The sequence below is a fragment of the Puma concolor genome, chromosome A1, assembly GCF_028749965.1.
Source record: "Puma concolor isolate L17-30 chromosome A1, mPumCon1.1.hap2, whole genome shotgun sequence".
Lineage (NCBI taxonomy): Eukaryota > Metazoa > Chordata > Mammalia > Carnivora > Felidae > Puma > Puma concolor.
Window position 1 is genome coordinate 123,940,455 of NC_141667.1, and position 56,409 is coordinate 123,996,863.

The 56,409-nt window shown below is 41.7% G+C and overlaps 8 protein-coding genes across 8 annotated transcripts; 6 read left to right on the plus strand and 2 right to left on the minus strand.

The window, feature by feature from the left end:
• Positions 1 to 1,740: 1,740 nt before the first annotated feature.
• On the plus strand, positions 1,741 to 5,877 carry LOC147584411 (uncharacterized). The gene is given in 2 exon segments (XM_086716398.1): positions 1,741 to 1,763; positions 4,358 to 5,877. Coding segments are annotated over 2 exon segments (1,305 nt in total). The 3' UTR covers positions 5,640 to 5,877.
• A 4,544-nt stretch (positions 5,878 to 10,421) lies between these two features.
• On the plus strand, positions 10,422 to 15,805 carry LOC147584412 (uncharacterized). Its single transcript, XM_086716405.1, has 2 exons — positions 10,422 to 10,433; positions 14,446 to 15,805. Exons 1-2 carry the CDS (start codon positions 10,422 to 10,424, stop codon positions 15,607 to 15,609), a joined length of 1,176 nt encoding a protein of 391 aa, XP_086572531.1. The 3' UTR covers positions 15,610 to 15,805.
• On the minus strand, positions 15,641 to 16,986 carry LOC147584413 (protocadherin alpha-12-like). The gene is made up of 2 exons (XM_086716420.1): positions 15,727 to 16,986; positions 15,641 to 15,655 (listed from the first exon to the last, which is right to left on the minus strand). Exons 1-2 carry the CDS (start codon positions 16,984 to 16,986, stop codon positions 15,641 to 15,643), a joined length of 1,275 nt encoding a protein of 424 aa, XP_086572546.1.
• A 1,095-nt stretch (positions 16,987 to 18,081) lies between these two features.
• LOC147584414 (uncharacterized) lies at positions 18,082 to 23,203 on the plus strand. The gene is given in 2 exon segments (XM_086716429.1): positions 18,082 to 18,093; positions 21,884 to 23,203. Coding segments are annotated over 2 exon segments (1,332 nt in total).
• A 1,146-nt stretch (positions 23,204 to 24,349) lies between these two features.
• Positions 24,350 to 31,964, plus strand: LOC147584415 (uncharacterized). Its single transcript, XM_086716442.1, has 2 exons — positions 24,350 to 24,363; positions 30,721 to 31,964. Exons 1-2 carry the CDS (start codon positions 24,350 to 24,352, stop codon positions 31,835 to 31,837), a joined length of 1,131 nt encoding a protein of 376 aa, XP_086572568.1. The 3' UTR covers positions 31,838 to 31,964.
• Positions 31,965 to 35,732: 3,768 nt separating this feature from the next.
• On the plus strand, positions 35,733 to 38,966 carry LOC147584416 (uncharacterized). Its single transcript, XM_086716450.1, has 2 exons — positions 35,733 to 35,827; positions 37,634 to 38,966. The coding sequence occupies exons 1-2, from the start codon at positions 35,733 to 35,735 to the stop codon at positions 38,964 to 38,966; spliced, it is 1,428 nt and encodes a 475-aa protein (XP_086572576.1).
• A 2,203-nt stretch (positions 38,967 to 41,169) lies between these two features.
• Positions 41,170 to 47,069, minus strand: LOC147584417 (protocadherin alpha-7-like). Its single transcript, XM_086702338.1, has 2 exons — positions 44,367 to 47,069; positions 41,170 to 42,485 (listed from the first exon to the last, which is right to left on the minus strand). Exons 1-2 carry the CDS (start codon positions 46,761 to 46,763, stop codon positions 42,399 to 42,401), a joined length of 2,484 nt encoding a protein of 827 aa, XP_086558464.1. The 5' UTR covers positions 46,764 to 47,069; the 3' UTR covers positions 41,170 to 42,398.
• Positions 47,070 to 54,391: 7,322 nt separating this feature from the next.
• LOC147584418 (uncharacterized) lies at positions 54,392 to 55,808 on the plus strand. Its single transcript, XM_086702378.1, has one exon. It carries the CDS (start codon positions 54,473 to 54,475, stop codon positions 55,535 to 55,537), a length of 1,065 nt encoding a protein of 354 aa, XP_086558504.1. The 5' UTR covers positions 54,392 to 54,472; the 3' UTR covers positions 55,538 to 55,808.
• The last annotated feature ends 601 nt before the right edge of the window (positions 55,809 to 56,409 follow it).

Below are 56,409 nucleotides of genomic sequence, written 5' to 3' on the forward strand. Positions count from 1 at the left end.
CCCTACTCATGCTCTGCATCTCTCTCTCTCTTAAAAAAAATAAATAAACATTAAAAAAAAAAAAGAAAAATGATCTCACTATGGGAATGCAAGCTGGTGTAGCCACTCTGGAAAACAGTATGGAAGTTCCTCAAAAAACTAAAAATAGAACTACCCAACGACCCAGCAATCGCACTACTAGGCATTTATCCACGGGATACAGGCGCGCTGTTTCGAAAGGACACATGCACCCCCATGTTTATAGCAGCACTATCAGCAATAGCCGAAGTATGGAAAGAGCCCAAATGTCCATCAATTATGAATGGATAAAGAAAATGTGATACACACACACACACACACACACACACACACACACACACAATGGAGTATTACTTGGCAATCAAAAAGAATGAAATCTTGCCATTTGCAACTATGTGGATAGAACTGGAGAGTATTATGCTAAGTGAAATTAGTCAGTCAGAGAAAGACAAAAATCCTTTGACTTCACTCATATGAGAACTTTAAGAGACAAAACAGATGAACATAAGGGAAACAAAAATAATATAAAAACAGGGAGGGGGACAAAACAGAAGAGACTTATAAATTTGGAGAACAAACTGAGGGTTATGGAGGGGTAGTGGGAGGGGGATGGGCTAAATGGGTAAGGGGCACTAAGGAATCTACTCCTGAAATCATTGTTGCACTGTTTGCTAACTAATTTGGATGTAAATTTTAAAAAATAAATAAAAAAGAAAAAAAGAAAAATGATCTCACTGGTGTGGAACCTTAAAAAAACCCAAACTATACAGAGAATGGATTGGTGTTTGCCATTTGCAGGGGGTGGGAGTGGGCAAAATGACTGAAGGTGAGCAAGAGGTACAAACTTCTGGTTATAAAATAAATAAGTTCTGGGGACATAATGTACAGTACATTGACTATACTTAATAATACTAAATTGTATATTTGAAAGTTGCTAGGGATGCCTGGGTGGCTCAGTCAGTTAAGCCTACAACTCTTGATTTTATCTCAGGTCATGATCTGAGTTTGTGAGTTTGAGCCCCAAGTCAGGCTCTGCACTGACAGCATGGAGCTGGCTTGGAATTCTCTCTCTCATTCTCTCTCTCTCTTTCTCTCTCTCTCCTCCCCTGCTCTCACTCTCTCTCAAAATAAATAAATATTAAAAACAAAGTTGCTAAAAGAGTACATAGGAAAAGTTCTAATTACAAGAAAAAAGAGTTGCAACTATGTATGGTGATGGGTGTTAACTAGACTTATTGTGGTGATCATTTTCCAATATATACAAATGTCAAACCATTATATGTATATCTGAAACGAGTATAATGTTATATGTCAATTATACTTCAATTTTTCAAATTAACTTAAATTAGAAATAAATGTTTATTAAATTAATTTAATTAATGGATGTTCCATATAAAAATTAAGATCTTCCTAAATAAACATGGAGACTGTAAAATCCATAAAAGAAAACTAGATGTATTTTAGTTCAGAAATGTAAAAAACACCTTTATATGGCAAAATATACATAACTACATCAATATAAGTTGTATAGGAGAAAAAATATTTGTGATATAGGTAGAAGATAAAAGTTAATATCTATATTTTAAAAAGAACTTTCTCAAACTGAAAACATTTTTTTTCAAATAAAAATGGGAAAAGAATTTAATTGATAAATCAAAGAAAACCAAACATAAATGACAGTATGCTGAAATTCACTGGTAGTATGTAGGAATTAAAGTAACAATGAGATATCACACTGGCAGAATGTAAGACTGCTTTTGCTTTTAGAGATAAAAGAGGTTGCTCATAACTTGGTGGAAATTAAAAGTACTACAAAATTCTTGAAAAGTACTCTAGCAAAACATTTGAAAATTAAAATTATTAATACCCTTTGATGTGTCAATTCCACATCTGAAAATGAATTTCACAGAAATGAAACCACCAATATTTTAGAAATATATAAATGAGGGGTGCTTGGGTGACTCAGTAGGTTAAGCATCAGGCTCTTGATTTAGGCTCCAGTCATGATCTCAAGGTTGGCGAGATTGAGCCCAGCATCTGGCTCCAGACAGCACAGAGCCTCTTGGAATTCTCTCCCTCCCTCTCTCTCTGCCCCTCCCTGGCCCGTGCTCTCTCCCTCTCCCTCTCCCACTCTCTCTCTCTCTCTCTCTCTCTCTCTCTCTCTCTCAAAATAAACAAATAAATGTAGGGGCGCCTGGGTGGCTCAGTCGGTTAAGCATCAACTTTGGCTCAGGTCATGATCTCATGGCTTGTAAGTTCGAGCCCCGTGTTGGGCTCTGTGATGACAGCTCAGAGCCTGGAGCCTACTTCCGATTCTGGGTCTCCCTCTCTCTCTGTCCCTCCCCTGCTTATGCTCTGTCTCTCAAACCTAAATAAATGTTTTTAAAAATTAAAAATAAAAATAAATAAATGTAAAGTTTTTGATAAATAAATAAGAAACATGTAAGTAATAGTACACCATGGTTTAGGAGGGCTAATGAATACTTGAAACAAAATACTCATCAACAGGTGAATAACTGAATATATATCAATGATTCACCCTGTATTATGGGGTACTACACGGCTATTAAAAATATCCTGGGGCAACTGGGTGGCTCAGTTGTTTAAAGCATCCAATTGTGAGTTCACGCAGCATGTTGTGCTCCACATTAGGTGTGGAGCCTACTTTAAATTTATTTTTACATTTATTTATTTTTACTAGAGAGAGACAGAGCACAAGTGGGGGAGGGGCAGAGAGAGAAGGAGACACAGAATCCAAAGCAGGCTCCAGGCTCTGAGCAGGGCTCAAACTCACAAACCGTGAGATTATGACCTGAGCCAAAGTCAGATGCTTAACCGACTGAGCCACCTAGGCACCCCCGTGGAGCTTACTTTAAAAAATAAGAAAAACAAAAACAAAAAAGAAATTGGATACTTGTCTGACAACATACAAAAGTATTAGATATGTGGGGATTTCCAAAGGTATTGGTGATTGAGGAAATGTAAAATGCATTATCTATCCTAATAAGCTAAAATAAACACTAACAAAAAGCCACCAGATGTTTGCACATGTGTAGCAATCCAATGACTGCAAATAAATATGTGAAAGGAAAATTACAAGCCTGTTTGTATTGGATACCTGACAGGAATGGTGATGTGACTAGAAGAAAATGAGGAGGGACCAAGCCAAAAAAACTTTAAAAAAAATTTTTTTTTTGTTTATTTATTTTTGAGACAGACAGAGACAGAATGCGAGTGGGTTAGGGACCGAGAGAGAGGGAGACATAGAATCCAAAGCAGGCTCCAGGCTCTGAGCTGTCAGCACAGAGCCCGCTGGGGGGGGCTCAAACTCACAAACTTTGAGATCATGACCTGAGCCAAAGTTGCAACCCCAACCAACTAAGCCACCCAGGCGCCCCTTTAAAAATTTTTTTTAATGTTTATTTATTTTTGAGAGACAGACAGAATGCGATCAGGGGAAGGACAGAGAGAGGGGGAGACACAGAATTCGAAGCAGGCTCCAGGGTCTAAGCTGTCAGCATAGAGCCCAACACGGGCCTCCAACCCACGAACTGTGAGATCGTGACCAAAGCCAAAGTCGGACACTTAACCCACTGAGCCACCCAGGAGCCCCCGGAAAAAAACAATTTTTTAAAGAAACAAAAATGCACCTTTAAAGGGCATTTATGTAAAAGGTTATGCCCTCTTTAAAATAAAACACGTAAAATGGCATATGTATAAATTTTATAAAAACATTTAAAGTTTTAAAATTCTGGTTAGCCTCATTAAAACAAACCTCTTCTAAATGCTTAAGTATTCACAAGGTGTGGTTTCTTATAAATGCTCACACAGAAAATAAATGATAATACGGGTACGTGGATGGCTCAGTCAGGTAAGTGGTCTACTTCAGCTCAGGTCGTGAGTTTGAGCCCCGAATCAGGCTCTGCGATCTCAGCACCACTTCCGATCCTCTGTCTCCCTCTCTCTCCGCCCCTCCCTCTCTTTCTGCCTCTCCCTCGCTCACGCCCTCTCTCTCAAAAATAAATAAACATTAAAAAAGGAAACAAATAATTATAAACCCTGTGTAATACAAAAAACCGCCACAAATGATTACCGTTATGGGCAGTTTATCATGACTTTTTACTAAAAACTTACCTGAAAAATAATTCGACCCACTATGTCAGTAATACTCATTAAATTCCATAACCATGAGCAAAATTAAAGAATAATCTTACAATTGAGAATGAATCTTAAACGATAAAAGTGTGAATAAGGCTAAAATAGTATGACAGTTTTAAATACGAACTCACCTCTTTCAAACGTTCTGAATCAGCTTCTCCTTCACCTGTTCCCTCTGTAGAACTCAGACACGGAGGAAGGCTGGGGCTAAAGGCCATGAGGTCGGTCTTGGGCGGACCCTCCCCAGAGCACACCCTCTGCCGCCTCTGCTGCGAGTACGACCAGCTCCCCACCGCGCTGGAACACACCAGCGTGGGCTTCCCCGGCCCGCACGCGCCCTCGCTGGGCGGCGCCGAGCACCGCAGCGCCACGTACAGCAGCAGCGTGAGCACCAGCAGGCTGGACACCGCGCAGATGGCGATGATCAGGTACACGTTGACATCCACCAGCGCCGTCTCCGCGCCAGCGGCGCCCGCCAACACCCGCGACGAGGCCTTGGGCGCCTGGCCGCTCTCCACCAGCGACAGCAGCACGGTGGCCGTGGCCGTCAGCGCCGGCTCGCCGTGGTCCCTCACCAGCACCAGCAGGCGCTGGCGCGGCGAGTCCGCCTCGTCCAGGCTGCGCGTCGTGCTGATCTCGCCCGTGTACAGCGCCACGCGGAACGGGCTGCGCGCGCCACCCGCCGCCGGCTGCAGCTCGTACGACAGCCACGCGTTGTAGCCCGAGTCCGCGTCCACCGCGCGCACCTTCGCCACCACGTGGCCCGCGCCCACCGACCGCCACACCAGCTCGCTCACCGCGCCGCCCGCGCCGCCCGCCCCTGGCAGCGGCAGCAGCGCGGGCGCGTTGTCGTTCTCGTCCAGCACGAACACCTGCAGCGTCACGTTGCTGCCCAGCGGGGGCACGCCCGCGTCGCGCGCGCTCACTTGGAACTGCAGCAGCTCCAGCTCCTCGTGGTCCAGCGGCTGCAGCGCGTACACCTTGCCGCTCTCGGCGTGCACCGACACGTAGCTCGACAGCGCACGCTCGCCCACCCGCCGCTCCACCAGCGAGTAGGACACCAGCGCGTTCTCCTGCGCGTCCGCGTCCCGCGCGGACACCGTGAAGATGTGGCAGCCGGGAGGGTTGTTCTCCTTCACGAACACCGTGTACTCGGCCTGCGCGAATGTCGGCGCGTTGTCGTTCACGTCGGCCACTTCCACGGACAGGCTGGCCGTGGCCGACAGCGAAGGCGAGCCCCCGTCCCGTGCGGTCACCACTACAGCATAGTCCGACACGCTCTCGCGGTCCAGGGCTCTGTCCAGCACCAGCGAATAGTAATTCTTGAAGGTGGACACCAGCTTGAAGGGGACATGGGGTGTTAGCGAGCAGGTCACCTGCCCGTTGGCGCCAGAGTCACGGTCGGACACGCTGATCAAGGCGATGACAGTGCCCACCTGAACATCCTCTCGTACCGGGAGTGACAGAGAAGTGATGGTAATATGTGGGATATTATCGTTTATATCTAGTACTTCCACAAAAATGGTACAATGACCTGCCATTGGAATATTCCCCTTGTCTATTGCCTCCACCGATATTTCGTACAATTTCTTTTCTTCGAAATCTAGTTTACCCTTTGTTCTAATTTCTCCACTGTTAGGATTTATGATAAATGCATTCAGCACTGCAGGAGATACAGGCCTTCTAAATGAGTAGCTTATGTCTCCATTCGCACCATCATCAAGATCTGTGGCATTTAGCTTGATCACTAATGTACCATTAAATGCGTTCTCTAATATCGTCACTTTATAAATGAATTGGTCAAATTCTGGGGCATTGTCATTCACATCCAGAATTTCGATCAGCAGCTGAACTGTGCCGGTCATCTCCGGTTTACCCCCATCATTGGCTGTCAATAATAAACTATGCTCCTGAATTTGCTCTCTGTCCAATGATTTTCTCAACACAAGTGACAACGAAGACGTTTGTTCACGATTGTTTTGTGTGTCCAAAGCGAAATAGTCGTTGGGATCGATTCGGTAGGTCAAGGCTGAGTTTATTCCAATATCTGCATCGGATGCGCCATCTAGTGGAAACCGAGTTTCTGGGGGTCTAGATTCCGCAATGATTATTCTTTTCTTACTTTCAGGGAACACAGGCGGGTTGTCGTTAATATCTTTAACCTCCACCTCCACATGGAAAACCTGCAGCGGACTGTCCACGATCACCTCCAGGTGGATGCTGCACTCCGCGTTCCGCCCGCACAACGCCTCCCGGTCGATCCGAGAATTCACAAACAAAATTCCATTCTGCAGATTTACCTCCAGTAGGTCCCCGCGGCCTTTGGACACCACCCGGAATTGGCGTCGCACCAGCTCTGCCAGCTCCAGCCCCAGGTCCTGTGCGATTCGGCCCACGAAAGTGCCGTGTTTGGCCTCTTCCAGGACCGAGTAGTGGATCTGGCCGCTCCCAGCCTCCCAGGCTGTGAGCAGCAGAAGCGACTGGAGAAAACTCAGGGCTCCGGGGCCTCCTCGCCAGGAAAACAGCATGGTGCACTCAAAAGGATTCAAAGATAGCTTAATGTATATGTAATACCTTACCGCAAACTGATTCTCACGGCCTTCTATTGGGGAAGGATTCACTAGAGGTTTTCCACTATCTGCCAAATTTTCTGCAGGACGGAAGAAGCGGAGGCACGTTCTTCAGGCAAACGTTCTCAGTGAAGAGCGACACCAAGCGCATGAATTTGTAACTGTAAACATGATTCAGTATTCCTATTTTCCGTTGATGTAGGGTTGGTTTTTTTTTTTTTTTTTTTGCATTTCGTGAGGTTTTTCACTGCAAATACCCAACTGAAGATTAAATGTCTTTCTTTCCAGAGACAGTAAATAACTACATTCTTCTTTTTATTGGATGCTAGTTGAAAATTTGTCGATGAATTCCATTTTTCCACAAATAAATTTTTGCAGAAACTTTCATGCAGAATTTTGAAAGAGGAAATTTCGGCATTTACTTTTGGAAATCAGTTTCCAGTTCTGCCTAGTTTGGGGGGTTTTGTTTGGGAATATCTTTTTCCTATAATATTTATTTATAACTGCTCACACAACAGCCATTGACTCAAAATGGAAACACAATCAATTATAAGAAGAAAACAAATGATTGTGAAAAATATTAATAAGTGATATACCAGATTTTAAATAAATATACTGTATTTGTAACTTCCCCCAAATATGACGGTGAAATGTGGATACAATATTTGTATTTAAAGGAAGTGTCCTGTCAATGTGTGTATGAGTTTGTATGGGAGCACACTTGTGCATAAACACAATAATTTAGACTATTAAAATATAACAATGCTTTAAATTTCTCTTTGTATAAAACATGCCAAGAAGTAGCATCCTATCTATTTGATGGAATTTAGATTACTACAAATAAGCTAAACTTCCCTCTTCTCTTGCACACCATCACTGGAAAAAAAACTTACTATCATTTAAATTGACTGATACTCCCAAAATCAACAGGTAGATGCTAACACATCTTTAGCAAGGAAGAAAGGAAGAAAATTTTACATTTACCTACTGCTACAACTATCTTTACCAAGCCAAAAAGTTCCAGGTGAAATAGGGCTATGAAAGATGCAGTACAGGGGCTCCTGAGTGGCTCAGTCGGTTAAAAATCAAACTTCAGATCACATCATGATCTCACGGTTCACCACTTCAAGCCCTACGTCTGGCTCTGTGCTGACAGCTTGGAGCCTGAAGCCTGCTTCCAATCCTGTCTCCCCCTCTCTCTGCTCTTCCCCCACTTGCGCTGTGACTCTTTCTCACTCTCTCTTAAAAATAAACATTTTAAAATTAAAAAAAAAAGATGCAGTACAGCTCCAACAATTATCTTGCCTGTTCTATGCACAAATCTGCAGGAAACAATAGTTGAGTTCATTTTTGTATTTTTGCTCATCTGTGAAAATTTGGGTAGTGTATTTGATATTCTCTTAAACTCATCCTCCTCTCATGTTCCATTACTTTTATTAACATAGCTTTACTCTTATAGTGGGAACAGTCCCTCGATTCTTTCTGTTGTTCTTGTTTATCAAGCTCCATCCTGTTTCCCTTTCCTTTCCACCTAACCTTGATTATATGATCAACTATTTATAATACGTCAGACACCCCAAAAGCACTTAACTACTTACATTATTCCCCTAACATTTCCCTTAGCTTCCAATACACAGCCTAACTACTCATTTTCTCTCTTATTGAGCTTCTCCATTTAGGGATGCCACTTCACCATCATCTCTGTATTCCCTGCAAGCTTACTCTCACCTTTACCTTGATTGGGCTCTCAAATGAATTCATAACTCTTTCCTCCTACATACAGAGATTCTTCTAGATTTTCTTCTTTCTCTTCTCAAATTCCCAGCCTCATTCCCACCATTTCATTCTCAGATAATTTACCCAGAGAGATAAGTAATCAAACATAAATTTAATGGCTCTCTTCTTATATCAACATTTTTCTTTATATTCTCTATTTTTTCATTGCCTACTAAGGAAAAGTGGTCCCTACTTTTAAAGCCAATCTTATCCTCCTAAAACATTATCCTTCATACTTTTCATCTTTATCTACATTCTTAATCTGCCTCATCTTCAGTATCTCCTTCTTTACTTGCTTCTTTTCCTCACACTACAAAAATACTCAAGTGTCTTTAAATATGTATACACACACATGTACACATATTATACACACACACACTTAAACTTTCTACTTCTTCAGGGGGAAGTTTGTTCTGTTTATCTCCTCCTCTTCCCCTCAAACTTCTAACATTTACTTGATGTATTGTACTTTGAGTTTTATTTCAGCTGTCTGTTGTATTACCTTGTGATTTTTAGCTTATTATAGTGGGTTGAATGGCAACTCCCCTAAAAGATATGCCCACATCTTAATCCCTGGAACCTGCAAATATTACTTCCTATGGAAAATTATGTGATTAAGCTTAGGGTCCTGAGAGAAGGAGCTTAGCCTCGATTACCTAGGTAGGCCCTAAAGTGCAATCACATGTATCCTTATAAGGCAAACAAACATATGAAGAAGATGATATTCAGAAGAGGAGGCAATGTTTTGACAAAATACAGCAACCATTCTTGATTTAAAAAAAAAAACCTCAATAATGTAGGGATAGATGGAAAATACCTCAAGTTTATAAAGGCCATATATGAAAGACCCACAGCTGATATCATCCTCAATGGGGAAAAACCAACAGCCTTTCCCCTATGGTCAGGAACAAGACAAGGATGTCCACTCTCAACATTACTATTTAACATAGTCCTGGAAATCTTAGCTTTAGCAATCAGACAACAAAAAGAAATAAAAGGCATCCGAACTGGCAAGGAAGAAGTCAAATTTTCACTACTTGCGGACGACATGATACTCCTATGTAGAAAACCCGAACAGCTCCACCAAAAAATTTCTAGAACTAATATATGAACTTAGCAAAGTCGCAGGATATAAAATCAACATCCAGAAATCTGTTGCATTTCTGTACACCAAAAACAAAGCAGCAGAAAAAGAAATCAAGGAATTGATCCCATTTGCAACTTCACCAAAAATAGTAAGATACCTAGGAAAAAACCTAACTAAAGAGGTAAAAAATCTGTACTCTGAAAACTATAGAACACTTATGAAAGAAATTGAAGAGGACACAAAGAAATGGAAAAGCATTCCACGCTCGTGGATTGGAGAAGAAACATTGTTAAAATGTCTATACTACCCAAAGCAATCGACACATTTAATGCAATCCTTGTCAAAATACCACCAGCATTTTTCGAAGAGCTAGAACAAACAATCCTAAAATTTGTATGGAATCACAAAAGACCCCAAATAGCCAAAGCAAACCTTAAAAAAAATCTAGAGGCATCACAATTCTGGATTTCAAGCTGTATTATAAAGATAAGGTACTGTCACAAAAACAGACACATAGACCAATTGAATGGAATAGAAAACCCAGAAATGAACCCACGAATATATAGTCAACTAATCTTCAAAGTAGGAAAGAGTATCCAGTGGAAAAAAGACAGTCTCTTCAATAAACGGTGTTGGGAAAACTAGATGGCAACATGCAGAAGAATGAAACTGGACCGCTTTTTTACACCATACACAAAAATAATTCAAAATGGGTGAAAGACCTAAATATGAGATAGGAAACCATCAAAATACTGGAGGAGAACACAGGCAGAAACCTCTTTGACTTCAATCAGAGCAACTTCTTACCAGGCATGTCGCTGAAGGCAAAGTAAACAAAAGCAAAGATGAACTATTGGGACCTCATCAAAATAAAAAGCTTCTGCACAGCAAAGGAAACAATCAACAAAACTAAAAGGCAACCTACAGAATAAGAGAAGATATTTGTAATGACATATTTGATAAAGAGTTAGTATCCAAAATCTGTAAAGAATTTATCAAACTCAACACCCAAAAAAATAAATAGCCCAGTTAAAAAATGGGTAGAAGACATAAATAGACACTTTTCCAAAGAAGGCATACAGATGGCTAACTAATACATGAAAAGATGCTCCACATCACTCATCACCAGGGAAATAAACATCAAAACCACAATGAGATACCACCTCACAGCTGTCAGAATGGCTAAAATTAACAACACAAGAAACAACAGGTGTTGTTGAGGGTGCAGAGCAAAAGGAATCCTCTTGCACTGTTGGTGGGAATGCAAACTAGTGCAGCCACTCTGGAGAACAGTATAGAGGTTCCTCAAGAAACTAAAAATAGAACTACCCTACAATCCAGCAATTGCACTATTAGGTATTAACCCAAAAGATACAAAAATACAGATTTGAAGGGGTACATGCAACACAATGTTTATAGCAGCATTATCAACAATAGCCAAACTATGGAGAGAGCCCAAATGTCCAGACTGATGAGTGGACAAGAAGATATGTATATATGTACAAATATGTAATTCAGCCATCAAAAAGAATGAAATCTTGCCATTTGCAATGATGTGGATAGAGCTAGAATATATTATGCTGAGCAAAATAAGTCAATCAGAGAAAGACAAATACCATATGATTTCTTTCACTCATGCGTGGAATTTAAGAAACAAAACAGATGAACATATGGGAAGGAGGGGGAAGAGAAGAGAGGGAAACAAACTACAAGAGAATCTTAATGATAAAGAACAAACTGGGTTGATGGAGGGAGGAGGATGGGAGATGGGCTAGGCGGGTTGATGGGTACTAAGGAGAACACTTGTTGTGATGAGCACTGGGTGCTGTATGTAAGTGATGAATCAATGAATTATATTCCTGAAACCAATATTGCACTGTATGTTAACTACCTAAAATTTAAATTAAAATAAAATAAACACAGGGACGATAAAAAATAATGGTATTACTTAATGGAATTAAAAAACAATCATTATATATGCATGTTTATAATATATTATTTTTTTATTTTTTACTTTTTGTTTTATTGGAAATATTATATGCACAAAGTCCAATAAAGATAAAACTTTTTTGTCAAAAAATTATGTGATAGTGGCAATGAACAGGATATTTTACTTTAAATTTTTTTGAATGTTATACAATTATTCTAGCAATGGGTTCAAATTGAAAAACCATTTGAAGAAAAATAGAGACAGAATCATTGAACAAAAGTGACAAAAGTATTTATATAGAATACCTATAATTTGACCTATTAATTCACAGACAAAAGATCTGAAAATATAGGCTCCAACTATTAATGTTTACCAGCATTTGAAGCTTACGTTTTTTATTCTACACAGTTCTTAACATTGTGTATTTCTTTACAAAGAAGTTTTACACCTCAAAAAATCATTTTAAATGTTTTAAGGATCAAAAAGATAAACATAAGCAAAAAATTTAATCTTCAAATTTTGGAGAATCTTGTGCCCATATTAAAGGCTCAAAATTCAGGAAAAAAATAGTAGCTTTGAAGAGAGTAATGGACATCCCAATAATTACAGACTGGAATCTCTGACTAAAGTCTTAGATATCTAGTAGCCTCAACCTCTCCTCTGAATTTCTGATGCTCGGTAATAACTCCAGAGGATAAACACATCACTAAGGAATATAAATTTAACCAAGAGTGTAACTAGAAATATGTTTCTATTGTGTCCAAAAGAAATTAAATTGCTATATAATAAGTATAATAAATAATACTTTTACCTTTTTGATATAGATCATACTTATAAATACTACCCAATTTGACTTGTAATCATGAATCTACATTTATAAACAATGGATACACTCAGATTTTGAATATATAAAACTATAAATTATTATAATAATAAAAAAGAAGAAGAAAAGTAGGCAATGTGACCAGGGAGACAGAGCGGTGTGGCCAAAAGCCAAGGAATGCCGATAGCCATGAGGAGATATCAGAGATAACACATTTTCCTTTCAAGCTCCAGAGGGTACAGCCCTGCCAAAACTTTAATTTTGGACTTCTGGTTCCCAGAGTGGAGAGAAAGTAATTTTTTGTTGTCTTAAGCCAGCCAGTTTTTGGTAATTTGCTACAGCAACCCCAGGAACTAACACACCTATTCACCTAAATTCTTTACTTGGACACATTGATTTCATTTTGTTATGTATATCTTCTGATTTAATTCTTTCATAGGTTGTTCTCTAAGGGAATTACTCCCAAATCTACTTTTATCATCTCTCCTGAGTTCCAGATCAAAATGACATTTCCAATCATAATGGCATGCTCCAAGAACCACAGAAGTAATATTTTCTTAAATGTTTCTCTCCATTTGGTAGCTGGACAACCATACACAAACTGTTTCTCCTACTGTACCCTGCATCTCAGTTACTGGCAATCTCATCCTCCTAAGTGACCAAACTAAAAACATTAGTGTCGTCCTCTACTTTTGTCTTTCTTTTATGATTTGTAATGAATCGGTCATTATTAGGTTGCCTCTACTTTGCCAATGCCTCTTGTACATGTTTCTTTCAATCCATTTTGACTGTCATGATTTGTCTCCATTACCTGATATCTAGAGTACAATAAAAAAATTCTTTACTCGTTTTCCTACCTTCAGAATCTCCCCTGCTCCATCCTTCAAGTACACATTCACTAGAGCAAACTCTGCTCATTTATTCATATTTATCTCTCCAAAGGGAACACTTTCCAGTTGAAAAGTTATCTATCTTGGGGTGCCTGGGTAGCTCAGTCAGTTAAGCGTCCAACTTCAGCTCAGGTCATGATCTCACGGCTTGTGGGTTTGAGCCCTGCATCCGGCTCTGTGCTGACAGCTCAGAGCCTGGAGCCTGCTCCGGATTGTGTGTGTGTGTCTCTCTCTCTCTCTGCCCCTCCCCCACTCATGCTCTGTCTCTCTCTCTCAAAAATAAATGAAAACTTAAAAAAATTTTTTTTAAAGAAAAGTTATCTTTCAAGGAACTCTTTAATAAAGAGTATACCTACACTTCTACAATGAAGGGAACCACCTAGGTGGTGTATTTCAATACCATATATGATTAAAATTATTGATGGAATGATGCTATATTTCATGTTCTAACTAAAGATATGTGAGATAGTAGTAGGCAAAGGCAGGAAAGTTTAAGGCCTTCACTACCAGGCTGAATGACTTAAGTTTTTATTCTCTAGTCAGAGAAACCTCTGCATATTTTTGCGGTAAAAAAATTACAAGATGTAAAATACACTTTAAAAGATTCAATTGAGGGGTGCCCCGGGACGGCTCGGTAGGCTAAACCGACTCTTGATTTCCACTCAGGTCATGACCCCAGGGTTTGTGAGATACAGCCCCACTTCGGGTTCTGTGCTGACAGCGTGGAGCCTGCTTAAGATTCTGTCTCTCCTCTCTGCCCCTTCCCTGCTTGGTCTCTCTCTCTCTCTCTCAAAATAAATGAATGTAAAAAGAAAAGAGGGGCGCCTGGGTGGCGCAGTCGGTTAAGCGTCCGACTTCAGCCAGGTCACGATCTCCCGGTCCGGGAGTTCGAGCCCCGCATCGGGCTCTGGGCTGATGGCTCGGAGCCTGGAGCCTGTTTCCGATTCTGTGTCTCCCTCTCTCTCTGCCCCTCCCCCGTTCATGCTCTGTCTCTCTCTGTCCCAAAAATAAATAAACGTTGAAAAAAAAAAATTTAAAAAAAAATAAAAAAAAAAGAAAAGATAACACAAAGAAAAAAGAAAAGATTATTTATACGCTAACAAAAAGTTATTAAAGAAAACAAATATGCTTAAATAATATCAATGACTTACTTCACTGGAAGAATTTAAACAATCTTCTCCCGACTGTGGAAGGCTAGGGCTGAAGGCCATGAGGTCGGTCTTGGGCGGACCCTCCCCAGAGCACACCCTCTGCCGCCTCTGCTGCGAGTACGACCAGCTCCCCACCGCGCTGGAACACACCAGCGTGGGCTTCCCCGGCCCGCACGCGCCCTCGCTGGGCGGCGCCGAGCACCGCAGCGCCACGTACAGCAGCAGCGTGAGCACCAGCAGGCTGGACACCGCGCAGATGGCGATGATCAGGTACACGTTGACATCCACCAGCGCCGTCTCCGCGCCAGCGGCGCCCGCCAACACCCGCGACGAGGCCTTGGGCGCCTGGCCGCTCTCCACCAGCGACAGCAGCACGGTGGCCGTGGCCGTCAGCGCCGGCTCGCCGTGGTCCCTCACCAGCACCAGCAGGCGCTGGCGCGGCGAGTCCGCCTCGTCCAGGCTGCGCGTCGTGCTGATCTCGCCCGTGTACAGCGCCACGCGGAACGGGCTGCGCGCGCCACCCGCCGCCGGCTGCAGCTCGTACGACAGCCACGCGTTGTAGCCCGAGTCCGCGTCCACCGCGCGCACCTTCGCCACCACGTGGCCCGCGCCCACCGACCGCCACACCAGCTCGCTCACGGCGCCGCCCGCGCCGCCCGCCCCTGGCAGCGGCAGCAGCGCGGGCGCGTTGTCGTTCTCGTCCAGCACGAACACCTGCAGCGTCACGTTGCTGCCCAGCGGGGGCACGCCCGCGTCGCGCGCGCTCACTTGGAACTGCAGCAGCTCCAGCTCCTCGTGGTCCAGCGGCTGCAGCGCGTACACCTTGCCGCTCTCGGCGTGCACCGACACGTAGCTCGACAGCGCACGCTCGCCCACCCGCCGCTCCACCAGCGAGTAGGACACCAGCGCGTTCTCCTGCGCGTCCGCGTCCCGCGCGGACACCGTGAAGATGTGGCAGCCGGGAGGGTTGTTCTCCTTCACGAACACCGTGTACTCAGCCTGCGCGAATGTCGGCGCGTTGTCGTTCACGTCGGCCACTTCCACGGACAGGCTGGCCGTGGCCGACAGCGAAGGCGAGCCCCCGTCCCATGCGGTCACCAGCAGCTCATAGTTCGCCACGCTCTCGCGGTCCAGGGCGCTGTCCAGCACCAGCGAATAGTAATTCTTGAAGGTGGACACCAGCTTGAAAGGGACATGGGGTGTTAGTGAGCAGGTCACCTGCCCGTTGGCGCCAGAGTCACGGTCGGACACGCTGATCAAGGCGATGACAGTGCCCACCTGAACATCCTCTCTCACCGGGGGAGACAACGAAGTAATCATTACCTCAGGGGTATTGTCATTCAGGTCCAGAACTTCCACTAGGACTGTGCAGTGACCTGCCATGGAAGGAATCCCTTTATCAATGGCGTTAACCTGAATTTCATACTCATTATTCTCTTCAAAATCCAATTTCCCATAAATTCTGATTTCACCTGTTTCTGCATTTATTGAAAACATGCATTTCTCACTCACTGGCAAAATCAGTCTGATTGCATAGGAAATTTCTCTATTGACCCCTTCGTCTAGATCAGAAGCATTTAATTGAATCACTCTCGTGCCGTTTGGGACATTTTCAAACAACACTACTCTATAGCCAGGCTTATCAAACTCCGGAGCGTTGTCATTCACATCCAGGATGCTTATTTTAATCTGAACAGATCCTGTTAGCTCGGGTTTACCGCCATCCTGGGAGGTCAGCAATATATTAAGTTCTGGCGTTTCCTCTCTATCCAATGACTTCCGTAGAACTAGTTCAGGCAATATACTTTTATCGTTTTTCGTTATTAATTTAAGAGTAAAATACTCATTTATACCTAACCTATAGGTCAGAAGAGAGTTTACGCCGATGTCCGCATCGGAAGCGCCCTCTAGAGGAAAATGAGAATCCAGAGGTGCAGATTCAGAGATAAGTACCTTTTGTTCTACTTCTCTGAACACCGGCGGGTTATCATTAATGTCTTTCACCTCCACCTCCACATGGAAAACCTGCAGCGGCCTGTCCACGATCACCTCCAGGTGGATGCTACACTCGGTACTCCTCCCACAGAGCTCCTCTCGGTCGATCCGAGAATTCACAAACAAAATGCCATTCTGCAGATTTACCTCCAGAAGGTCTCGGCGGCCTTTGGATGCCACACGGAAAAAGCGCGGTACGAGCTCCGCTAGTTCCAGTCCCAGGTCTTGCGCGATGCGGCCCACGAAAGTGCCGTGTTTGGCCTCCTCCGGGACCGAGTAGTGGACCTGGCCGCTCCCAGATTTCCCAGCTGCAAGGAGCAGAAGCGCCAGGAGCAATCGCCGGGCTCCTGGGCCTCCTCTCCAGGAAAACACCATTGTAGTTAACGAGATCTCTGAGATGGGACTGTTAGTTTTAAGGGACTGCTCGCCTGGGAACCTTTGTGAGCAGTCTTTCTTTCCGTAGGTATATGTTTGATAAAATTTACCCAGCGTTCCGGTCAATATGGAGTCGATCCTATTCTGCCAGTTGTTGGAAGCTGAACGCGAGACAAAGTTTTCCTTTTCCACCTTCTGAGTGTACAGCGACATCATGTGACTGATTATGTAAGTACAAGAAAGATCCTGAGGTTCTTTTTGGTTTAGCCACTTCCCGGGACACTTTAAGTTTTTTGACTTTTGGATATGTTCATGGATCGTTTGTAAATGACTATTTATTTAATGTATATGATATAAGTAACAAAGCACAATCATTTCCATTATTCTTCAGATTATTAAATATTCTGCTTCAAAGTCTATCATAAAATAGCCATAAAAAGCTACTCTTTGCCTATCATGGAGAACAAAACAAAGAATAATATACATCACCTTCGACTTTACTTTGCTTACAATTCCCACTTGTAGTGCATTTTCTCCTTCACAAGCACTTAATTGTAGGACTTTAGGGAAAACTCAAGAATCCCTCATTTAGTAAAGAAAAAGAAACTAAGATATGTCTATTAACTGAATATTTCATATAAATTATTTTATTCATACTTCTGGTAAATATGAGAATTCAACATAAATATGAAGCATGTCATTGTTTTGGCTCCTTGATACTCAAATGTGATGACTTTTCATACAACTGCTCTCATTCCCATAACATGTTAAAATGAGGTTTGGGTACAGATCCAGTGAAGTTTTATTCTAGCAGGAGGAAAGCATTTTCCTGTAAAATGTTGAATCAAAGCCTCCAAATTTCACAACTGTCTAAAGTAGAAGTGGAGGCCTAATATGAAAAGAACTGGTGAGATGTTTTGGAGCCCAGTCTCAATAACTAAAATCAAAAGAATATCAACTTTACAATGAACTTCTGGTTTCCCTTTAAAAATTTTCCCATCAGGCCAGTTAGTAGTCACTCAAAATATGCTTCTCTTCAGAAAGTCAGAATGGTGACTACGATTGCAAGGGAGAAAGAAAGGACTTTTCATAATCTGATTAATTAAATCAAGAGCACCTTTAAAGGAAAACACAACACAGATAAGATCCTACAGCTAGTTGTGAGCAATTAAATACAGAGTGTATAAGCTCATTAAAATTCAAGTCAAAATCTTTAAAGTCAATGATCGGTCACCATTCCTTCTACATATAATAACAAAAGGAACTGAGATAAGAAATATTTATTGAACCAGAAAAAAATAATCAATAATGGTTCTACAAGTATAAGATACCTTAAATCAACTATAAAACTGGCTCTTAATTAACCAAAAAAAAATTTTTGATGCTATTGGACTATTTAAATTGTCTAATATCACTACCATACTTCTTCATTTTCTATCTCTCATTTTCAAAAATAGTCAATGTACAATGATTGCTAAGAAACTTTACTGAAAAAGTAGTGTGTTATGTAGTCCTTACACACCATTAGACATAATTAAATTACTAAAAAGATAGGAACATATAAAATTAGCTTAATACTTAAACAACTAAACTAGAAAATGGTTGAAATTATAATTTTATACCACTGAATGTAATCTTGAAATTAAGAATAAGTATAAAAGACACAAAACTTGTAGAAAATAGTCCATGTAATTTGGAATTATCTAAAAATGTGCATCAACTACTTTTGTACTATAAAAGTAATAATTTACAAAAATTTAACATATACTTAAATCATTCTAATGTCTTTGTTTCTTAAATTTAAATGACCTTGAGTCATTCTAAGAACTTCATTTGGAGATGGATAATAATGTGTGCCCTACATTCACATTTATTATATTTACAAAGTTGCATAAATGATACAATGGCTTAATCTTTTAAGTCTGAGACATTTTATATTTTATTTTAATTACCTACTATAAAATAAAGAAATTTTAACCTATAATTTTATTTTTTTTTAATTTTTTTTCAACATTTTTATTTATTTTTGGGACAGACAGAGACAGAGCATGAACGGGGGAGGGGCAGAGAGAGAGGGAGACACAGAATCGGAAACAGGCTCCAGGCTCCGAGCCATCAGCCCAGAGCCTGACGCGGGGCTTGAACTCACGGACCGCGAGATCGTGACCTGGCTGAAGTCGGACGCTTAACCGACTGCGCCACCCAGGTGCCCCTAACCTATAATTTTAAAGGGAGAATAGCCACATATGAATTTCATTAAATTCTCAAAGAGATCAGCAATTGTGCCACCCTGCATATAGCTAAGGATCACTGAATTAGAGGAATGACCTAGAGGTAAACAACCTTTGATAGAATTATCAGATGTGATTATACCACATAGAAAGAAAATTTTACAAGCACTAGAGAAAGCATTTAAAGACAGGACATTTAAAATGTGAGAGGAGTCAAAATGGTAATTTTCATTTCACTTTAATAGACTTAACATTTTCCTTTCTATATGAATTCACAAAGCTTAGGAAAGACTGCCAACTAGCATATATTGCAGATATTATAGCGCTATGTGTATGTCTCCAGCAAGTTTGAAGACTTGGTTGAGTAATATGAATAACTTTATTTGCCTAGTAAACTTTGCAAGCATAAATATGGGAGTTCTGTTTGAGTGTGTTGTAGATAAATCTGTGCCCATTACAGGTTTAAAAAAAAATCAACAGGGGTGCCTGTGTGGCTCAGTGGGTTAAGCAGAAGACTTCAGCTCAGGTCATGATCTTGCATTCCTCGAGCCCTGTGTGGGGCTCTTGTGCTGACAGCTCAGAGTCTGGAGCCTGCTTTGGATTCTGTGTCTCCGTGTCTCTCTGCCTCTACCCCTTCACACTCTGTCTCTCAAAATAATAATAATAATAATAGTAAATAAACATTAAAAACTTAAAAAAATAAATCAACAGAACCTTTAATTACACTATTTCAATGAAAACAGCATACAAAAATGCAAGACTAATTTTTAACTGCAAATAATATGAGAACAGGTTTTAACTTATCAGTTGAGGCAAAACTAAAGATTATTTAATGGACAATAAATGTATGATCTATGTTTAATGCCACAGAAAAAGAAAGGTAAATCTTTTCAGACTTAATGTTCAATCTTTGACACAAGGCTGAACTGAGAAAACTCAAGCAACTTAATAATGTGAAAATATAAAAGTAAAAGGCTGTGTTAAAAGACAAAGAGGATGAGTAAACTGAAATGATCCATAGTGATTATCTACATTAGTGAGGATTAGAGATGAAATGAAGTGGTCTAGGTAGGTCATTGAAAATTAGAAATTGTTGGCACAAAAACAGACACTCAGATCAATGGAACAGAATAGAGAACCCAGAAATGGACCCACAAAAGTATGGCCAACTAATCTCTGACAAAGCAGGAAAGAATAGCTAATGGAATAAAGACAGTCTCTTCAGCAAGTGGTGCTGGGAAAACTGAATAGTGACACGGAGAAAAATAAATCTGGACCACTTTCTTACACCATACACAAAAAATAAACTCAAAATGGATGAAAGACTTAAATGTAAGACAGAAAGCCATCAAAATCTTCGAGAAAAAAGCAGGCAAAAACCTCTTTGACCTTGGCCACAGCAACTTCTTACTCAGCATGTCTCCAGAGGCAAGGGAAACAAAAACAAAAATGAACCATTAGGACCTCATCAAAATAAAAAGCTTCTGCACAGTGAAGGAAACAATCAGCAAAACTAAAAGGCAATCGATAGAATGGGAGAAAATATTTGCAAACAACATATCAGATAAAGGGTTAGTAACCAAAATCTATAAAGAATTTATCAAACTCAACATCCAAAAAACAAATAATCCAGTGAAGAAATGGGCAAAAGACATGAACAGACACTTCTCCAAAGAAGACATCCAGATGGCCAACTGACACGTGAAAAAATGCTCAACATCACTCATCATCAGAGAAATACAAATCAAAACCACAATGAGATACCACCTCACACCTGTCAGAATGGTTAACATTAACAACTCAGGCAACAACAGATGTTGGCGAAGATGCAGAAAAAGAGGATCTCTTTCGCACTGCTGGTGGGAATGCAAACTGGCACAGCCAATGTGGGAAACAGTATGGAGGTTCCTCAAAAAATTAAAAATAGAACTACCCCACGACCCAGCAATTGCACTACTAGGTATTTATCCAAGGGATACATGTATGCTGTTTCAAAGCGGCACGTGCACCCCAATGTTGATAGCAGCACAATTGCCAATAGCCAAATTATGGAAACAGCCCAAATGTCCATAGACAGATGAATAGATAAAGAAGATGTGGTATATATATATATATATATATATATATATATATATATATATATAAACACACAATGGAGTATTACTCGGCAATCAAAAAGAATGAAATCTTGCCATTTACAACTACATGGATGTAACTAGAGGGTATTATGCTAAGCGAAATTAGAGAAAGACAAATATCATATGGCTTCACTCATATGAGAATTTTAAGATACAAAACATGAACATAAGGGAAGGGAAGCAAAAGTAATATAAAAGCAGAGAGAGGAACAAAACATAAGAGACTCTTAAATATGGAGAACAAACAGAGGGTTACTGGAGGGGTTGTGGGAAGGGGGGTGGGCTGAATGGGTAAGGGGCATTAAGGAATCTATTCCTGAAATCACTGTTGCACTATAAGCTAACTAACTTGGATGTAAATTTAAAAAATTAATTAAAAAAAGAAAATTAGAAATTGTTGCTCATAAAGTGATGAGAGGAGAAACATCTTCTTTCACTATTTTATACCAAAACATTAGGAGAAAAGGGACATTTATTGGCTAAAAACCTGATTCTTCTCATGATTAAAATTGGATTTTTATCCCATTTGACATTTCACTAAAGGAAATTGTTCTTTAAAAACTTCATACTCATTTAAAACATTAATACTCAAAACAGAGTATTCATTAAATTTGTCTATGAAATAAACTGTATTTTTCAAAATTTAACATAGACTTCAAAAGAAGAGGAATCTATAGAACTCACCTGCCCAGGATGATTTGATCCTGCCTCCTGCCTTTGCCCTTCGACTTCTCTATCCAGGCCTGGAGGAAGGCTGGGGCTAAAAGCCATGAGGTCGGTCTTGGGCGGACCCTCCCCAGAGCACACCCTCTGCCGCCTCTGCTGCGAGTACGACCAGCTCCCCACCGCGCTGGAACACACCAGCGTGGGCTTCCCCGGCCCGCACGCGCCCTCGCTGGGCGGCGCCGAGCACCGCAGCGCCACGTACAGCAGCAGCGTGAGCACCAGCAGGCTGGACACCGCGCAGATGGCGATGATCAGGTACACGTTGACATCCACCAGCGCCGTCTCCGCGCCAGCGGCGCCCGCCAACACCCGCGACGAGGCCTTGGGCGCCTGGCCGCTCTCCACCAGCGACAGCAGCACGGTGGCCGTGGCCGTCAGCGCCGGCTCGCCGTGGTCCCTCACCAGCACCAGCAGGCGCTGGCGCGGCGAGTCCGCCTCGTCCAGGCTGCGCGTCGTGCTGATCTCGCCCGTGTACAGCGCCACGCGGAACGGGCTGCGCGCGCCACCCGCCGCCGGCTGCAGCTCGTACGACAGCCACGCGTTGTAGCCCGAGTCCGCGTCCACCGCGCGCACCTTCGCCACCACGTGGCCCGCGCCCACCGACCGCCACACCAGCTCGCTCACCGCGCCGCCCGCGCCGCCCGCCCCAGGCAGCGGCAGCAGCGCGGGCGCGTTGTCGTTCTCGTCCAGCACGAACACCTGCAGCGTCACGTTGCTGCCCAGCGGGGGCACGCCCGCGTCGCGCGCGCTCACTTGGAACTGCAGCAGCTCCAGCTCCTCGTGGTCCAGCGGCTGCAGCGCGTACACCTTGCCGCTCTCGGCGTGCACCGACACGTAGCTCGACAGCGCACGCTCGCCCACCCGCCGCTCCACCAGCGAGTAGGACACCAGCGCGTTCTCCTGCGCGTCCGCGTCCCGCGCGGACACCGTGAAGATGTGGCAGCCGGGAGGGTTGTTCTCCTTCACGAACACCGTGTACTCGGCCTGCGCGAATGTCGGCGCGTTGTCGTTCACGTCGGCCACTTCCACGGACAGGCTGGCCGTGGCCGACAGCGAAGGTGAGCCCCCGTCCCGTGCGGTCACCAGCAGCTCATAGTTCGCCACGCTCTCGCGGTCCAGGGCGCTGTCCAGCACCAGCGAATAGTAATTCTTGAACGTCGACACGACCTTGAAAGGTACGTTGGGCGTTAGAGAACAGATCACTTGTCCGTTGGCACCGGAGTCACGGTCGGATACACTGATCAGCGCAATGACCGTGCTGGGCTGAGTGTCCTCTCGTACAGGGAGAGACAGGGAAGTCAAGGTGACTTCAGGGGCATTGTCATTGGCGTCTAAGATCTCTACCCAGACTGTACAGTGACTTGCCATTGGGGGATTCCCTTTATCTGTAGCCTGTACTTCAATTTCATAAAACTTGTTTTCTTCATAATCTAAAGTTCCATTTACCCTCACTTCTCCGCTATTTTCATCTAGTGTAAATAAGAGTTTTCCATTGGGTTTAACTGACATCAAGGAGTATGTTACCTCTCCATTGACTCCTTCATCTCGATCTGTGGCGTTTAGCTTTATCACAAAAGTTTCTTTAGCTGCGTTTTCCATCAATCTCACCTTGTATTCTGATTGCTCAAATTCTGGATCATTGTCGTTAACATCCAAGACGTGGATGAAAAGCTGAACGGTGCCAGTGAGCTCTGGTTTTCCCCCGTCTGCAGCTGTCAGTAGCAAATTAAGTTCTGGAGTTTTCTCTCGATCCAGATATTTCTTTAATGTAAGCGACAGTCTTTTAGTCTGCTTACTATGTGTTGGTAGTTGTAAAGAAAAATACTCATTTTGACTTAGTCTGTAGGTCAATAGAGCATTCTCTCCTATATCTGCATCAGAAGCTCCCTCTAGAGGAAAATTAGATTCGGGTTGCTTAGATTCAGGAATCAGCAGCTTTTGTTCTCTGAGAAAGAACACTGGTGGATTGTCGTTAATATCTCTTATTTCCACTTCCACATGGAAAACCTGCAGCGGCCTGTCCACGATCACCTCCAGGTAGATGCTGCACACTGCGCTCTGTCCGCAGAGCTCCTCCCGGTCGATCCGAGAATTCACAAACAAAATGCCATTCTGCAGATTTACCTCCAGAAGGTCCCCGCGGCCTTTGGACGCCACCCGGAAAAGGCGCGGCACCAGCTCTGCCAGCTCCAGCCCTAGGTCCTGGGCAATTCGGCCCACGAAAGTGCCGTGTTTGGCCTCTTCCTGGACCGAGTAGTGGACCTGGCCGCTCCCAGCTTCCCAGACTGTGAGCAGCAGAAGTGACAGCAGCAGACGCCGAGCGCGCAATCCCCTTCTTTGAGAGTCAAACATCGCATACGACATTGACTTCCAAAATAAGGTTCTCACACTTACAGTACCAGAGACTCCAGTTAAGGGTTAAAAATCTAGCTGAATTTTTGAGAAGTTTCAAAGAATCCTTTAACAGTAGCGTTAGGCATGATGGAGTCGTTTTTGTACGGGGCGTTCCTGGCTGGTCAGACCAACCCTTGAAAGAACTACTTCCACCAAGTAAAGAGCGACACCTTGCGCCTGAATAGTGAGTACTGTACACTACACCATACATTATAGAATTTTACTTAAAGAGAAAAATATAATAAACTTCACACCTTTCGTATTATTTTACTCCGAAAATAATATTTCCAAAGTGCTTATTTAGGGAACACTCGTATTATAAGTTATATTGAAACCGATGGTATGTGGAAAATGGCATTTTATTCTTAATATGAAATTGAAATTTTTGTTCCTATGTTTGATTTAGAGTTATAAAATTGTTATTTTACTTATCTACATAAATACACACAGACTTTAATTCTCCAGGTAGCCTTATGAAAAGGTAGGGTTAAACATTTCCTAAAGATACTACTTCTCATATCAAAATGTTATCCAATTTGAATTGTTTTACTTCTAGTCTCTCTTGTTACTTTGGCTGCTAGGAAACTCAAAGACCATTTTGAGATTTTAATAACAACTCTTTAGTCTTTAAGTTCTGCATGTTGTGTTCTTATCTATGTGCACTTGCCTTCTATTCATATCTATTTAATTCCAATTATTTTTGTTATATACATTTGTTTTTGTTACAATCCTATATCCTTTGAAAAACAAAAATATTTTTCAAATTTAATGTTTAAAACAGAATTCATAATGGAAACATCTATGGATGTAGATGAAATTATATTTGACACACATGGTTTATCAGGTAAGTTTCATTGTTAACAGTATTATGTGAGGTATCAAAAATTATGTGAGGAATCAAAATGTGAGGTATCAAAACCTTTATGTTAATGATATAGAAGGTGTCTTTCAATTATAAAATAAATTTTATTATAATTCAATGAAATAAATAAAAACCACCATGAAAATGTGTGTGCCATATTGGTATTTCCAAGTCACCAACATTGGTTTATGTATATCTGTCAAGATATATACATGAAAATAGCTGACCTGTTCCTTGTTGAAACAATTCTGGGTTTGGGATCATAAGTTCATCCATAACAAGGGAAATAATTTCTAATTAACTCCTGTAAGTACCTAATACTGTGCTAAATATATATGGAGAAAATAACCAAACAATTCAACCAAATGACAAATGACTTTACTGTTTGTGTAAATTCAATTTCATAAAACACCAAGTAGAAAATGGGAATTATTGATACAAGTTTTCATTGCATGAAGATGTAATTTGCTTATGTGTCTTCTGTCTTTTCATATAGACTTGGAATTAAAGGAGTCAAAAGAGAATATAATGGAAGTTTAAAGTAGAAAGTTATTTAGAATAAAGATCATTATAGCTTGAGTATTTTGTGTAGGATTTAATTTTTTTTTAATGTTTATTTTTGAGAGAGAGAGTGACACAGAATCTGAACCAAGCTCCAGGCTCTGAGCTGTTAGCACACAGCCTGACATGACCACAGCCTGACCCACAAACTGTGAGATCATGACCTGAGCCAAAGTTGGATGTTTAACTGACTGAGCAACCCGGGCACCGCTTGTTGTATGATTTTGCTGATTCATCTCTGATTTAAAAATATTTAAAAAGAGGTTAGAGAAGGAAGGAGCCAAAACACAAGATACTCTTAAAAACTGAAAACAAACTGAGGGTTGATGGAGGGTGGGAGATGGGTACTGAAGAGGGCACCTGTTGGTATGAGCACTGGGTGTTGTATGGAAACCAATTTAACAATAAATTTCATATTTAAATAAATAAATAAATAAATAAATAAATAAATAAATAAAACCTTTTGAAATGTTACAATATAACAGGCCCACATCTAAAAAATAATAATAAATAAATAATAAATAAAAATATTTAAATGGCATACAAAAATTACTAGTACATGTATATGTATGTTAGTATTTTTCTTTATCTTGAACACACACACACATATATATACACTATGGCTGATATTATCATCCTGTTAGAACTCTTAGTAAATGCAAAATTCCTTCTTAAGAAACTAATAAAGCAGGTGTTGTATGGAAACCAATTTGACAATAAATTTCATATTTTAAAAAATGACAAAATCAAAAATTAGTAAAGCAGACTCTTCACTTTTTATAACACTGAATTTTCTTATGCATGTGTGAAGCAATCAGTTATAAGGGCCTCTAATCAAAATATAACATTAGATTACATTAACAGTAGATTTAACATGCTATCTGAAACATGTTAGATTTATTTTGGAGAAAAAGGAAGCAAGAGATCTCCAATCATTTCATTACAGAAATTGGGGATTGCAACGTTGCATGCAATATGGAGTCCTGAAAGGTAGATAAAGAGATAAACATCAGAAAGGTTACCCAAGCTAGATAATATTACGTCTGAATTAAAACCAGATGTCATTTTACTAATTACTCTCCAGTAATATGTAGTGGGGTTTTTTTTGAGTTTCTGAAAGGATATAAGATGAACACCAAGTCACAAAAGAGTTTGATATAGGGCTGCCTGAGTATCTCAATCAGTTAAGCATCCAAGTCTTAATTTCAACTCAGGTCATGATCTCATGGTTGTAAAATCATGTCCCATGTCAGGCTCTGCACTGACAGTGCAGAGCCTACTTGGGATTCTCTCTCTCCCTCTCTCTCTGCCCCCCCCCCACTCGCTCTCTTTCTCTAAAAATAAACACTTTTTAAAAAGAGTTGATGTGTTGTATAAACCAATGACCCATCTTTTGCATTTTGGCTGTGATATTTCAGGTATCACCATCTCAACTAGCTCATATAAAAGAGATCATACTATCTTTGAATTCATCTTTGGGGATGGGCTCAAGATCTGGCAATAAGCTAATGTCAAGAAGTTCATATCAATATTGTTCTTAACATTGATTCGGTAAAATTGATTGAAAGGAACTTTGTGCCTGACCTTTACTAAGCCAATCTGATTAGTATTAAGTTTCAACTGTACGTCCTGCTAGCCATATATTAGAGTGCATGATTTAATGTTCTTCTAGTCTTCATAATCCACTAATATAGCATAACAAGTCTGGTAACACTATTATTGAAAACATAAAACAGAGAAACTAATCTTGAAACATACTTAGAAACCCAGGAGGTTCTTAAAAATAAATGGATTAGAAGTAGTAGTCAACATTGTATTATCAAAATTATAGGATATACTCATGGATGTTCACTCTTTGCTATCATTGCTCATTAAAGTATACACAGTTATTTGATCACAGATCATTTGTCCAGTGAGCACAAATCTTACAGATAACAAGACTGAAGAAGACTGAATTCTGAAAAACCCACACACATTCAAAGATTTTCAGGGCAATATACACCTTAAAGCTGTTACTGAAGTATGACATTTTGGAAACACGTATTGAATCCTTTGTGGATGTTCAGGATCCTGGAAATAATCATATTATCACTTATATTTGTCCAAAACATCCTTATTCATAGCATGAAAAGGGCAGGGTCATTTTCATATTTGTCATTTGGCTTTAGTGTTTTGCTAGAACATTGCAGATCAGAATCTTATGGATTTTCTCACATATTAAATAATTCTTATTTATATTACTTCCAAAAATATATATATAGTCTTTACAATGGCAATTCTTCATTACCTACTGATTGAATAATATAAATACCTATCCCAATGTGGCATGAAGACATGATAATGTGATCAGAAACTCTTCTGAGAAAAAAATCACTTAACATTAAAAAACTCAATTCTGATCTCAATTATGACATTCTACAAAATTAAATATGACAATAACCATGAAGGCTTTTTCTTAAGCAAAACAGAAAGAAGGATTCACTTGTAAACAGTTTGTGCTTGACCTTCCTAGCCAAAACTATGCCTGATCAAAGAAAAGATTTACTGTAGTAAGCTGTATGGTGAATAAAAGAATGGCTCTGGAATCAAAAGATATGCATTTGAGTTTTAACTTTATCATGTGCTAGCTGAATGGCAGTAGACAAGCTACACAAATATCTTCTCATCGCTTAGTTCATCTTTAAAATTCAGTGGGACGCCTGGGTGGCGCAGTCGGTTAAGCGTCGGACTTCAGCCGGGTCACGATCTCGCGGTCCGGGAGTTCGAGCCCCGCGTCAGGCTCTGGGCTGATGGCTCAGAGCCTGGAGCCTGTTTCCAATTCTGTGTCTCCCTCTCTCTCTGCCCCTCCCCCGTTCATGCTCTGTCTCTCTCTGTCCCCCCAAAAAATAAATAAACGTTTAAAAAAATAAAAAAAAATAAAATAAAATTCAGGTAGTCACGCGTACTTTACAAGTTGTTATAAAGATTAAATAAAATTATATATTTTAAGTCTTTTCATATTGTCTAATAAACTGAAATAGTTCAAATAGTAGTGGTTTATTTATAACTAGTGACTTTGTTCTTGTTCTATTTTGTAGCTTTGGAGGAAGAGAATTTCAGTGTGATATACTAGGCCCTGGTTTTTCCTTTTCTGAAGATTTCCTAATGTTCATCTTCATAGAAATCATCTTTTTTTTCCTGGGTATAAAATGGTCACTAATGACGTCTCACCATTTCTATTAACTTCACCCTATTCATAACATCATTCTACTCCATATATAAATATATATAACTTATTTTTCACACAATATAGTTAAAAGATCTCTAACTTGTACACTGGAGCAAAAAAAAATAATAATAATAAACTTTTACATCAGAGAGACAGAGAGAGAGAGGGAGGGACAGAATCTGAAGCAGGCTCCACGATGCCAGAGCAGAGCCTGATGCAGGGCTCAAACTCAGGAAGTGACAGATCATGACCTGAGATGAGATGGAGTCAGAGGCTTATCCAACAGAGCTACCCAGGCACCCCCTCTGTGATTCTTTAAGCAATTCACATAAATATAGCTTTTGGGCAAAAAAAAAGTTTGCATCAAATGTATCTACAGTATACAATGTTAAATTGTGAAATGTGATCAACATCATTGTCAAATAGAAGTGCCTTTGTGTATATTCCATGGTTGTTATGCATAAGCTGTTTAAACCAAAGTCATTTCAATGACCAAGTGGCTTGGGGAACACATGAATCAGTATCACCTTTCCCCATTATGGGAACACTCTCTTAAACTCAAAACACAAAGGAGTGTGATTTTTTCTACCCTACCCTAAAAAATTTCCATACAGCCTCATAATGAGTCCCATGAATGTAAGAAGCATAAATATGATCAAATATAAAAGAAATCTTCCAAATAAAGTAAATGGAAATCAATGAATTAATATGGAGGACAGCAGCAATAGATTCACCAGGCAATTAGCAAAACTGAAATTATATTGAGAAGTAAAGAAAAGGGCACCTGGGTGGCTCAGTTGGTTGAGCAACTGACTTTGGTTCAAGTCATGGTCTTGCCATTTGGTGTTCAGTTCGTTAAGTTCAAGCCCCACATCAGGCTCACTGATGTCAACACAGAGCCCTCTTGGGATCCTCTGTCCCCTTCTGTTTGCCCCTGCCCGGCTTGTGCTCTCTCAAAAACAAACATAAAAAAAAAAGAATTACATAAAAAATGTAGTTTATCTGAAGCAGCTGAAGAGTATGAAGAAAATAATCTTGAAATTGTGAGAGACTTAAAGACAAAAAAGTAAAGTCCTCTTCAAAGGTAAGGCTGAAACTTCACCCAGTATCTCAAAGAAGCATGCCATTGATGATAAAGAAACGAAATTATTTATAAAAGGAAGCCACCTCAACAGCCCATGCCCATTAGTAATAAGCATATAGTTTATAGAGAAGTAAGGATTTAAATAGATTTCAAACTCAAAATAACTAAATTATGAAGTTATGCATTATTATGGTAATTTTGAATACATTTAATATAATTAGTGGAGGACATCAATTAGAATAAGAAAATAAATAGGAAGAATGAACTTGCTGCAAAGTTGAAAACTAGAAGATGTAAGCTTTGCCCATATCCTCCACTTCCCATGAGTGATCCTTGCTTTCTTTACAGGAGGATTTAACCTTTTTCATTTATAGAAAGTGTTAGCCATCTGTTTCATTATTGCAATTACTACCACTCTCATTATTTCCAGCAAATTATGTTCCAGTCATGTTCATGAAGACTGTAGTGAAAAGTAATGAAAACGGATGGACTTCCAATGTGCTTTAAAATAAACCACCCCAAGGGAAAATACCAGAAACAAATAAATGAAGTAATAAATTTACAATAATATTGCTGAACATACTATGCAATTGACATCAAAAGGCATAAAATATGTTCCAGAATTACTGTACTTACATCATTCCCGAAAATATCCCGTTGTTCTCCACTATCTCCAGAACTTGAACCGGGAGGAACACAAGGGCTGAAGGCCATGAGGTCGGTCTTGGGCGGACCCTCCCCAGAGCACACCCTCTGCCGCTTCTGCTGCGAGTACGACCAGCTCCCCACCGCGCTGGAACACACCAGCGTGGGCTTCCCCGGCCCGCACGCGCCCTCGCTGGGCGGCGCCGAGCACCGCAGCGCCACGTACAGCAGCAGCGTGAGCACCAGCAGGCTGGACACCGCGCAGATGGCGATGATCAGGTACACGTTGACATCCACCAGCGCCGTCTCCGCGCCAGCGGCGCCCGCCAACACCCGCGACGAGGCCTTGGGCGCCTGGCCGCTCTCCACCAGCGACAGCAGCACGGTGGCCGTGGCCGTCAGCGCCGGCTCGCCGTGGTCCCTCACCAGCACCAGCAGGCGCTGGCGCGGCGAGTCCGCCTCGTCCAGGCTGCGCGTCGTGCTGATCTCGCCCGTGTACAGCGCCACGCGGAACGGGCTGCGCGCGCCACCCGCCGCCGGCTGCAGCTCGTACGACAGCCACGCGTTGTAGCCCGAGTCCGCGTCCACCGCGCGCACCTTCGCCACCACGTGGCCCGCGCCCACCGACCGCCACACCAGCTCGCTCACCGCGCCGCCCGCGCCGCCCGCCCCAGGCAGCGGCAGCAGCGCGGGCGCGTTGTCGTTCTCGTCCAGCACGAACACCTGCAGCGTCACGTTGCTGCCCAGCGGGGGCACGCCCGCGTCGCGCGCGCTCACTTGGAACTGCAGCAGCTCCAGCTCCTCGTGGTCCAGCGGCTGCAGCGCGTACACCTTGCCGCTCTCGGCGTGCACCGACACGTAGCTCGACAGCGCACGCTCGCCCACCCGCCGCTCCACCAGCGAGTAGGACACCAGCGCGTTCTCCTGCGCGTCCGCGTCCCGCGCGGACACCGTGAAGATGTGGCAGCCGGGAGGGTTGTTCTCCTTCACGAACACCGTGTACTCGGCCTGCGCGAATGCCGGCGCGTTGTCGTTCACGTCGGCCACTTCCACGGACACGCTGGCCGTGGCCGACAGCGAAGGCGAGCCCCCGTCCCGTGCGGTCACCACTACAGCATAGTCCGACACGCTCTCGCGGTCCAGGGCGCTGTCCAGCACCAGCGAATAGTAATTCTTGAAGGTGGACACCAGCTTGAAGGGGACATGGGGTGTTAGTGAGCAGGTAACTTGCCCGTTGCCACCAGCGTCACGGTCAGTTACACTGATTAGGGCGATGACGGTCCCCAGTGGAGCATCCTCTGGAACAGACAGCGATAGTGAAGTCACTAGCAACTCCGGAGCATTATCGTTAATATCCAAGACTTCTATCAAGATTGTGCAGTGACCAAACATCGGAGGATTTCCTCTGTCAACTGCTTCTATTTGAAGTTTCCATAATTTAGTTTCTTCAAAATCTATTTTTCCGTTTACTTTTATTTCTCCACTCTCTGAATCTATGTGAAAAGAGGCTTCTGTATTAGAGGAGACATCAGTTGCAAATGAATAAAGAATGTGACTGTTGGAACCTTCATCCAAATCCGAGGCATTAAGTCTAATAACCAGAGTACCGTTTCTTGAATTCTCCACTAATTTTACACGATGGACTGCTTTGTCAAATACTGGGGCGTTGTCATTTGCATCCAGCACTGTGATGTGTAACTCTGTGGTACCTGTCAGCTCAGGTTTGCCCCCATCAGTTGCTTTGAGCACCAAGAGAAGCTTTGAAGCGACTTCCCTGTCTAAAGATTTTTTTAGTACTAGTTCGAGCGGTTTTACCTGTTCCTCGTTGGTGGGTACTTCCAGAGAGAAATATTCGTTGGGGCTCAGTTTGTAAGTCAGCAGAGCGTTGGCCCCGATATCTGCATCATACGCGCCCTCTAGTGAAAAATGAGAGTGGAGAGCCCTAGTTTCAGAAATAAACAAATTTTTTTGTGTCGCTGGGAACATTGGCGGGTTGTCGTTAATGTCCTTCACCTCCACCTCCACATGGAAAACCTGCAGCGGCCTGTCCACGATCACCTCCAGGTGGATGCTGCATTCCGCGCTCCGCCCACACAGCTCCTCGCGGTCGATCCGAGAATTCACAAACAAAATACCATTCTGCAGATTTACCTCCAGAAGATCCCCGCGACCTTTGGACGCCACTCGGAAAAAGCGCGGCACCAGCTCTTCCAGCTCCAGCCCCAGGTCCTGCGCGATGCGGCCCACGAAGGTGCCGTGTTTGGCTTCCTCCGGGACAGAGTAATGGACTTGGCCGCTCTCGGCCTCCGACGCTGCAAGGAGCATAACCGAGAGCAGCAAGCGCTTGACTTCCTGGCCACCTGATCCTGAAGCTAACATCCTGCTCTGTTTCAGGTTAGTAAATCAACGTTTCATGAGAGGAAATGTGTCGTCCTTTTAGATCTTTCTTTTGAGTCTGTTCCTGAGATCTCTACTGGATCTTAACAACATGGGTGTGTATAGTCTTTAAAACACCGGAACACTGGAGATTCTTTCTGGTCCGTGAATAATGGTAATTTTTTTCTGTTAAAATAATCCTCTTCTTGGAGAACAACGACATCCTGTGGCTCAAAATGGAAGTGCCTTTGTGTTTATACTATTTCTTTCACCTGTACTGCTTCTCTCAAAATTCCTTCATATATTGGTCCATGTTTTACTTTGGAGGCTTTTAATTCTTTATTTATACATTCCTTGTGTATGACCACTAGCTCTACAAAGGTAGTTTTTGTTTTACAAGTTAGAATCCTAAGAAGAGTTTTATCTTGGATATAGACATCTAAGAGGACGTACTACTACTGCACTAACTATACATTATCATGTATAATTATCATGTATATAAGCGTGAAAAGTCCACATTTCTTGGTTATTAGTGTCGTGTTTTTTAGACTTTTAGAAATTGATTACTTTGGAATGGACTTTTATTAAGTTTACTCCGTTGCTAACACTAATTTCTATTGCTTAATCCTTGTACTATGTTAAATTATTCTAAACACTTAGTTCAGTTGTACACAGAATAATTCAAGGTGCAAGTTCTCTAAGTTACCACCTCAATATAATGGTGTTTCAAATCAATGCTGATATGCAAGCTATTTATCAGTTTACCCAAAGATTTATTTGATGTTAATGAATTTACCAAGTACTGACCCTTAGAAATAAAAAGTATATTTATCTTTGCCTCATTTTAAAGCGTTTTTTTCCCAACTATAGTATCTGCTAAGGGTGAATGTTGTAGTTTCCATCCTGAAGAACAACTTAAATTTGCATTATATCCACTACTACTTGAAAAATAATTTCTTTCTACCCCCCAACCCACTGAATCAGGAATTCAAGCTATATTTGTCTGATTGTTTACACACATTTTATTCCAAAAATGGTTTAAGGAGACTAGAGTATATAAAGCATTCCAAATCTAATTCATTCACTCAATTTTATTTTCCTGTTCTTATCTCAGATACAAAAACCAAATTGAAATTTGCATAGGAACTGTTATCTACTGCAATAAGCTTATCAGTCTTGTATGAAAAGAGAAAAATAGTTTAATCATTCTCAAGGCTGTTAAGAAACCAACTATATCCAGTATTTGAAATCCTTTTGATAAGATAGCAGCCACTTGGAAAATCCCAAACTTTCTTACTAAAAAAATATTGTAAATGGCTACACAAAGGAATCTTAGGTTTTATGTGAAAGTGAGCTGTAGTCTTCATTTTGGATCACTTTTTAAAACAGTGATTTGAGGGGCGCCTGGGTGACTCAGTCGGTTGAGCGTCCAACTTCAGCTCAGGTCATGATCTCGTGGTTTGTGAGTTCAAGCCCCATGTCGGGCTCTGTGCTGACAGCTTAGAGCCTGGAGCCTGCTTCGGATTCTGTGTCTCCTCTCTCTGCCCATCCACCACTTGTGCTCTGTCTCTCTTTGTCTCTCAAAAATAAATGAATGTAAACAAAATAAAAAATGAAAAAATAAATAAAATAGTGATTTGATTATTATAGATCTATGCAAAAGATTTATAGTTATAACTACTTTTAATTATTTTTTAATTGTGGAAGCCATAAACTCAAGACCAACATATTCGCCTAAAGAAGAGCAAAAAATTTTAGCACATGGGGGGTGAGAGTGACTAAATTCAGAAAAAAACATGACTAAGAAATAAATCCCCTTGCATTTGCTAATTTAAATAATCCAGTCCCTTTGAGAATGATGCCATACTGAAGGTCCATTCCATTTTTGGTTTAAGGAATTTGTTCATTAATTAAGTACACATAAAGTACACATTAAAGATCGTTTTTCAAGTCCCCAAATTCCAAGGCTATCATATAGCTAAATAACTATGGTATACCAGTAAAGCTATGGGTTGGTTACTGATCTTGACACAGACTATAACAAATACTATGCCTTGAAGAGCTGTAGAGTACTCATGATTAGCCTGAGTTTAATGCCATCCAATAAAGAATATATTAAACATGATTATAAAATTAAGATGTCATAACTTTAAAAGAAATTGACATATTCCTTTTTTGACAAGTATGTTAAAAGCAATTCGTGACTTGGAAAATTTTTTGGTTTCATTCCAAAATTTTAATAATTCTAAATAGAATGAAAAGAAACCATCCATAAAGTTTTTTGAAATAGTTATCTTAAAACAGAGACAGAGGAAGACATTGTCAGACTAAAAACATAATGTGTCTTTACTATCTCCCAACTTATCCTGAAATCCCACCTTGTTTCCTCTCCTATTTGCACTACCTCTTGCAAAGGCTTTAAAATTATTATGTTGCTGGGTAAAATGCTAATTAGTTATGTTAAATTTTTGGTGCATAGTTGTGTTTTAAACATGCCCCCCCCCAAAAGCAAAGTAAAATAAATAAGACTAAATTGGTAAACACACAATTCTCTGTTTCATTAATTGCTCAGATAAACAGATACCTTAGTATAAGACCTTTCTGCAAGGGGGATAAAATGATATTATAAAGGGCTGAAAGAGAAGGCAGATATAAAAGAAAGGAATTCTGTACACAAGTTTAAATACTTCACATTAACTTATCATTTGTAATCTCTGAGAGTTACAGACTGGCCATGGGAAGTATTAACACTGAAGGCAATGCCATGCTTAAATTCCTGCCACAATTGTCTTTTCTGGTGTTCCTAAACTTGAATAGAGATTTCAAGGGGTTTGTTTTTTTTTTTTTTTTTTTTTAGTGTTTTTTTTTTGGGGGGGGGGCGGGGAGAGACAGAGACAAAGAGAGAGAGAATCCCAAGTAGCCTCCGCACTGTCGCACTGTCGGTGAGGAGCCAATGTGGGCTCGAACTCATGAACTACAAGATCATGTCCTAAGCCAAAATCAATAGAGGGATGCTTAACCAACTGAGTGACCCAGGTGCCCTGAGATTTCAAGATTTATGGGAAGCTTTTTGTGAGGCACATTCAGAGTAAAAATTCAGTCTGCATACAGAACGGAAAGAGTATTGCTAAGAACCAGAGTCAAGATCGTAAACTAGTTGCACTGCTATTTTGTAACACTGAACTTAAACAAAAATTAAATCATAGGGACCAGATAACATGTTTTAGAATGTAATAATGAATAGGATAGTGTTGGCATCCTGCGAGTTAATTATCTGGCATTTCTCAGTCCACCTCTTCCAACACAACCCTGTTTAAGATGACTAAAGTAGTTATAACCTAAATTGCACTTATATGATATGAAATCAGTAGGAAACATTCTTTTTTTTTTTAATTTTTTTTTCAACGTTTATTTATTTTTGGGACAGAGAGAGACAGAGCATGAACGGGGGAGGGGCAGAGAGAGAGGGAGACACAGAATCGGAAACAGGCTCCAGGCTCTGAGCCATCAGCCCAGAGCCCGACGCGGGGCTCGAACTCCCGGACTGCGAGATCGTGACCTGGCTGAAGTCGGACGCTTAACCGACTGCGCCACCCAGGCGCCCCTAGGAAACATTCTAAGAGAACAATTCAATTTTCTCTTCAAATTTTTCATATTTATTTTGACTAAAGTAACTTTTTTGAGCTCCTTAAAGTGATTTTCAAATATTCTCCATTATTAAACATAATCATGACTCTTTCCTCAGAATGAAAAAGCTAATACTTGAATATCATAAGCAAGATTTCATGCTGATAGAGGAGTAGATGATAAAAAGCTACTGCGTAAAATTATGTCAATAACTATTACATAATAACTATTTTTATGTTTAATGTTTATTTTTGCGAGAGAGCCTGCGAGTGGGCGGGGGGTGGGGGGCAGAGAGAGAAGAGGACAGAGGATCCTAAGCAGGCTTCCTGCTCATAGGAGGGAGCCCAATGTGGGGTTCGAACCCATAAGACCATGACCTGAGTCAAAGTAGGATGCTAAACCGAATGAGCCATCCAGGTGCCCCAATTATGACATTTATGAACAAAGTTTAAGTCTACACATCTTACCATTAAAAACAAAATGTAAACACTGCCTACTGAGGATATAGTATGCATTATAAGTTATATTGTTTCACCATCAAGAGAATTTACCAGAGCAGTCTTTGTTAAGATAATAGGGTCATTTCAAAATTTAGATTTGAAAGTTAAATAAAATTAAAGTACTAATGAGTACAAATTAAATAAAGTACTAATCTCATAAAAACTTGTAACATAAAAAAGACAGTGGTTTAAGGGAAAAAACCTACAAACTACATCAAATACTTGTATTGGAAATATAAATATTTAAAAATAGGTTGAATTTAAAAAATTGAAGTATCAAGAAAAAATACATAAGGTACAATAGACAAAATACAGCATGAACTTTAAAATAAATATTATATTAGGTATTACTAAAATATTTGATTATACAAATATGCTGTTATAAAGGATGAAGATATCTGAGACATACATAAGATGGGGGAAAGCGGTTAATAAAATATTATTCATAAGGCAACATATGGAAATAAAAAGTAATAACTCACCTTCCTTGAGTAGTCCTCTCCACTAGACTGTTCTTCCCTTTGCACATCTGGTACTGGACACGGGGTAAGGCTGGGACTAAAAGCCATGAGGTCGGTCTTGGGCGGACCCTCCCCAGAACACACCCTCTGCCGCCTCTGCTGCGAGTACGACCAGCTCCCCACCGCGCTGGAACACACCAGCGTGGGCTTCCCCGGCCCGCACGCGCCCTCGCTGGGCGGCGCCGAGCACCGCAGCGCCACGTACAGCAGCAGCGTGAGCACCAGCAGGCTGGACACCGCGCAGATGGCGATGATCAGGTACACGTTGACATCCACCAGCGCCATCTCCGCGCCAGCGGCGCCCGCCAACACCCGCGACGAGGCCTTGGGCGCCTGGCCGCTCTCCACCAGCGACAGCAGCACGGTGGCCGTGGCCGTCAGCGCCGGCTCGCCGTGGTCCCTCACCAGCACCAGCAGGCGCTGGCGCGGCGAGTCCGCCTCGTCCAGGCTGCGCGTCGTGCTGATCTCGCCCGTGTACAGCGCCACGCGGAACGGGCTGCGCGCGCCACCCGCCGCCGGCTGCAGCTCGTACGACAGCCACGCGTTGTAGCCCGAGTCCGCGTCCACCGCGCGCACCTTCGCCACCACGTGGCCCGCGCCCACCGACCGCCACACCAGCTCGCTCACCGCGCCGCCCGCGCCGCCCGCCCCAGGCAGCGGCAGCAGCGCGGGCGCGTTGTCGTTCTCGTCCAGCACGAACACCTGCAGCGTCACGTTGCTGCCCAGCGGGGGCACGCCCGCGTCGCGCGCGCTCACTTGGAACTGCAGCAGCTCCAGCTCCTCGTGGTCCAGCGGCTGCAGCGCGTACACCTTGCCGCTCTCGGCGTGCACCGACACGTAGCTCGACAGCGCACGCTCGCCCACCCGCCGCTCCACCAGCGAGTAGGACACCAGCGCGTTCTCCTGCGCGTCCGCGTCCCGCGCGGACACCGTGAAGATGTGGCAGCCGGGAGGGTTGTTCTCCTTCACGAACACCGTGTACTCGGCCTGCGCGAATGCCGGCGCGTTGTCGTTCACGTCGGCCACTTCCACGGACACGCTGGCCGTGGCCGACAGCGAAGGCGAGCCCCCGTCCCGTGCGGTCACCACTACAGCATAGTCCGACACGCTCTCGCGGTCCAGGGCGCTGTCCAGCACCAGCGAATAGTAATTCTTGAAGGTGGACACCAGCTTGAAGGGGACATGGGGCGACAGTGTGCAGGTCACCTGGCCATTAGCTCCAGAATCACGGTCGGACACGCTGATCAGGGCGATGACAGTGCCTACCTGAGCATCTTCTTGTACCGGAAGAGCCAAAGAAGTGATAACCACCTCAGGTGAATTATCATTTTCATCCAGAATTTCCACTAAGACAGTGCAGTGACCAACCATAGGTGGGTTTCCTGTATCTGTCACATCTACATGAATTTCATAAGTGTTACTGTCCTCAAAGTCAATAGCATCATTTATTCGTATTTCTCCCGTTTTTTCATTCATTAGAAATTTCCTTCTTACGCTGGATGGAACCAAAGCACTAAATGAATATATCATTTCTTTGTTTATTCCTTCATCCGCATCAGACGCATTCAGCCATATTACTAACGTTTGGTTCGCTGAATTTTCATACATTTTAACTTCATAAACGGATCGGTCACACATAGGCGCATTATCATTGGCATCCAACACCAAGATCAGCAGAGTAACAGATCCAGTATATTCGGGTTTGCCTCCATCGGTTGCCGTTAATAATAACTGAAGCTGAGGATTTGCTTCACGATCCAGCATTTTTCCTAGAACAAGCACTGGAAATTTGCCTTTGTCTTTTTTGTTTATAATATCAAGAATGAAAAACTCATTTGGACTGAGTCTGTAAGTAAGCACTGCATTCTCTCCAACATCCGCATCAGATGCGCCTTCTAGCGGAAATCGAGAGTCAAGCAGCCGAGATTCGGGTATTGAAAGCTTTTGTTCTGAGACGGAGAAGACTGGTGGGTTGTCGTTAATGTCCTTCACCTCCACCTCCACATGGAAAACCTGCAGCGGCCTGTCCACGATCACCTCCAGGTGGATGCTACACTCTGCGTTCCGCCCGCACAACTCCTCCCGGTCGATCCGAGCATTCACAAACAAAATACCATTCTGCAGATTTACCTCCAGAAGATCCCCGCGACCTTTGGACTCCACTCGGAAAAACCGCGGCACCAGCTCCGCCAGCTCCAGCCCCAGGTCCTGCGCGATGCGGCCCACGAAGGTGCCGTGTTTGGCTTCCTCCGGGACCGAGTAGTGGACCTGACCGCTCCCCGCCTTCCAGGCTGCGACGAGCAGAAGCAAGAGAAGCAGGCGCCAGTCTCTTGGCCCCCTGGGTCTGTAGACCAACATCATACCTTTCTGCCGATTTACAAATTGATGAATCAGCGGTCTAGAACAACTGCTGTCTGAATTTTCCTATTCGATTTCTTACATCCACTTTTATGGAAACGGCCGAGATCTGCGAATGTAGTTCCTTTCTAGTCCTCGAGAAACAGGATTATGCCTTTGTTCCAAAAAAAATTTTGTGGAAGACAGCGACATCCGGTGGCTGAATGTGTAAGTACAATTCCGTGAGTTTTAACAACTTGTCTTTCATTCACAGCGTTTGATTCTATTTGTACATATTTGTAGCTCTATGGATCTTCAAAACTTCACATGAGGTCTCTTTTGTACATAATAGTAATCATTGTCGACCTTCAGTTCAGCGTTTTCTTAAATTCAGAATCTCGGGAAGTAATTTCTTCCCCATGACTCTCATTAGCTACATTTGAAAATGCTCTTAATATTTTATAATACTAGTGTATTAGTATTTGCTGGATAACAAATTTATATGTCTTCAAGTTTGATACTTAATTCATTTCTCTTTCTCATTATTTTTGCGATTAAATAAACCTTACCAGATGCTAATCTCAAGTATCACTTCTCTGTGAGGTGTTTGAAACTCTTAAATTTCAGTAATCACTAGAAAGTTGAGAGAAGAACACCGGCTCAATATTGGAAATGACTCCATTCTGATTCCTATTCTTAAACTTACTGGTTGTGTGACTCTCTCTGTCTCTGTTTCCAGTTTCATAACATTCATACAATAATAATATGGGGGTTGTGTGAATTATGATACATTAGATACCTAGGATATTACCTTAAGGAGACCTAGGATATTACCTTAAGGAAAGTGAGTGGCTCATGAATGGCAATATTTTCAGCCCTCAATTTAGACACATTTATTTTCATAATGGTCTAGACCAAAATCAGCTTTTTGGTAAAAATTATTACCTATATAATATTATCATTCTGCAATACCTTTACGATTGCTACTACACAGGCTGAGTGGTGGGTGGTTCCCATCTTAGGAAAGCAGAAAAGTACTTTTTTTGAGAAATCAGTTATACAGGGAGAAGTTACATTTTTTATATGTATCTTACATGGGAAAAAAGAACTTTAATTATGATTCTAAAGATAAGCACTTTCATCTTTGTTACATTTAAGCTTTTTGAGTACCCCAAATATACAGTTTGGGAATTATCTAATAGTTTTATCAGTGTCAATAAAATATCCATTATCACCTGGAGTAAAATATTTTCTGTCTTAGAGTTTTTAGAATCAAGTATTTAGCAGATGAAATTCTCTATTAATATATCTGCACTACTGAAAAAAGAGAAAAAGTTCTTTTTTTTCCCCAAAAAGGAAAAACTTAATAATAGGACCTTTGGTCTTATCCAAAGGTTATTTTCTTTACTTTAATGATATTAAATGAAATTAAAATATTGTAAGTTATAACAGAGATCAATAATTTTGAACTCTTTCAGTTGCTATTAAGAGCTGAAAAACAGACTAACACTTATGAACAAAAAAAGTGACAGGAATGAGAGTCATTTAATTCATGGATTCACGTGTGCCATTAAATTGTTTTTATAATCTTCTACTTCTTCAGATTGACCCTAGGTGAAAATCCATTCAAATTCTGGTTTTAGTGGCTATTTTTCTTGTAAAGCACAAATTAAAGTGTAACAACTTATGTATCTATCTACGATACCAATCAGTGTTTAGTTTGAGCTACTTTCTGGAATCAAAAAATAAGTTTATTAGTGAATAATCATCGCAACACAAGGTAATAATATAAACTATACTCCATTCCTGTTAATGTGCATTTTATAGCAAGTAATAGCATAAATGTGCCAGTTAAATCTGCAATAATGAATACAAAGCAGGGGTAGTTAAATTATATACTCTCAAATAATAGGAACTTGCTTCGCTAAGTGTCTCATAAGCCTATTAGATCTAAAACTTCAGCTGAATAAGAAACACCTGGAGTGCTTATTGAAAAGCAAGTTTGCCAGTCCTACTTATTTCAGAAATTGTGGAGTAGAGTCTGGGAACCAGAATGTTCAATAAGGACTCCAGATGTTGCTAATGCAGTTAGCATTATCAGGTCTAGGATAGGATAGGCTGGCCATAGACCCCAAGTTACCTGGGATATACTCTGTTTATGTCTGTAGTCTTGTATACTTACTTATACTGTCCCTTCACTCTCAAAAGTGTCTAAGATTAAGTCAGAACTTAGATAGTTAACCCTATATAAAAACTACAATTTAGGGGCTGACATAGGAAGTTTCATTCTTGATTTAATGGTTGCTGCTTGAATTGAGGAGTGTTACCCACAGGAACACAGAGGGCTAGTTACTAGGCAAAAAACTAAAATGTCTTCCATGCTCTCACTTCTCCATTTTGAACTTCTCAGCTGTTTCAAATCCTAACCTCCCTGGATCCCAGTGTGTGCATGCTTCCTGATGATCCAAAAGATAAATACATTGCTAGATGTTCACTGATCTTCTGAAAATTTGCACATGATGATAGCCCATATTAAAGAGAAAATAAATATTAATATAAAGGATGAAATTACCAATTATATCAATACAGCTATCAATAATAAAGAATAAAATTTATAATTATAGAAAACATAGTAAATAATAAATAATACTAGCTCTAAGAGACTAAAGGAGCGGGGAGTTAGATTTCTAGCACTCCTCGATCCATATAATTCATATAACATATAATCAAATACCTGAGCCCAATTCAAGTAACATATGGAACCTGAAAAAAAGTGCAAGGACAGAGATATTTGAAGGTATAAGTCTAGATCTAAGGCGAGTTATGCTGACAGACATAGACAAGATTGATTACAGGAGCTCAGAGAATACTCAAGTTTGTAAATAAACATGATGAAAAGAAAACAGATCACTTTGTAACATATAACAAACATGTCCTCTATAAGGGAAAAGAAAAAAATACTGAAATATATTATTTAAATTAATTTCACTTGCACTTTCATTGTTATATTGTGGCTCTATTCTCAAAGGTACTCTGATTTTGCTCTGAGGTTTTTTTTTTTAAGTTCATTTATTTATTTTGAGAGAGAAGAGAAAGCATGCATGAGCAGGGGAAGGGCAGAGAGAGAGGGAGAGAGAATCCCAAGCAGGCTCCATGCTCTCAGTGCAGAGCCTGGGGAGGGGCTCAAACTCACAAACCATGAGATCATAACCTGAGGGAAAACCAAGAGCTGGACGCTTAACAACTGAGCCACCCAGGTTCCCCACTCTGCTGAGTTTTTAATTAAGGAGTACCTTGTAAAATATCTAACACAATAAAAACACCAGAATATAAAAATAAGTCACATAACAAAAATGCTACATAAATATACAGGAAGTTTCTAAAATATATATTAGAAAATAAAAGCTTGGACTAAAGACCCAGTGTGAAGAACCACCACAATTCAGGAAATATAAATTTAACATGTAATAAGTTTAAAGGTGTACAATCTCATCTCCAGATTTCTGTCTTTCAGAATATTGAGAAGAAAAGTAAATCATCCTCTCCACTGATGGAGTAACTTTTTAAGTTACAGACTATGAATTTCAAGAGAATTCAGAGTGTAGAATTTAGATATATCTCTAATGCTCACACATTATATACTAACAAAATTTTTAGTAAAAAGGAGAAAGTCATTTGAAGAAAGAAAGTACATGTCAGGAAGTATTTTCTCCAATATCAGATAAAATATCAATGTCAAGCATAAAGAAACATATTTTACACAAGTTGGAAGGAGTATTACATTTCTAACATTTGGTGTTTGATTCCTAAAGCAAAGTAACTGATTTCGAGGGTACACTGAAATTTACTCATTGACGTAAACACTGAGTAGTGCTGACCAACCATGTTTCCAGTCTCCATCCAGAGGAAAGTAAAAAACTACAAAGTTAACAAGGTAACAGCTACTACATATTTCTGCTTATGGGTTTCTTATAAACAACAGAATTATACTAAAATATCATGCATACTTTAGAAATGAATAAATGACAGAGTGATGCTGAAGTATACTTAATGTGTAGCAATTAAATTGTTTTTCAACTGATACTTCTCAGGCAGAGAGGTAGCCTGGCTATAGAAATTCAATACGACCCCATAACAGATTTTAAATAAAACTGATTCAGTACCCAATAAATACCTACTCAATGTATGGTTTTTAATGATTCTCATTAGAAATTGAAACTCAAAAGTCAGGTATAAAAGTACTCACTTCTGAAAAACAAGAAAATATTGACAGATCTCTATAATAACTGGGTAAAACTATTTAAGTACCGTCTGAGGTAACGAGAATATTTTTCAGGCTTCAAATATAAATCTATAAATAAATAAAATATTTGAACAACCGACCTTTCCAGAAGACTCCAAAGAAGCTTGTGGATCTTCCGTTGGATTCAGAGATCCAGGACACGGGGGAAGGCTGGGACTAAAAGCCATAAGGTCCGTCTTGGGCGGACCCTCCCCAGAGCACACCCTCTGCCGCCTCTGCTGCGAGTACGACCAGCTCCCCACCGCGCTGGAACACACCAGCGTGGGCTTCCCCGGCCCGCACGCGCCCTCGCTGGGCGGCGCCGAGCACCGCAGCGCCACGTACAGCAGCAGCGTGAGCACCAGCAGGCTGGACACCGCGCAGATGGCGATGATCAGGTACACGTTGACATCCACCAGCGCCGTCTCCGCGCCAGCGGCGCCCGCCAACACCCGCGACGAGGCCTTGGGCGCCTGGCCGCTCTCCACCAGCGACAGCAGCACGGTGGCCGTGGCCGTCAGCGCCGGCTCGCCGTGGTCCCTCACCAGCACCAGCAGGCGCTGGCGCGGCGAGTCCGCCTCGTCCAGGCTGCGCGTCGTGCTGATCTCGCCCGTGTACAGCGCCACGCGGAACGGGCTGCGCGCGCCACCCGCCGCCGGCTGCAGCTCGTACGACAGCCACGCGTTGTAGCCCGAGTCCGCGTCCACCGCGCGCACCTTCGCCACCACGTGGCCCGCGCCCACCGACCGCCACACCAGCTCGCTCACCGCGCCGCCCGCGCCGCCCGCCCCAGGCAGCGGCAGCAGCGCGGGCGCGTTGTCGTTCTCGTCCAGCACGAACACCTGCAGCGTCACGTTGCTGCCCAGCGGGGGCACGCCCGCGTCGCGCGCGCTCACTTGGAACTGCAGCAGCTCCAGCTCCTCGTGGTCCAGCGGCTGCAGCGCGTACACCTTGCCGCTCTCGGCGTGCACCGACACGTAGCTCGACAGCGCACGCTCGCCCACCCGCCGCTCCACCAGCGAGTAGGACACCAGCGCGTTCTCCTGCGCGTCCGCGTCCCGCGCGGACACCGTGAAGATGTGGCAGCCGGGAGGGTTGTTCTCCTTCACGAACACCGTGTACTCGGCCTGCGCGAATGCCGGCGCGTTGTCGTTCACGTCGGCCACTTCCACGGACACGCTGGCCGTGGCCGACAGCGAAGGCGAGCCCCCGTCCCGTGCTGTTACTACTAGAGCATAGTCCGACACGCTCTCGCGGTCCAGGGCGCTGTCCAGCACCAGCGAATAGTAATTCTTGAAGGTGGACACCAGCTTGAAGGGGACATGGGGCGACAGTGTGCAGGTCACCTGGCCATTAGCTCCAGAATCTCGGTCAGACACACTGATCAAGGTGATGACTGTGCCCCGCTGAGCATTCTCTGAGATAGGGAGAGACAGGGAAGTAACAGTCAACTCTGGAGCATTATCATTAGCGTCCAAAACTTGCACAAGAACTGTACAGTGACCAGCTAGTGGTAGATAGCCTTTATCGATCGCTTCTACTCGAATTTTGTAGGTTTTACATTCTTCAAAATCGATATGTCCTATTGCTATAATTTCTCCATTTATGGCATCCATGTAGAATTTAGATTTTATATCTGGGGAAACGTCACTAGAGAATGAGTAAATAATATACCCATTCATGCCGTCATCCAAATCTGAGGCATTGAGTTTAATTACTAATGTTCCATTGGGAACATTTTCTGGTAATTTCACCGCATAGAGTGTTCTGTCGAAAACTGGTGCGTTGTCATTGGCATCCAGCACTTTGATGAGTAACTGAACAGTGCCAGTCAGCTCAGGTTTGCCTCTATCAGTGGCTGTGAGCAATAAATGAAGTTCCGGAGATTCTTCCCTGTCTAAAGATTTCCGTAATACAAGACCAAGAGGTTTTTCCTGTTCGCCATTGGTTGGTACGTCCAGAGAGAAAAACTCGTTGGGGCTCAGTCTGTAAGTCAACAGAGCGTTCTCCTCGATATCTGCATCGGAAGCGTCCTCTAGTGGAAACCTAGAGTCAAGCATCCTGGATTCGGCTATAAACAGATTCTTTTTTGTCTCTGGGAATACGGGCGGGTTGTCGTTAATGTCCTTCACCTCCACTTCCACATGGAAAACCTGCAGCGGCCTGTCCACGATCACCTCCAGATGGATGCTGCATTCCGCGCTCCGCCCACACAGCTCCTCGCGGTCGATCCGAGAATTCACAAACAAAATACCATTCTGCAGGTTTACCTCCAGAAGGTCCCCGTGGCCTTTGGAAGCCACTCGGAAAAGGCGCGGCACCAGCTCCGCCAGCTCCAGCCCCAAGTCCTGCGCGATGCGGCCCACGAAGGTGCCGTGTTTGGCCTCCTCCGGGACTGAGTAGTGGACCTGGCCGCTTCCGCTTTCCCAGGCTGTGAGGATTATAAAAAACAGCAGTAGATGCTGGTGCCCCCAGTCGCCTCGATTCGAGTACACCATTTCAAATTAATTGGGATTTTAAAATTATTCAAATCGGCGTAACTTATCTCAAAATTTGGAGGAATCTTCTCTCTTCGTTACTATCCTGATGTGCTCTCCATTGTTCAACATCCGCATAGAAAAACACAGTGGAGAATCTTTCTAATATGAAAACGGAGGACTTCGTTTTGTCTTGAATGAGAGAATTTCGCGGTAAAGAGCGACATCATGTGGTCAAATAGTAAGTACGAACTATAATTATCAATTTTATTAATAAATGTTGAATTTTATTTTAACCTCTGATTTTTTTCCTTCAGTTTTCTTAAAGCGTAGAACAACACTTCTCATGTTTGCTGAAAGCATTAAGAGACTTAACTTCTGAATATTTAGTGTGACCATAACTGTGGTCTCCTTATGCCTTGAAAATACGTTTTCCCAGTTTTAAAATAAAAATAAAATGAATCATGTCAGGAGCAGTAAATTTTAAAATCTTTTGTTTATATAAAGTTCAGACAACTTCATTTCTTAGATTTCTGTTAAGAAAATTCTTGGTATCTCTAGGGACCCAAGATCTCAAGTATTTACGAATGGAAGAAAAACTTAGAAGAGGTACTTGTTTGTAGGAAGCAAGGAATATAAGCAACTAATTCATATACTTTTCTTGAGAAAACACAATAATAGAGGGTTAGTGGGGTCTTTGAAGAGAAATCATTTGTATTAAGTGAATTTTGCATGGAGAAAGTATCTTGAATTTTTCTTTTCATCAGAATTTATATACTCCATTCCAAAAGTTCATGGTTCTTATCTCTTTATTCTTTCCATTCTTTCTAAGTCCCAGATTTTATGAATGTCCACCTGTTTTTACAGTCTCCAATTTAATTGAGATTATTTCATAACATAAATTTATTTCATCACATAATGTTAGTGTTCATCTGGCATACTTAGAGCAATCCATCAATCAAGCTTGGGGTGTTTTATCATTTTCAGTTTTACTTAACAGAGCAAATTCTCATGAGTATTTTATTCCCATGTTCCCAACTGCAAGTAGAATAATTATTACACCTGTATTGCTTTCCAATTTTTATCTGCCTGAGATTTTTCCAATCTGCATGGTTTTAATTAGCACAAAAATGGACAATAAAACCACAGAGGCATACCATTTATGTAGTAACACTAAATAAGAGCAGGTACAAATTTTAAAACCACATTTCTCATAATTAATTGTCTTTAATAGCATTTAGTCATATAACTTACAGTGGCATAGGTTTATAAAAAATGTTTAAGACTGGTAGGTTGGAAATCGTAGTCTTAACTTAGATTTCCTTTTAAAATGGAGAATAGGGGAGCTAGTTATAAGTTAAAGAATATTTCAGGATGATATGTTGACTATAAACTCAAAAGGTATACTAATAACAATTCTATAAACAGCAACTATGAATATAATTTAGCTAAGCCTACTGGTTCACATTTTTAAAGCGCCCTCATTTCTTTAAAGTTAAGTACTATAAATGGTTCTTGAAAGTCTGCTGTGGACATTACATATTAGTCCAACTAGGTGTGAGCTAGAGGGGTGAATTTATGTGACCATACAAATCAGAGTCTAATTTAGAGTTAAAAAAATCAAACTACATTACAAAAAAGTTACAGTCATGGGTAACATAATCAGTTACTCAGATAATACAGCTTCCAAAGCTCACATCATCCTGGTGACCCTCCTTTCTTTGACTTACACATACCTTTCTTTTAAATAAGCAAGAAATATAAATGTTCACTAAAATTCTGAAACTCACAACACTTAGAAGCAAGAATATGCAATGGAAAAAAATAGTCTCTTCAACAAATGATGTTGGAAAAACAGACAGCTCATGCAAAAGAATGAAAATGGACCACTTTCTTACACCATATACAAAAATAAACTCAAAATGGATTAAGGACCTAAATGTGAGAGCTGAAATCATAAAAATCATAGAAATGAGCACTTGCAGTAATTTCTCTGACATTGGCCATAACATCTTCTAGATGTGTCACCTGAGGCAAGGTAAATAAAAGCAAAAATAAACTATTCGGACCTCATTAAAATAAAAAACTTTTGCACAGCAAAGGAAACAGGCAACAAAACTAAAAGACAACCAACTGAATGGGAGAAGATATTTCCAGATGACATATCTGAAGGGTTAGTATCCAAAATGTATAAAGAACTTATACAACTCAACACCCAAAAACCAAATAATCCAATTAAAAATGGGCAGAAAATGTGAATAGACATTTCTCCAAAGAAAACATACAGATGGCCAAAAGACACATGAAAAGATGTCCAAAATTCACTCAACAGCAGGGAAACGCTAGTCAAAACCATAATGAGGTATCACCTCATACCTATCAGAATGGCTAAAATTAAAAAAAAAAAAAGCAACAAGTATTGGTGATGATATGGAGAAAATGGAACCCTCATGCACTTTTGGGAGGGATGCAAACTGGTGTGGACACTATCGAAGACAATATGGAAGTTCATCAAAAATTTAAAAATAGAATTATCATATGGTCCATTTATTACGCTACTGAGTATCTACCCAAAGAATATGAAAACACCAAGTTGAAGGGATATATGCACCCCTGTTTACTGCAGCATTATTTACAACAGCCAAATTATGGAAGCAGCCCATTTCCATTGATAGATGAGTGGCTAAAGAAGAGATGGTATATATATACAATGGAATATTATTTAGCCATAAAAAGAATGAAATCCTGCCATTTGCAAATATATGGATAGATCTAGAGAGTATAATGCTAAGTAAAATAAATCAGTCAGAGAAATACAAATACCATATGATTTCATTCATATGTGGAATTTAAGAAACAAAACAAATGAATAAAGGGGGAAAATGAGACAAACAAACAAACAAAAAAACAGACTCTTAACTAAGAGAAGATGGTTACCAGAGCGGAGGTGGGTGGGAAGAAGGGTGAAATAGGTAAAGGGGATTAAGAGTACACTTACCTTAAAGGAGGGTACTATATCATAATGAAGGAGACAATCCAAGAAGATCTAACAATTGTAAATATTTATGCACCCAACGTGAAAGCACCCAAATATGTAAAACAACTAATAACAAATATAAGGGAACTAATTGATAATAATGCAATAACAGTAGGGGACTTTACCACCCCACTTATATCAATGGACAGATCATTTAAACAGAAAATAAACAAGGAAACAATGGCTTTAAATGACACAATGGACCAGATGGACTTAACAGTTATATTCAGAACATTCCATCCTAAAGCAGTAGAATTCACATTCTTCTGGAGTGCACATGGAACATTCTCCAGAATAGATCACTTATTAGGTCACAAATCAAGCCTCAACAAATATAAAAAGACTGAAATCACACCATGCACCTTTTCTAACCAGAACACTATGAAACTAGAAGTCAACCACAAGAAAAATCTGGAAAGACCACAAATACAGGGAGGTTGAACATCATGATGATACACATTGAATGGGTCAACCAGGGAATCAAAGAAGAGATTTTTAAAAATACATAGAAACAAATGATGGTCCAAAACCTTGGCGATGCAGCAAAAGCTGTCCTAAGAAAAAAAGTATATAGCAATACAGGGTTACCTTAAGAAGCAAGAAAAAATCTCAAATAAACAACCTGAACTTACACCTAAAGGAGCTAGAGGAAGAACAATAAATGAAGCCTAAAGCCAACTGATGGAGGGAAATAGAGAGATTAGAGCAGAAATAAATGATATACAAACTTAAAAAAAGAGAAAAACAATAGAACAGATCAATGAAACCAGAAGCTGGTTCTTTGAAAACATTAATAAAATTCATAAACGTCTAGGCAGACTTATCAGAAAGAAAAGAGAAAAGACCCAAACTTTTAAAAATCACAAAGAGAGAGGAGAAATAACAACCAACACCACATAAATACAAACAATTATAAGAGAATGTTATGAAAAACTATATGCCAATAAATTGGACAACCTGAAAGAGATGGATAAATTCCTAGAAACATATAATTACCAAAACTGAAATAGGAAGAAACAGAAAACTTGAACAGACCTATTTCTGAAATGGCAAAGAAATGGAATCAGTAATCAAAAAACTCCCAAGAAACAAAAGTCCAGGGCCAGATGGCTTCAAGGCAAATTCTACCAAACATTTAAAGAAGAGTTAATAGGGGTGAGTGGGTGGCTCAGTGAGTTAAGTGTCCAACTTCAGCTCAGGTCATGATCTCACAATTCATGAGTTCAAGTTCCACACTGGGCTCTATGCTGACAGCTTCGAGCCTGGAATCTTCTTCAGATTCTGTCTCCCTCTCTCTCTGCCCCTCCCCTACTCACACTGTGTGTGTGTGTCTCTCTCTCTTTCAAAAATAAATAAATATTAAAAAAAAACAGATGGGAATACAAAAGTTAAAAAAAAAGAAGAGTTAATACCTATTCTTCTCAAACTATTTGAAAAAACGGAAAGGTAAAGAAAACTTCCAAACTTATTCTATGAGGCTGAATCCAACAATACATTAAAAAAAAATCATTCACCATGATCAAGTGGGATTTATTCCTAGGTTGCAAGGTGGTTCAATATTTACAAATCAATCAATGTAATATACCCCATTAATAAAGAATATTACTTTAATTTATTTATAAATCAATCAATGTAATACACCCCAAAAATAAAGAATAAGAACCATATGATCCTTTCAGTAGATGCAGAAAAAGCATTTGACAAAGCACAAAATCCATTCATGATAAAAACTCTCAACAAAGTAGGTTTAGAGGGAACATACCTCAACATAATAAAGGCCATATGTTAAAAACCCACAGCTAATATTCTCAGTGAGGAAAAACTGAGAGCTTTTCCTCTACAGTCATGAAAAAGATAAGGATGTTCACTCTCACTACTGTTATTTAACATAGTTACTGGAAGTCCCAGCCACAGCAGTCAGACAACAAAAAGAAATAAAAGGCATCCAAATCAGCAAGGAAGAAGTCAAACTTTGACTATTTGCAGATGACATGATACTCTATGTAGGAAACCTGAAAGACTCCACCAAAAAACTGTTAGAAATGATACACAAATTCAGTAAGGTCGCAAGACACAAAATTAACGTGCAGAAATCTGTTGCATTTCTATACACCAATAATGAAATAGCAGAAAGAGAAATTAAGGAATCAATCTCATTCACACTTACATCAAAACCAATAAGATGCCTAGGAATAAACCTAACCAAAGGGGTAAAATACCTGTACTGTGAAAACTATAAAACACTTGTGAAAGAAATTGACGATGACACAAAGAAATGGAAAGACATTCCCTGCTCATGGATTCAAAGAACAAATATTGTTAAAATGTCAAAACTACCCAGTGCAATCTACACATATAATGCAATCCCTAACAAAATATCAGCAGCATTTTTCATAGAGCAGGAACAAATAATCCAAAAATTTACATTTTAGGTCACAAAAGACCCTGAAGAGCCAAAGCAACCTTGAAAAATAAAACCAAAGCTGGAGGCATCACATCTCTGGACTTCAAGTTATATTCCAAAGCTGTAGTGATCAAGACAGTATGGTATTGGTACAAAAATAGACACAGAGATCAACAGAACAGAATAGAAAACCCAGAAATGAACCCACAACTAAATGGTCAATTAATCTTTGACAAAGAAGAAAATAATATCCAAGGGAAAAAAGACAGTCTCTTCAACAAATGGTGTTGGGAAAACCGGATGATAACATGCAAAAGAACAAATTGGACCACGTTCTTACACAAAATAATACACAAAAATAAATTCAAAGTAGATTAAAGACCTAAAGGATAGACCTGAAACCGTGAAAATCCTAGAGGAGAACGCAAGTAGTAACTTTTTGACATGACCAATAGCAAGTTCTTTCTAGATATGTCAACTGAGGCAAGGGAAACAAAAGCAAAAATAAACCATTGGAACTTCATCAAAATAAAAACTTCTGCTAAGTGAAGGAATCAGTCAACAAAAGTAAAAGGCAACCTGCAGAATGGGGAAGATATTTGCAAATGACATATCTAATAAAGGGTTGATATCCAAATATAGGAAGTACTTATAAAACTCAACACCCCAAGGGGCGCCTGGGTGGCGCAGTCGGTTAAGCGTCCGACTTCAGCCAGGTCACGATCTCATGGTCCGTGAGTTCGAGCCCCGCGTCAGGCTCTGGGCTGATGGCTCGGAGCCTGGAGCCTGTTTCCGATTCTGTGTCTCCCTCTCTCTCTGCCCCTCCGCCGTTCATGCTCTGTCTCTCTCTGTCCCAAAAATAAATAAAAAACGTTGAAAAAAAATTAAAAAAAAAAAAAACTCAACACCCCAAAATGAATAATCTGATTTAAAATGGGCAGAAGACATGAATAGACATTTTTCCAAAATAGACATCCATATGGCCCAAAGACAAAAGAAAAGATGCTCAATATCACTCACAGTCAGGGAAATACAAACCAAAACTATAATGAGATATCATGGCATACATGTCAGAATGGCTACAATCAAAAACACAAGAAACCACGGGTGTTGACAAGGATGTGAAGAAAGGGGAACCCTCCTACACTGCTGGTGAGAATGCAAACTGGTGCAGCCACTCTGGAAAACAGTATGGAGATTCCTCCAAAAGTTCAAAATAGAACTACCCTATTACCCAGCAATTGCACTACTAGGTATTTACCAAAGAATACAAAAATAATAATTCAAAGGGATACATGCACACTGATGTTTACAGCAGCATTATCTACAATAGGCAAAGTATGGAAACAGCCCAAGTGTCCTTCAACTGATGAATGGATAAAGAAAATATGGTACATAGATTCACGATGGAATATTACTCAGCCGTAAAAAGAATGAAATCTTGCCATTTGCAACAAGGTGGATGGAGCTAGAGTATTATGCTAAGAAAAATAAGTCAGAGAAAGACCAATACGATATGATTTCATTCATATGTGCAATTTAAGAAACAAAACAAAGGGAAAAGGGGAAAAAAGAAAGAAGCAAATCAAGAAACAGATCCATAACTATGGAGAGCAAACTGATGTTTACCATAGGGTTAAATAGATGATAGGGATTAAGGAGTGCACTTGTGATGAGCATCCGGTATTGTATGAAAATATTGAATCACTAAGTTGTACACCTGAAACTAATGTAACTCTGTATGTTAACTAACTGGAATTCAAATTAAAAAATTTTTTAAAGAAATAGCTCTCCTTGAAAAACAACTCACCAAATAAAATTCAAAATAAGAGATTTTTCAAAATTTACTTTTTCAAGAGATTTGCAGTGCCTGAGGAATGCATATTTTATATGAATTTACTTGCTCAAAGTGCAAATTACCTTGAATTTCTCTTTCTACACTATTTGGATCAAACACAAAGAAATGAAAAATTCTACAGAATTAATTAGAAAAAAATATTTATCACAATTAAAGGAAACACCACAAATAGAAAGTCTGGTTCCAGTTTAAATTAAGACCAATAACAAACCACATAGATTACAATAGTTAACCAAAAAATGAACAGATGTATTTTAAGTAAATGTATTCCAATTTTTAAAAATAGGAAAACATAAAAAATTCTTGGGAAACAATTTAACATTTCAAGTATATATTAAATGTTAATTATGAAAATTCAGACTTACCTTGGCACCATGATCATCATTTAAATCCTGATGTTGGCTCGTATCACCCACTAATGGACAGGGTGGATGGCCAGGGCTGAAAGCCATGAGGTCGGTCTTGGGCGGACCCTCCCCAGAGCACACCCTCTGCCGCCTCTGCTGCGAGTACGACCAGCTCCCCACCGCGCTGGAACACACCAGCGTGGGCTTCCCCGGCCCGCACGCGCCCTCGCTGGGCGGCGCCGAGCACCGCAGCGCCACGTACAGCAGCAGCGTGAGCACCAGCAGGCTGGACACCGCGCAGATGGCGATGATCAGGTACACGTTGACATCCACCAGCGCCGTCTCCGCGCCAGCGGCGCCCGCCAACACCCGCGACGAGGCCTTGGGCGCCTGGCCGCTCTCCACCAGCGACAGCAGCACGGTGGCCGTGGCCGTCAGCGCCGGCTCGCCGTGGTCCCTCACCAGCACCAGCAGGCGCTGGCGCGGCGAGTCCGCCTCGTCCAGGCTGCGCGTCGTGCTGATCTCGCCCGTGTACAGCGCCACGCGGAACGGGCTGCGCGCGCCACCCGCCGCCGGCTGCAGCTCGTACGACAGCCACGCGTTGTAGCCCGAGTCCGCGTCCACCGCGCGCACCTTCGCCACCACGTGGCCCGCGCCCACCGACCGCCACACCAGCTCGCTCACCGCGCCGCCCGCGCCGCCCGCCCCAGGCAGCGGCAGCAGCGCGGGCGCGTTGTCGTTCTCGTCCAGCACGAACACCTGCAGCGTCACGTTGCTGCCCAGCGGGGGCACGCCCGCGTCGCGCGCGCTCACTTGGAACTGCAGCAGCTCCAGCTCCTCGTGGTCCAGCGGCTGCAGCGCGTACACCTTGCCGCTCTCGGCGTGCACCGACACGTAGCTCGACAGCGCACGCTCGCCCACCCGCCGCTCCACCAGCGAGTAGGACACCAGCGCGTTCTCCTGCGCGTCCGCGTCCCGCGCGGACACCGTGAAGATGTGGCAGCCGGGAGGGTTGTTCTCCTTCACGAACACCGTGTACTCGGCCTGCGCGAATGTCGGCGCGTTGTCGTTCACGTCGGCCACTTCCACGGACACGCTGGCCGTGGCCGACAGCGAAGGCGAGCCCCCGTCCCGTGCTGTCACTACTAGAGCATAGTCCGACACGCTCTCGCGGTCCAGGGCGCTGTCCAGCACCAGAGAATAGTAATTCTTGAAGGTGGACACCAGCTTGAAGGGGACATGGGGCGTCAGAAAGCAGGTCACCTGGCCGTTGGCACCAGAGTCGAGATCTGACACGCTAATGAGGGCAATCACAGTACCTAATTGAGCGTCCTCTCGGACAGGTAAGGATAAAGAAGTCAATGCAATCTGAGGGACATTATCATTTTCATCCAAAACCTTCAATAAAACGGTGCAATGGCCAGCCATGGGTGGGTGGCCTTTGTCCGTCGCGTCAATACGAATTTTGTATAAATTTACTTTTTCAAAATCTAAATTCCCTCTAATTACTATTTCTCCAGTATTTGGATCTATTTTAAACTGGTCGCTAACCATGGTTGGAACGAGACTATTAAAAGAGTATGAAATCTCCCCATTCACTCCTTCATCCCGATCAGAAGCATTAAGTCTGATTACTATTGTTCCGTTACCCGAGTTTTCGAATATTCTTACTTCATATTCAGTCTGTTCGAAATCGGGAGCATTGTCATTCACGTCCAGCACAGTGACCAGCAGCTGAACAGTGCCTGTGAGTTCAGGTTTGCCTCCGTCAGTGGCTGTCAGAAATAAGTTATGTTCGGGAGCTTCCTCTCTGTCCAAGGATTTCTTTAACACGAGCCCAATTTGTGTATTGTCATCACTATTGGTTTTCACATCTAGGGAGAAGTATTCGCTGGAACTGAGTCTATAGGTTAAAAGAGAATTTGAGCCAACATCCGCATCTGACGCGCCCTCTAGTGGAAACAGAGAATCTGGCAGCCTTGATTCGTAAATCAGCACTCTTTGTTCCTTTAAACGAAACA

Bases quoted from the DNA above. Each gene is read 5' to 3' on its own strand.
- LOC147584417 (XM_086702338.1), bottom strand. From the start codon at position 46,763: ATGGTGTACTCGAATCGAGGCGACTGGGGGCACCAGCATCTACTGCTG. The intron at 42,486-44,366 runs GTCGGTTGTTCA...GCAAATTTTCAG, and splicing joins CTTTGGAGTCTTCTGGAAAG to AAGATCAGTGAACATCTAGC.
- LOC147584418 (XM_086702378.1), top strand. From the start codon at position 54,473: ATGGCCAGGGCTGAAAGCCATGAGGTCGGTCTTGGGCGGACCCTCCCC.
- LOC147584413 (XM_086716420.1), bottom strand. From the start codon at position 16,986: ATGTCGCTGTACACTCAGAAGGTGGAAAAGGAAAACTTTGTCTCGCGT.
- LOC147584416 (XM_086716450.1), top strand. From the start codon at position 35,733: ATGGGAAGTATTAACACTGAAGGCAATGCCATGCTTAAATTCCTGCCA. The intron at 35,828-37,633 runs GTTTGTTTTTTT...CCTCTCCACTAG, and splicing joins TTGAATAGAGATTTCAAGGG to ACTGTTCTTCCCTTTGCACA.